The 72089-nt window shown below is 40.6% G+C and overlaps 1 protein-coding gene across 1 annotated transcript; it reads right to left on the bottom strand.

Annotated features, from left to right (window-relative positions):
* Positions 1-46728: 46728 nt before the first annotated feature.
* LOC133629696 (Krueppel-like factor 6) lies at positions 46729-63224 on the bottom strand. Its single transcript, XM_062020599.1, has 4 exons — positions 62865-63224; positions 57730-58315; positions 57184-57307; positions 46729-50683 (listed from the first exon to the last, which is right to left on the bottom strand). The coding sequence occupies exons 1-4, from the start codon at positions 62964-62966 to the stop codon at positions 50632-50634; spliced, it is 864 nt and encodes a 287-aa protein (XP_061876583.1). The 5' UTR covers positions 62967-63224; the 3' UTR covers positions 46729-50631.
* Between the last annotated feature and the right edge of the window lie 8865 nt (positions 63225-72089).

Genomic DNA, 72089 nt, shown 5'->3' with positions numbered 1-72089 from the left:
GTTCGACTGATTTCGTTAGTCACCGATGGCCTTGAGCTTGTCTGTCCTGCCAAGTGATTGACTGGTAACCAATCCTGGGTGTTGCCCTCCTTACACCCACAGGCAGCTGGTGTGGGTTCCAGCTCCCTTATGGCCCTGGACAGGATAAGCCGGTGTAGATTGGGTGGAAGGAAGAATCACCTTACTTTCCGGGTTATTGAATGTTGTTGTCAATCATACTCTGGGCAGTGGTGTGTCTTCAGGGCCAGCAAGACCTTCTCTGCTGGCCTAACATAACCAGAAATCATAATTAAAGATAAAATTAATATTTAATTTACTTTCCCTAAATATCTATAAGTAATCACATTCTATTCAAGTCATATTATGCTCCTTCCAGTGCTGTTGTTTTTGGTTTAGAGTTTGTATCCAATCATAATTCAGCTAGCTTATGTTGCCATGCTGTACCAAATCTGCCCAGAGTCTTCAGAATCAACAATGCGGGCGTTTTGCACTATAAATGAACGGGCGCATACAGTTGATAGACAATTGCGATAGCCAATCAGATCAGGAGTTGTTTTCAGGAAGGCCTTCTAGCTGGCCTAACGTTGTGATTGGATACTGACTTGGGAGTCCTAAGTCAGTATCCAATCAAAAGTTGCAAAAACAGGAAGTGGCACCGGAACCATACGAGCCATAGAAAGCCACAGAAAACTCATTGGTACAATAACCACGAAGATAAAGTGTTTGCCTCGCACCTTGTAATACGCTGTGGACAGATCAAGCCAAGCAATGCAGGTTTAGCGAGCGGTGCGCGCTTCCGCGACGGAAACCAATTTTTTGCAGGCAATCACATTATGGCACAACACCAACGGCGAAATGGTTGGCCCGCCACTTTCACACGAATCAACCGACTACGAGCGGTACCACTGGCTTATACGTCGTCGGATGGGTTCTACAAATATTTTACTTCTTAATTTTTTCGCGTTCCCAGGCTAGCCAGGAGACATAGTCTCCACAACGTGTCCTGGGTCTTCCCCGTGGCCTCGTACCAGTCAGACGTGTCCTAAACACCTCCCTAGGGAGGGCATCCTGACCAGATGCCCGAACCACCTCATCTGGCTCCTCTCCATGTGGAGGAGCAGCGGCTTTACTTTGAGTTCCTCCTGGGCGAACGGTGCAATGGATGTCGAGTGGATCTAGCATCATATTGTGAGAGTCCAGTCCATAGTGGATCTAACATAATAGTGTGAGTCCAGTCCATAGTGGATCTAACATAATGGTGTGAGAGTCCAGTCCATAGTGGATCTAACATAATAGTGAGAGTCCAGTCCATAGTGGATCTAACATAATAGTGTGAGAGTCCAGTCCATAGTGGATCTAACATAATAGTGTGAGAGTCCAGTCCATAGTGGATCTAACATAATAGTGTGAGAGTCCAGTCCATAGTGGATCTAACATAATAGTGTGAGAGTCCAGTCCATAGTGGATCTAACATAATAGTGTGAGAGTCCAGTCCATAGTGGATCTAACATAATAATGTGAGAGTCCAGTCCATAGTGGATCTAACATAATAGTGTGAGAGTCCAGTCCATAGTGGATCTAGCATAATATTGTGAGAGTCCAGTCCATAGTGGATCTAACATAATAGTGTGAGTCCAGTCCATAGTGGATCTAACATAATGGTGTGAGAGTCCAGCCCATAGTGGATCTAACATAATAGTGAGAGTCCAGTACATAGTGGATCTAACATAATAATGTGAGAGTCCAGTCCATAGTGGATCTAACATAATAGTGTGAGAGTCCAGTCCATAGTGGATCTAACATAATAGTGTGAGAGTCCAGTCCATAGTAGATCTAACATAATAATGTGAGAGTCCAGTCCATAGTGGATCTAACATAATAGTGTGAGAGTCCAGTCCATAGTGGATCTAGCATAATAGTGAGAGTCCAGTCCATAATCGATCTAACATAATAGTGAGAGTCCAGTCCATAGTGGATCTAACATAATAGTGAGAGCCCAGTCCATAGTGGATCTAACATAATAGTGAGAACCCAATCCATAGTGGATCTAACATAATAGTGAGAGTCCAGTCCATAGTGGATCTAACATAATAGTGAGAGTCCAGTCCATAGTGGGGCCAGCAGGAGACCATCCCAAGCGGAGACAGGTCAGCAGCACAGAGACGTCCCCAACCGAAACTATAACGGACATGCATGTAAACAAATAGCTCGCATGTAATGAGTGAAATACTTACAGTACAAATACTTTGTGGGGCTCAACAAAAGACAAGACTGACACAAATAAATGCCAAAAGACTACTTCCTGGCTACAGCAACACATCCCCGACAAACTTAACTTATTGAATGAAAGCACACTTGCAAATTAGACAAAGAAAAACAGACTTCATGACTAATGAAATGAACATGTACTACAAAGTACTGAACGTTGGTGCGGTGGAGTACCTGTATTGTGCCCCGGGGGCAAGAGAACCGGTACGGTGTTGGTTCAAATGTGAAAGGTACTTATCCCGAGACGTGACTCATTGCTACACAAATAACTAACTCAGTTTATATGCTGGTATTGCAATACTGCTGTCACATGATTTATTGGCGTTTGTTGCAGATTATGAAGACATAATGCAACATTGTCACATTGCATCATCAATCACAGCAACCTAGCACTGTTTCACTTTCAGGCTGTAAATTCATGCTAATAGTCGCACTGCATCATTTCTGCTGGGAAAAGCATTTCCTTCGATTTACAGTCGCGTTGTGGCATTTTTGATGTGGTCTACCCTCCTGTATGCTTCCAAGATATGGACCTTACCTGAAACGTTGTCAAAGAAATTGTAAGCGTTTGAGCTCTCGTTAAACAGAAGAATGTTAAAAGTGTCATGGGCGGATTTATTTGTTATTTTTTTGAAGACAAGATAGATCAGGGGTGTCAAATTTTATCTCGGGGGCCACATGGATCCATCCATCCATCCATCCATCCATCCATCCATCTTCTTCCGCTTATCCGAGGTCGGGTCGCTGGGGCAGCAGCCTCAGCAGGGAAGCTCAGACTTCCCTCTCCCCAGCCACTTCGTCCAGCTCCTCCCAGGGGATCCCGAGGCGTTCCCAGGCCAGCTGGGAGACATAGTCTTCCCAACGTGTCCTGGGTCTTCCTCGTGGCCTCCTGCCGGTCGGACGTGCCCTAAACAACCACTGTAGTGGATTGTCCGAAGCTTAAACAGCAACAAAAGTGAATTTAGTACAAAAAGTTTATATACCCATAGTCAAAAGTGCATAAGTTGGATTGTTTTGTCCATGCAAACAAACAGACGTCCTCCGGAGGACACACAAATCAAGCAGTCTCTCAGAGTCCTGGTCTCCTGGCCATTTTTATCTGTTTCCCAATGCCTCAAGGTCCCGTTGTTTTCGACATGTTTGTTTTGCAACATCCTTGAATCCCTTAGTCATGCTTAGACAATCAAAACATTTTGTAGAATGGTCAGAGCGACTCCATATTCAACTTTGTCCTACATCTGGTCCTTCAATGGTATAGAATAGAAGAGAAATGAAATGAGCAGACATTCTTAATAGACACGAAATATAGTTCAAAGGTCAGAAATTCTACTACACCACCTCATCTGGCTCATCTCCATGTGGAGGAGCAGCGGCTTTACTTTGAGCTCCCCCCGGATGACAGAGCTTCTCACCCTATTTCTAAGGGAGAGACCCGCCACCCAGCGGAGGAAACTCATTTGGGCCGCTTGTACCCGTGATCTTGGCCTTTCGGTCATAACCCAAAGCTCATGACCATAGGTGAGGATGGGAACATAGATCGACCGCTAAATTGAGAGCTTTGCCTTCCGGCTCAGCTCCTTCTTCACCACAACGGATCGATACAGCGTCCGCATTACTGAAGACGCCGCACCGATCCGCCTGTCGATCTCACCATCCACTCTTCCCTCACTCGTGAACAAGACTCCCAGGTACTTGAACTCCTCCACTTGGAGCAGGGTCTCCTCCCCAACCCGGAGATGACACTCCACCCTTTTCCGGGCGAGAACCATGGACTCGGACTTGGAGGTGCTGATTCTCATCCCAGTCGCTTTACACTCGGCTGCGAACCGATCCAGTGAGAGCTGAAGATCCTGGCCAGATGAAGCCATCAGGACCACATCATCTGCAAAAAGCAGAGACCTAATCCTTCAGCCACCAAACCGGATCCCCTCAACGCCTTGACTGTGCCTAGAAATTCTGTCCATAAAAGTTATGAACAGAATGGGTGACAAAGGGCAGCCTTGGCGGAGTCCAACCCTCACTGGGAACGGGTCCGACTTACTGCCGGCAATGCAGACCAAGCTCTGGCACTGATCATACAGGGAGTGGACCGCCACAATCAGACAGTCCGATATCCCATACTCTCTGAGCACTCCCCACACGGTCGAATGCCTTCTCCAAGTCCACAAAGCACATGTAGACTGGTTGGGCAAACTCCCATGCACCCTCAAGGACCCTGCCCAGAGTATAGAGCTGGTCTACCGTTCCACCACCAGGACGACAGAGGCCAGGGCCACATGGAGGAAAATCTATTTCAATGTGGGCCAGACGGGTAAAATCATGGCATGATAACTTCAAAATACAACTGCGACAACTCCAGATTGTTTTACTCTGGCCCAAAATAGAACAAGCACATTCTGAAAATGTACACAAACAATCCTCTTGACAAAGGAAAAAAAAATGGTGCAGTTTCAAAAACACCATGAAGAACACAAGGGACTTAGACTTGGTCTCAGTGAATCTACAAAGTAGATACACTTTAAGTCACAGTCCATCTAGGATTGAACAACAAACAAAATGAAGCATAAATCAACTCAGTGGCCTAGTGGTTAGAGTGTCCGCCCTGAGATGGGTAGGTTGTGAGTTCAAACCCCGGCCGAGTCATACCAAAGACTATAAAAATGGGAGCCATTACCTCGCTGCTTGGCACTCAGCATCAAGGCTTGGAATTGGGGGTTAAATCACCTAAAATTATACCTGGGCGCGGCCACCGCTGCTGCTCACTGCTCCCCTCACCTCCCAGGGGTGGTCAAGGGTGATGGGTCGAATGCAGAGAATAATTTCGCCACACCTAGTGTGTGTGTGACTATCATTGGTACTTTAACTTGAAAACTACTATCAACGAGCTCATTTGTCATCACCACATATTACACCTGTGCTTACCCAACAAACTGAGGTAAAAACTACTGAAGAGGGTTGACTTACCCCCTGCCTGTCAATAGAATAATACAAGTGGAGTGAATTATATTTATATAGCGCTTTTCTCCAGTGACTCAAAGCGCTTTTACATAGTGAAAGCCAACATCTAAGTAACATTTACACCATTTTGGGCGGCACAAATGTGTGAACAATTTCAACGAAACAAAAATAAAAAGTTAAAAGATTGACAGTATTGCAGTAGAACTCACATTGTTCACTTTTTTTTAATACATTATTTGTTTTTTAAAAATTTGTTTTAAATTGGTTGGAGGGGGAGGAGTCGTGTACCTCTTACTTGATATACTTGCTCGCCCCCGGTATAAACTATTTGTCTGCCTAACAGAATTGCTATTGCGACATCCAGTGGACACATTTAGAACAGCACTTTCTTTCATTGAAAACTGCAGCTCAGAAAGTAAAGGAGAAAAAAATAAAAAATGTCGTATCTTTTTTGTAATTTTATTCTGTTTTTATTATTGTTATTATTTTTTTGCATTGTTCCCACACTACCATTGTTTTTTTGTGTCACTTTTGATATGGTTTTGTCACGGTTTACTTGCTTTTTTTTGGTGACTTTTTTAAATTTTAATTTTTTTTTGCATCTGATCAAGCTACGAACATGTGACTTTCTTCTTCTTTTTTTAAGTGTGAAGGTTTGGAGAGGTGATCACTTCCTGAGGATCCTTGATGCCGGGGAATATTCATCCATCTTGCTATGGTCTGCTGATCCTGGGCCAGTGCAGGATGGATGGATGTGTACAATTGTCAAATGTGATTTGAACTGGAAGACTCAATAAAATATATTTAAAAACAATAGGGTCCTTCTGTCCCATTGTCAAAGGATTCCCTTTGGGATTCCTTTGACAATGGGCCATGCGGGCCCTAAAAACATGCTGCTCAATTATTAGGTAACTCAACTCGCAGGCCGGATTGAACTTGTTCATGGCCCTGATCCGGCCCGCATGTTTGGCATCCCTGAGATGGAAGGAGGCCCAGAGCAACGTGGACCACTCTGTTATGGTTTACTAAGGGAGATGACGGCAACAGACACTAGGGGATTATTTGTAGCTCTAAGATTTATTATATATGTAGACCATATATACAGTATATATATAATAATCAAACAATACTATATACACTAAGGAAATGGAGTGTGTCAAAACCCAAGAGTGTGTGTGTGTGTGTGTGTGTGTGTGAGGCTAAGTGTGTAGTTAGCTGAAGTGTGTGTTACCAAGTGTTGAACGAGAGACGAGGAAGTCCAGGGGAGAGAGAAGTCTACAGGTCTGAGTCCAAAGCGGGGGGAGTAAAGGATCGAGGGAGGCAGTCTGAGTCCAGAGGGAGATCCGGGGAAAAGTGAGACGCACAGCTCACTTTCCAGGCGACAAAGGGTACTTCGGGGACGACACAAGAAAAAACACAGAGGGGCAAAACACAGAGAGAGCAGGATTGCATCAAGCAGGACGTGGCTTACTGTACGCGAACAGAAGGTTATGTTCCGGCCTGGCATGGCAGGTTGTGCGAGCTTACGAAGGCAACTCGTTCATCCCAGGCAGGTGCGCGGATTGCAGATCTCCTGCAGCCGGGCGGAGGTGCGCCCGCAGCAGAGAGGGAACGCCGCGCACAGATGGATGAGCGGCGGTGGCAGGAGTCTGAGCCGTAACACACTCACATCAAAGCCCGGACCAAGACCGGCTACCGCCTCGGAACGGCATGGAACGAAGAGAAACGGCGATCCGCACTCTGCATATGAAACATGACGTGACCTCGCTTCCGCATGGTGCTCACTTCCTTACGCCCAGGAGATTGGTAAATGTGCCCAAAGCCGTATCTCCCGGTGACTAGGGTCTAGGGACCTGGTTTATGGGTATTGTCTCTCCACTGAGCAGACACCTCCAGTTCATGGCGGGATGCTTTTGTTTTGTTTTTTGTCGGCTAGATGGAAGACGTGGCGTGTGTCCTCCACCCGTCTCTAAAGGAGGCCGATTATTTGCACTCAAAGAGTGTGTCAAAGTCTAAGAAATAGCATTATGCTCCTCAGTGGTGATATCAGTTGTGTGGAGGCAAACATTCCCTCGAGGCCACTTGGGATCATAATATTTACCTTTCGCCTAAATAGCAACATGTGCACTTTCTGGCAGATTGTAGTCGGCGGTGGAGCGTGGGTGGGGGCGGGGGTGGTGGTGGGGGGGTGGGGGGGGGGTGTTCACAGCCAACCAGTGTTAATAATAGGCCAAACAATTATGTCACTGTCTTTGCTCTCCCTTGTGAGAAAGTTAGCAGTCGCCCCCCTGCTGTGCTACAGTATGCAAATAGGGACAATCTGAGAGCACGATGCAGGACCAGACAAGTGCTCTGCAGCCACAGAAATGGCATCTGTTGGCGTTTGAGCGTGTGTGTGTGTGTGTGTGTGTGTGTGTGTGTGTGTGTGTGTGTGTGTGTGTGTGTGTGTGTGTGTGTGTGTGTGTGTGTGTGTGTGTGTGTGTGTGTGTGCAGGGCGTAAAAATAGATGTGAATTAGTGCATCCTTCCATGGGAATGAGATTATGAATAATGAGGGGCTTTTTTTTTGTTTGGGGGTACAAAGAAGGGAAGTGGGTGGCAGGACCTCCCATGCCACAAGAGTCTTTGTTTGAAACATCTACTTTTTGTTTTCCCTCTTCTTTTTAATAGACAGGCACTTGACTTGAGGGCTAAAGAAGAGTGGGCGGTTTTGTTTGCATTTTGAAAAAAAAGGGACAGATTTCTAGTCAAACTGTGGTGCCCCCCCCTCTCCACGAAGGATAAGGGGGGGCAGAGCAGAAAAGAAACGGCAGATCAACTGGTCTAAAAGGGGGGTCTGTTTACCTGGGTTCGATTGAACCCTAGGGGTTCGGTGAGTCGGCCTCAGGGGTTCGGCGGAGGTCGAGACACACCCGACTATTACGGATACGACAACAGCAGAAGTCAGACTGGTTTGCAGGTGTGTCATTTGTTGTGAGTTCATGCACTGTGTTGGTTTTGTTGTTTGAACAAGGTGATGTTCATGCACGCTTCATTTTATGCACCAGTAAAAAAACATTGTTACACTTTAGTACGGGGAACATATTCACCATTAATTAGTTGTTTGTTAACATGCAAATTAGTAACATATTGGCTCTTAACTATTCATTATTAAGTATTTATTATTGCCTTATTCGGCATGGCCTTATTATAACCCTAACCCTGTAACCCTGGCCCTAACCCTAACCAAATAACTCTAAATTAAGTCTTGGTTACTTAGAATATGTTCCCCTAGTGTCCAAATAACTCTAAATTAAGTCTTTATTACTTAGAATATGTTCCCCTAGTGTCCAAATAACTCTAAATGAAGTCTTGGTTATTTAGAATATGTTCCCTTAGTGTCCAAATAACTCTAAATTAAGTCTTTGTTACTTAGAATATGTTCCCCTAATGTCCAAATAACTCTAAATTAAGTCTTTATTACTTAGAATATGTTCCCCTAGTGTCCAAATAACTCTAAATGAAGTCTTTGTTACTTAGAATATGTTCCCCTAGTGTCCAAATAACTCTAAATTAAGTCTTTGTTATTTAGAATATGTTCCCCTAGTGTCCAAATAACTCTAAATTAAGTCTTGGTTATTTAGAATGTGTTCCCCTAGTGTCCAAATAACTCTAAATTAAGTCTTTGTTATTTAGAATATGTTCCCCTAGTGTCCAAATAACTCTAAATTAAGTCTTTGTTACTTAGAATATGTTCCCCTAGTGTCCAAATAACTCTAAATTAAGTCTTTATTACTTAGAATATGTTCCCCTAGTGTCCAAATAACTCTAAATTAAGAATTTGTTATTTAGAATATGTTCCCCTAGTGTCCAAATAACTCTAAATTAAGTCTTTATTACTTAGAATATGTTCCCCTAGTGTCCAAATAACTCTAAATTAAGTCTTTATTACTTAGAATATGTTCCCCTAGTGTCCAAATAACTCTAAATCAAGTATTTGTTATTTACAATATGTTCCCCTAGTGTCCAAATAACTCTAAATTAAGTCTTTATTACTTAGAATATGTTCCCCTAGTGTCCAAATAACTCTAAATTAAGTCTTTATTACTTAGAATATGTTCCCCTAGTGTCCAAATAACTCTAAATTAAGTCTTGGTTATTTAGAATATGTTCCCCTAGTGTCCAAATAACTCTAAATTAAGTCTTTATTACTTAGAATATGTTCCCCTAGTGTCCAAATAACTCTAAATTAAGTCTTTATTACTTAGAATATGTTCCCCTAGTGTCCAAATAACTCTAAATTAAGTCTTGGTTATTTAGAATATGTTCCCCTAGTGTCCAAATAACTCTAAATTAAGTCTTTATTACTTAGAATATGTTCCCCTAGTGTCCAAATAACTCTAAATTAAGAATTTGTTATTTAGAATATGTTCCCCTAGTGTCCAAATAACTCTAAATTAAGTCTTTATTACTTAGAATATGTTCCCCTAGTGTCCAAATAACTCTAAATTAAGAATTTGTTATTTAGAATATGTTCCCCTAGTGTCCAAATAACTCTAAATTAAGTCTTTATTACTTAGAATATGTTCCCCTAGTGTCCAAATAACTCTAAATTAAGTCTTTATTACTTAGAATATGTTCCCCTAGTGTCCACATAACTCTAAATTAAGTCTTGGTTATTTAGAATATGTTCCCCTAGTGTCCAAATAACTCTAAATTAAGTCTTTATTACTTAGAATATGTTCCCCTAGTGTCCAAATAACTCTAAATTAAGTCTTTATTACTTAGAATATGTTCCCCTAGTGTCCAAATAACTCTAAATGAAGTCTTGGTTATTTAGAATATGTTCCCTTAGTGTCCAAATAACTCTAAATTAAGTCTTGGTTATTTAGAATATGTTCCCCTAGTGTCCAAATAACTCTAAATTAAGTCTTTATTACTTAGAATATGTTCCCCTAGTGTCCAAATAACTCTAAATTAAGTCTTTATTACTTAGAATATGTTCCCCTAGTGTCCAAATAACTCTAAATTAAGTCTTGGTTATTTAGAATATGTTCCCCTAGTGTCCAAATAACTCTAAATTAAGTCTTTATTACTTAGAATATGTTCCCCTAGTGTCCAAATAACTCTAAATTAAGAATTTGTTATTTAGAATATGTTCCCCTAGTGTCCAAATAACTCTAAATTAAGTCTTTATTACTTAGAATATGTTCCCCTAGTGTCCAAATAACTCTAAATTAAGTCTTTATTACTTAGAATATGTTCCCCTAGTGTCCACATAACTCTAAATTAAGTCTTGGTTATTTAGAATATGTTCCCCTAGTGTCCAAATAACTCTAAATTAAGTCTTTATTACTTAGAATATGTTCCCCTAGTGTCCAAATAACTCTAAATTAAGTCTTTATTACTTAGAATATGTTCCCCTAGTGTCCAAATAACTCTAAATTAAGTCTTTATTACTTATAATATGTTCCCCTAGTGTCCAAATAACTCTAAATTAAGTCTTGGTTATTTAGAATATGTTTCCCTAGTGTCCAAATAACTCTAAATTAAGTCTTTGTTACTTAGAATATGTTCCCCTAGTGTCCAAATAACTCTAAATTAAGTCTTTATTACTTAGAATATGTTCCCCTAGTGTCCAAATAACTCTAAATTAAGTCTTTGTTACTTAGAATATGTTCCCCTAGTGTCCAAATAACTCTAAATTAAGTCTTGGTTATTTAGAATATGTTCCCCTAGTGTCCAAATAACTCTAAATTAAGTCTTGGTTATTTAGAATATGTTCCCCTAGTGTCCAAATAACTCTAAATTAAGTCTTTATTACTTAGAATATGTTCCCCTAGTGTCCAAATAACTCTAAATTAAGTCTTTGTTACTTAGAATATGTTCCCCTAGTGTCCAAATAACTCTAAATGAAGTCTTTGTTACTTAGAATATGTTCCCCTAGTGTCCAAATAACTCTAAATTAAGTCTTTGTTATTTAGAATATGTTCCCCTAGTGTCCAAATAACTCTAAATGAAGTCTTTGTTACTTAGAATATGTTCCCCATACTAAAGTGTTACCAAAAACATATAACTTTGTCTTGAATTTGAAAAAAAAACATTTTATTTTTCACTAAAGAAGGGTTGGGTGAATGTGCATATGAAACTGGTGGGGTTCGGTACCTCCAACAAGGTTAAGAACTACTGGGCTAGAGTATACAAATGAGTTTTAAGATGGGACTTAAATGCTTCTACTGAGTTAGCATCTCTAACTGTTACCGGGAGGGCATTCCAGAAATCGTCAGAAAACCACCTTAAAACCACCGCCAGGTCTATTTCAGGGGTCCTTGTAACCGTAGACATCATGTTTAGGTCCAGAACTATGAAATGAGTGCTAAGGTTACCTGCATTAGCATGTAGGCAGTGGCGTTCTAGAATACGTGCTCTCAGCGGATGATTAATCCTTGATGATTTTAAAACCCCAGCAGGATTTGTCCACAGCTGCAGAGAGTAGGGTTCTGAACACCACGTGACAAATAACTTTGTCATGATGGAGACCAACTAGACCAGTTTTTTGTTCATAAAGGAAATGATATATTACAGTCAGACATGTTGCTTCCCTCCAAACAAGCTTTTAAAACCACCAAACAGTTTGCATCATTTGCCACAATTTCTACGCAATTAGTCACTGGACTACCATGTGGTTTCACTCTTGTGTTCTGTGCTTGTTTTCAACACTTCCATGCCTTTGTTCAACATCATAAAGTCGTGTTTGTCATGTTGTTGTTCTGGACAAGTGTTACGTTCCCAGATGGCTCTGGGTCTAGGGATCGGAGGAGAACGCCAACATGAAAGTGTATCGACTAAATGAGGTGTGTATTGAAGACAGGGAAGTCCATCCATCCATCCATTTTCTACCGCTTATTCCCTTCAGGGTCTCGGGGGTGCTGGAGCCTATCCCAGCTGCACACGGGTGGAAGGCGGGATACCTCCGAAATAAGTCACCACTGGGCCAACGCAGATAGACAACATTCACACACTAGGGACCATTTAGTGTTGCCAATCAACCTATCCCCAGGTGCATGTCTTTGGAGGTGGGAGGGGCCTATCCCCAGCTGCATGTCTTTGGAGGTGGGAGGGGCCTATCCCCAGGTGCATGTCTTTGGAGGTGGGAGGGGCCTATCCCCAGGTGCATGTCTTTGGAGGTGGGAGGGGCCTATCCCCAGGTGCATGTCTTTGGAGGTGGGAGGGGCCTATCCCCAGGTGCATGTCTTTGGAGGTGGGAGGAAGCCGGAGTACTCGGAGGGAACCCACGCGGTCACAGTATATTTTAATTTACTCTTGTAAAATTACATGATTTTGTCTTGTAATTATTTCCCCCGAGTCCAATCTTGTAGGCCACTTTTTTCTCACAATATTGAAACTTTTTCTAAAAAAAATACATTTGACTTTAATCCAAATACTTTTTTCACACTTAATTGGACTTTAATCCTGTAAATTGGCATAATTATTTCTTGTAAAATGGTAACTTTTTTAAAAATATTTTGTGACAATTGTTATTTTTCTTAAAATATTACTTTGTTTGTTTTTTTTAGAAAAATTAGTAAATACTAATTTTCATTTAATCTTATAAAGTTACCTAATTTTTTTTTGTAATCCCCCCCCCCCAGAATATTCCTAACAAAATATTGAAACTTTTTGTAAAAAAATAAAAACAATAAAAATTGTTTTCACAATATATTCAACTTTAATCCTATGACTTTTTTCAAAATTAATTGGACTTTAATCCTGTAAAATGGCATAATTTTTTCTTGTAATATTGTAACTTTAAAAAAACATATTTTGACAATTATTTTTCTTACAATATTACTATTTATTTCTAATATATATATATATATATATATATATATATATATATATATATATATATATATATATATATATATATATATATATATATATATTTTTTATATTTTAATTTAATCTTGTAAAATTACATAATTTTGTTTTGTAATTTTTTTTCCTCCGAATATTCCGAAAAAATTATGTGACATCTTTTTCTCACAATATTGCAACTTTTTCTAAAAAAATATATTTGACTTTAATCCAAGTACTTTTTTCACACTTAATTGGACTTTAATACTGTAAAATGGCATACGTATTTCTTGTAAAATTGTAACTTTTTTAAAAATATTTTGTGACAATTGTTATTTTTCTTAAAATATTAATATTTTCATTTTTTTTAGAAAAATTACTAAATGCTAATTTTCATTTAATCTTATAAAATTACCTAATGTTGTTTTGTAAACCCCCCCCAGAATATTCCTAACAAATCTTGTAGGAAAAATTGTTCTCAAAATATTGAAACTTTTTCTAAAAAAATAAAAAATAGTTTTCACAATATATACTTTAATCCTAGGAATTTTTTCAAAATTAATTGGACTTTAATCCTGTAAAATGGCATAATTTTTTCTTGTAAAATTGTAGCTTTAAAAAACATATTTTGACAATTATTTTTCTTACAATATTACTATTTATTTCTAAAATATATATATATGTTTTTTTATATTTTAATTTAATCTTGTAAAATTACATAATTTTGTTTTGTCATTTTTTTCCTCCGAATATTCCGAAAAAATTGTGTGACATCTTTTTCTCACAATATTGCAACTTTTTCTAAAAAAATATATTTGACTTTAATCCAAATACTTTTTTCACACTTAATTGGACTTTGATCCTGTAAAATGGCATAATTATTTCTTGTAAAATTGTAACTTTTTTAAAAATATTTTGTGACAATTGTTATTTTTCTTAAAATATTACTATTTTTTTTTTTTTTTAGAAAAATTAGTAAATGCTAATTTTCATTTAATCTTATAAAATTACCTAATGTTGTTTTGTAAATCCCCCCCAGAATATTCCTAACAAATATTGTAGGAAAACTTTTTCTCAAAATATTGAAACTTTTTCTAAAAAAATAAAAAATAGTTTTCACAATATGTACTTTAATCCTAGGACTTTTTTCAAAATTAATTGGACTTTAATCCTGTAAAATGGCATAATTTTTTCTGGTAAAAGTGTAACTTTAAAAAACATATTTTTACAATTATTTTTCTTACAATATTACTATTTATTTCTAAAAAATATATATATGTTTTTTTATATTTTAATTTAATCTTGTAAAATTCCATAATTTTGTTTTGTAATTTTTTTCTCCGAATATTCCGAAAAAAATTGTGTGACATCTTTTTCTCACAATATTGCAACTTTTTCTAAAAAAATAGATTTGACTTTAATCCAAATACTTTTTTCACACTTAATTGGACTTTAATCCTGTAAAATGGCATAATTATTTCTTGTAAAATTGTAACTTTTTTAAAAATATTTTGTGACAATTGTTATTTTTCTTAAAATATTACTATTTTTTTTTTTTTTAGAAAAATTAGTAAATGCTAATTTTCATTTAATCTTATAAAATTACCTAATGTTGTTTTGTAAATCCCCCCCAGAATATTCCTAACAAATCTTGTAGGAAAACTTTTTCTCAAAATATTGAAACTTTTTCTGAAAAAATAAAAAATAGTTTTCACAATATGTACTTTAATCCTAGGACTTTTTTCAAAATTAATTGGACTTTAATCCTGTAAAATGGCATCATTTTTTCTTGTAAAATTGTAACTTTAAAAAACATATTTTGACAATTATTTTTCTTACAATATTACTATTTATTTCTAAAAAAATTAATTTAATTTAATTTAATCTTGTAAAATTACATAATTTTGTTTTGTAATTTTTTCCCCCTCCGAATATTCCGAAAAAATTGTGTGACATCTTTTTCTCACAATATTGCATCTTTTTCTAAAAAAATATATTTGACTTTAATCCAAATACTTTTTTTCTCCACCAACATCAGTGTGTGACCTCACCGATGCGCTTTTGGAAGAATGGTGGAAGATTCCTATAAACACACTCCACAACCTTGTGGACAGCCTTCCCAGAAGAGTTGAAGCTCTTAACCCATTCCTATGGGTTAGGAATGGAATGGCACTTCAAGTTAATATGTGAGTCAAGGCAGGTGGCCAAATACTTTTGGCAATATAGTGTACTTTGTCATTGCACTTAAAAAGTACAAAAAAGTACGTCACTCGGAGGCTGAAGTGGTAGCGGCGTGGGGTAGGTGTCTGTATCGTGGTATCCATGGATGCCTGGGAGTCGCTCCGTTTGGTGTCACAGCCTAGTGCCTCATTCCGTAGACTGACATCAAGATAACGGAGCTGGTTGCTATGGAGGCGTCCGAGATCTAGTCCGACAGAGTCGAACAATCCCAGGTGTCCTTGAGGGAACTGGGGGGAAGGGGTTTCACTGGGATAGTTATCAGCAGCGACCTTGCCTCACTGGTGCGAAAGAGCCGAAATAGAGATAAGGATTGTAATAATTAGGACAAGCAGATGCATTCAATTGTCTGTTCTGGTTCTCAAATTGATTTCGCCTTGCAGAGCTAAAAGCTTCTCCGAGATGTTATCCAGATTTAGTTCAAAATTTCCAAAGTCAGAGTGCCGACAGCAGTGACCACCCCGAACTATCACGAGGGGAAGCTTGTGGGTATTTCCAACGGCTGCCGTTGTCCTCCGAATTTGTGGATACAAAGCAGCAGATGACTTGTTATCAAAGTTTCGGATAGGCAGACAACTTTGATACCCTCGACAGAAGAATCGGAAAGCACACGACCCTCCACTTCTCCATGTGGATCCATCGCTCAGACAGTTTCCCCCGAGCTAGAGCTTCAACTCGAGAAGAACTTGTAAAAATGTGTTGAGAGGACAATGGATCAATTCCATTGTTTTGATTTTAGAGAGCAGTGCAAAGAGAGACTCCGAGAAAGTGAAGACAAAATGCGACAGCTGCAGAGCGTTGATTGTGAGAAACACACCACAGAAAGGAGAAAACTGAGAGAGGAAGTCCCGGACAGAAGGAGCTTCCTCACGGCAGCAACCAAAACATGTTATGGACATTTCTACAACAGATGGTTTTACGGAATAGAATTTAGTCTGGGAGTATGAACCCTAACTTCCGGACTACAAGCCGCAAACTTTTTTCTATCTTTTGAAATCTGCGGCTTATACAATTAACGGTGCGGCTAAATGATGGGATTTTCTTTGCTGACGGCCATAATGAAATAGCTAAAAAAAAAACCAGCAAGCAAACACACTAAAAAGTCGTGTTATTGTTTGTGCTCTTTTGGATGTGTTGGCTCACTGAACTTATTATTGTTAGAATAATTATGTATATATCATCACAATAACTTTATGCTTAAGGGCCGTTGCTATAAATTATTGTCAATTGTGCTGAAGTGGTATTTTCCCATCTGTGCAAGGACGAAACTTCTTGTCTGAGGGGTGGCCTCAGCCGCAGATGTTACCTTTGTTTTAGCCCGCTAACAGCCGAGGACTTCAAGGACCTCGACGAAGATAAGATGACAGCACGCAGACGAAGCGGACACAAGGCGAAATCACAAGGCCCCAGCACATTCCGTCACGTATCGTGCGTCCCGGACCTGCTTTGCATAATATGTGTGACCACTCCTTTTAGAGTGGTGTTGACAGTGGAACTCCTGAATAAATAGAGGGACGCGGGAGCTGAACCTTAGAGCGTAGGGCGAGACTGTGACTAAGTGTGCAGCTCCATGCCTTCTCCTCATGAGCTAAATCAGACCTGGGCATTCTGCGGCCCGTGGGCCGCATCCGGCCCTTTGTGCGTCCCTGTCCGGCCCGCGTGAGGCCAATTATAAATTACAAAATACATTTTAAAAAGTATCTATGTCGAGTGTGCAATAAAACGGTGCTGCTTTTGTTTTGAAAATCGTTATTTGTATTACTTCCGTGTGGACGTATGCGTGTGCGTGATTGTGAGTGAATGTGAACAGCTGCAATCACAAATTACAAAATAAAGTTGAAAAAACATCTATGTCGTGCGCGCAATACAACTGTGCTGCTTTTATTTTGAAAAGTATTATTTATGGGCGTGTGTCCGTGTGTAACCTGCGAGTGAAGGTGCACATGCAGCGACAAGTGATGCACGGTTTACACCCGAGACGCTAAAAAGAGAAAAGTTGATGAAGAATGGCGTGTTTTCAACAAGACATGGACTGCAAAGCAACGTTCCCTCTAAGGTGCGCGCCTGCGCAATTGCGCACTGCTCAAGCGTCCGCTGCGCACAGCAAATATATGCCGCGCACCAAATCAAATCCCATCTGAATTCTCAACAAATAAACATATTTATTCTATGTAATTTTGCAATGCAACTTTGAGTGACAGTGACAACAAGCGGCCCTAACGGTGTTCGTCAACACCGTTCAATTGAACACCGTTCAATTATTGTAACGTCTATCGAGATGCTTCCAGGACAGGAATTATATCCATCACTTTATTCAGCAAAACTGTTTATATCCGGACATAACCACACCAAAAACATGAGTAAAACACTTCTATCTCGAAAAACTAGTCATTTTCTGCCGTACAAACCAGGCCAAAAGCAACTTGTCATCTGTCACCAACACGCATAGCACTAAACCACTGGTGCGTTTATGGCCACACAAAAAGTCGGACAACTCAAACACCACACAAAGTTACACTATGACTCCTCAGTCATATGTGTGCTTATTTTACTGTCATTTATTATTAATGTTAATTTATTTATATTAGTCATGGAATGCTGTTACACACACTATGTTGAAGTATTACTATTATTATTAATTATTATTATTATTATTTATCTTACGGTATATATCAAAAATAATATTGAGCAAAATTTAATTGAAATATTGTCGATGTGGCCCTCCTGTAGTGCTCGGGTTGCTCATGCGGCCCCCGGTAAAAATTAATTGCCCACCCCTGATCTAAATTGAACTCTGTCTCTGCCTGGTTCCTTGCTTCTTGTCTGGTTAATAGATGTCATCAGTGTTTGAACCTGACAATTATTTATTGCTAATTTTGGTGAAAACCATTCTATTTCTAGTTCAATCAATGTCAATCAATCAATCAATGTTTATTTATATAGCCCTAAATCACAATTGTCTCAAAGGGCTGCACAAGCCACAACGACGTCCTCCGTACAGAGCCCACATACGGGCAAGGATAACTCACCCCAGTGGGACGTCCATGTGAATGACTATGAGAAACCTTGGAGAGGACCGCATATGTGGGTAACCCCCCCCCCCCCCCCCCTCTAGGGGAGACCGAAAGCAATGGATGTTGAGTGGGTCTGACATAATATTGTGAAAGTCCAGTCCATAGTGGATCCAACACAACAGTTCAACATTAGTGACCACACAAATTCCCCTCTGGATGACAACATTCAATTTCCAGGTTCTTCCTGTGTAACAATCAAGCGTTCCAATACTTTTGTGTGTCTTCTTCTTCGGTGATCACTGGAAACGAGTATGATTGTCCTCCTGTTGGTGGGATTGCCTTCAGGAGAACGCCTGTGTGTGGAATCTTTTAAAGTGGGGAGGCTGGTGCACAGACAGCCACCACACTGTCCTTGGCAAAGAGAAGGCCAAGACAATTGGGAACCCATCTTTGCTGCAGCCTTCCTCCGCCTTTGTGACCGTCGTGGAGCTTCTATGCAACCGTCATCCGCCCACTCCGCCGTTGAGGTCTTTTGTGTATTCTGCTGCCCGCACTCACAACGTTGACTATGCTGTTGTTGTCACAAATGAGCATAATCCTGACGATCTAAGCCTCGTTTGACAATGGTTTTTGTCGCGTAGAAAAGTTGCGGTTGGAAGAATCCTCGGCATCAGGGCCGGCCCGTGGCATAGGCCGTATAGGCAAATGCTAAGGGCGCCGTCCATCAGGGGGCGCCACACCAGTGCCACAAATGTTGGAGAAAAAAAAAAAAAAAAGTTGGTACTATTATTTCTAAATACAAAAAATAATCCCACGTTAATTAAAATGCAAAGTAAAGCCTATTTAATAGAAATATTATTTGTTACAACATTACGCCCCCCCTCCCCCCACACGGTGCGCCCCCTCCCTTCCCGTATCATGACTCTTACCACATCAAAAAATCAACACAAGATGTCAAAACGGCCAAAACTGTCAGGTGCCCAGGGAAGAAAAAAGAAAAAAGAAAAGGAGGAGAGACGAGAAAAAGACAGAGGTAGCAGGTATGTAACGTTAGCCTACATGAAATTATTTGTCTGTTACAGAATTTGATAGTAACCTGGCTTTTTAGCATTAAGCTAATGTTACATGATTCGGCAATTGCTAATCAATAAATAGCTAGTTCTGTTTTAACGTCGGGTTAATATTGTGGAGGGGGCTAAATTGTTATGGAAAATAATAATGTAACGTTAGGTAATTACAGTACTCCCACCTTACATTCCTCAGGGACATTTGTATTAGATCTTTTAAGCAGGTGTTTTTTGTTTACATTGTTATTGCCTTCTGGTTAGTTAATGTTTGCCCTGCAGGTAATAGTCACTTTTCCACCCCTTTATATATTAGGTATAGTTGTAAGCCTAGTTGTTAAAGTGCACATCATTGATGTTAATTAAGTAATATCACATGAGAGGGAATGCTGTTTTTTAATTTGAGCACTGCTGTGATTCGGTTAAAGATAATCATAACATAACATTCTCATATAATATGTTAATTTGCTTTCTTTAAGTAAAAAAAAAAGGTCAAAGACAAAGCCATTCGGTTTCTTGTGAGTATATACACTTCTCTGCCGATGTGAAGTGTATATATAGCCGTCATGTTGCCATGACGGCTATATGTACACGGCACAGTTTCACATTCCATCACGCCTGTGGGAGGATCTGAAGGATCTTTAGTCGACGGCCATCAAGTGTTGACAGTGTCACTCATGTGGATTTCCACCTGCTGGACGTTCCTAGAAAACTGACGGGGAAAAACGAGACTGCCAAAGTCAGAGACACCATCAAGTCTGCAGGGATGAAGTTTCTCTTTGTTTTCTTTTGTCCGAACACTTAAAGAGTCGTAAGAATGCGACAAAAAAAGTGTGCTATAGGAGGAAGAGACAGTTAATGAAATGGCCTAAACATGTATCATTGATTGTTTTCCCCCCTCTTTAGTTCTCATGAATAACCTTCTGTCATAAATTACTGGCTCCATTTACATTGCAGCAAGACTGGCTGGCGGGAGATTGTAAAAATTGAGATGGGGTCAAAGCGACCTCGGTGCTCCATAAATTATGAGTCCGGTGCATGTTTAATCACATGCTGGAGAACAAACCCTGGCTTGACCTTCTCATAATTAAAATGCAAAGTCACCTGTTGCCTGTCTGTTGCCGTGATTGGACGTGATGTTCTGCAGACACTCTTTGACGTTTAGAGAGCCAATCACTTTTCTTGGTATGAAGCCATAAAAAAAAAAAGCTGCCAGCGACCTTTTTGTTGCTTTAAAGGCCAACAAGGTTTCACCTTTTAAATGCCTTTTACCTCCAGGAAATGATTTGGTTTCAGCAAAATCGACACCTCCGGTTTTTGAGTGGTTAGCTTGATTGTTGCTTCGAAGGCTGGAGGCCTCCATTACCATCACTGTCAGGAATCCGTTTAGCGTTTTGTGGCATTCTGCGACCAGCGATGTTTATATTTGACTGGAAAATACCAACAACACTGCTTTGCAACAATCTATTCCACCAAAATTCCGCTCCAAGGCCCTCAAACCTTGGAATAATTTGGCAGTGTTTTTAGGATTTACAACAAATGAGCTGAATTTATTTTACGCTTAGAAAACATTATTTTTTAAATTTACCTGAGCAGATGTATGATGTCCCAGAAGGCACCAGACATTAAAACAACGTTGAAACAACATGCTTTTTGACGACGTTAAATCAATGTTGGGTTCTGACATTGATATGACATTGAAATTTGGTAATTTCCCAACTAATTTTCTACAACACAAATGCAACGTTGAAACAACGTGCTTTTTGACGACGTTGAATCAATGTTGGGTCATTGTTTGGTTAAAACTGCTGCATCTCAGTCAGAACTACTGGGTTCCATAAATTGGAAGATCTTGCTTTTTGTTTCACCTCCATCATAGTTCACCGATCCAGGATTTTATAGTCCAGTTTGATCATCTTCTCTAATTTTGCTAATGAGATCTGTTTTTGGGGATCCCCATTAGCTATGTTCTTGCCAGTGCAGCATATATGCTAGCATATCAAACATTTTTAACCATAGGTCGACTACAGCGAAATCTAACAAATCAAATTTGTTCATGAAAATCCTGAGTAGAACTTAGTTGCTGCAGATAGTATATTGTGGTGGGGAAATAGTCACAGATAACCCTTTAAGAGTGCTGGAAAAAAATGTATTCAAATCTGAATCGTGATTCTTATAACGATTCTGAATCTATTCAGATTTTTTTAAATAAAAAGGACGTCCTTATTTGCTGCATGTTCACATCATACGCCAGCAGCCTGTAACCTGAAACGGTTTTATTAGAATTTATAAAACAAATACTTTATCGCCTAAATCAGTTTGAATTGAGAAATTTGTTGAAACTGGAATCAATTCTGATTTGAATATTCGCCCTAAGAATCGGAAATTCATTAAATGTGTTAGTTTATATCACATTCATATCTCTTGAGGGTGTGTATTTTTGCATGGCCTCTCATTTTGACGTCTGAGGCTCAGTAGATAAGGTTCCCCCAGGTGTTCCACGTGTTAATGTCCTGTTGGTATTGTTGTTCACACCTGACTAAGACAGGTATTCGGGTTGGGGAGCGCCTGTTCCTTTGTGTCATTTGTGGTCGGGCGCCAAAAATGAATGAATGAATGACCAGAGTCCTGTGAAAGAACTTCCACTTCAAGAAGCCTAATAGTTCAAGTTTGTCATGTGGGATTTGCCCCTAATCTCCCAGCATGCCCCTCACATACGTCCAACTGTTTAGCATGTGCGTCAACTCTGCAAGACCAGCGGTAACTTCTTTATCTCCCACTTGCTCTTCCCTTTTTTCACTTGATAATTAATTAGTGTGACCAAAAATTAATTAGGGTCTCGTCCAAAGAAGGTTGCGTGCTGCATTGCTAAATGAATTCCTGGAGATGGAGGTAGAGTGAGAGGGATTATTATTCAGGGGGAGTGTTAAAAGTGCTTTGTTGCCTCAGGCATTAATAGGATGATGAAGTCAAATGTAAATATCAAATCCAACGATTAACCTAACATGAGCACATTTGCAAGCGTGTCCAACAAAAGTACACAATGACTGAAGAGTGTCAGTCCTGCTTCAGTGGATTGTGTTCGTACACCACTCAATGTTTGAGGAGATAAACATGTCTGACATGATGTCTGCCAGTCATGATTGTGTTAATTGTTGCGTTGACCAGCGTTCCTCCAATGGGGAATTCAAATTGCTAGTCTCTCCCAGATTATTTTTATGGCAATAAGCTGATGTTTATATTCAATCAACAGGCAGCAGTTGGTATTTTGTGGTTTATTCTCCAAGCTTAGAGGACAAACGTGAGACCCATCCAGCACACCCGCGTTCCCTCGCCCGGTCCAGCTCGGTCTCCCCTCAAACCCCCGGAAGTCCCGTGATCTTCCCTCTGTCCCTCGCCCCCACTCCCTTTGTTTAGACTACTCCGAGTTATCTCTACTCTGACACATTCCAATCTAGAAGGCCAACACCTTACTATGAGACTCAAAAGAAGGAAGAATACTAGCTATTCTTTATATGACTATAGGAGTTTAGAAAGAAGTAACACTTAAATATGGATATGATTCTGATCTGCTTCCCACAACATACATCACTCAATGTTTGAGGAGATAAACATGTCTGACATGATGTCCGCCAGTCATGATTGTGTTCGTACACCACTCAATGTTTGAGGAGATAAACATGTCTGACATGATGTCCGCCAGTCATGATTGTGTTTGTACACCACTCAATGTTTGAGGAGATAAACATGTCTGACATGATGTCTGCCAGTCATGATTGTGTTAATTGTTGCGTTGACCAGCGTTCCTCCAATGGGGAATTCAAATTGCTAGTCTCTCCCAGATTCTTTTTATGGCAATAAGCTGATGTTTATATTCAATCAACAGGCAGCAGTTGGTATTTTGTGGTTTATTCTCCAAGCTTGGAGGACAAACGTGAGACCCATCCAGCACACCCGCGTTCCCTCGCCCGGTCCAGCTCGGTCTCCCCTCAAACCCCCGGAAGTCCCGTGATCTTCCCTCTGTCCCTCGCCCCCACTCCCTCATACACCACTCAATGTTTGAGGAGATAAACATGTCTGACATGATGTCCGCCAGTCATGATTGTGTTCGTACACCACTCAATGTTTGAGGAGATAAACATGTCTGACATGATGTCCGCCAGTCATGATTGTGTTCGTACACCACTCAATGTTTGAGGAGATAAACATGTCTGACATGATGTCTGCCAGTCATGATTGTGTTCGTACACCACTCAATGTTTGAGGAGATAAACATGTCTGACATGATGTCTGCCAGTCATGACGTTGCCGTCTTTTTCAGGTATTTTGATTCCACATTTTCTTGCAAATGTCGGCTAGAAAGTGTTTTTCAAATGGAAGAATTCTGTATTTAAACTGCAGCAAGACAGCAAGATTTGTTTCCCAGGCGAGCTTAAAGGCCGACCTCAAGGTCATTGCTCCTCTGCTTTAGGGACAGAACACAGTTTGATTCTCCAACATCCAATTATGACAAAGAAGGTTCTCATTCATCAGGTCCTTCTCATCTCTGGACTGTTTGGTTGGTCTTAGAAGATGTTTCACCTCTCATCTGAGTAGACTTCATCACTTCATGATCATAGACATAGGTTGGTCCCTTTTACTCTTAGACTTAGATTGTTACATCTAGTCTTAGACTTAGATTGGTCACATCTAGTCTTAGACTTAGATTGGTCACATCTAGTCTTAGACTTAGATTGGTCACATCTAGTCTTAGACTTAGATTGGTCACATCTAGTCTTGGACTTAGATTGTTACATCTAGTCTTAGACTTAGATTGGTCACATCTAGTCTTAGACTTAGGTTGGTCCCTTTTAGTCTTAGACTTAGATTGTTACATCTAGTCTTAGACTTAGATTGGTCACATCTAGTCTTAGACTTAGATTGTTACATCTAGTCTTAGACTTAGATTGGTCACATCTAGTCTAAGATTTAGATTGGTCACATCTAGTCTTAGACTTAGATTGGTCACATCTAGTCTAAGATTTACATTGGTCACATCTAGTCTTAGACTTTGATTGTTACATCTAGTCTTAGACTTACATTGGTCACATCTAGTCTTAGACTTAGATTAGTCAGATCTAGTCTTAGACTTAGATTAGTCACATCTAGTCTTAGACTTAGATTGGTCACATCTAGTCTTAGACTTAGATTGGTCACATCTAGTCTAAGATTTACATTGGTCACATCTAGTCTTAGACTTAGATTGTTACATCTAGTCTTAGACTTACATTGGTCACATCTAGTCTTAGACTTAGATTAGTCAGATCTAGTCTTAGACTTAGATTAGTCAGATCAAGTCTTAGACTTAGATTGGTCACATCTAGTCTTAGACTTAGATTGGTCACATGTAGTCTTATACTTAGATTGTTACATCTAGTCTTAGACTTAGATTAGTCAGATCTAGTCTTAGACTTAGATTAGTCAGATCTAGTCTTAGACTTAGATTGGTCACATCTAGTCTTGGACTTAGATTGGTCACATCTAGTCTAAGATTTACATTGGTCACATCTAGTCTTGGACTTAGATTGATACATCTAGTCTTAGACTTACATTGGTCACATCAAGTCTTAGACTTAGATTGTTACATCTAGTCTTAGACTTAGATTGGTCACATTTAGTCTTAGACTGATCATATCTAGTCGTAGACTTAGATTGTTACATCTAGTCTTAGACTGAGATTGGTCACATTTAATCTTAGACTGAGATTGGTCACATCTAGTCTTAAACTGAGATTGGTCACATTTAGTCTTAGACTTAGATTGGTCACATCTAGTCTTAGACTTAGATTGGTCACATTTAGTCTTAGACTTGAATTGGTCACATTTAGTCTTAGACTTAGATTGGTCAAATATAGTCTTAGACTTAGATTGGTCAGAACTTGTCTTAAACTTAGATTGGTCAGAACTTGTCTGAGACTTAGATTGACCACATGTAGTCTTAGACTGGTCACATCTAGTCTTAGACGTAGATTGTTACATCTAGTCTTAGACTTAGATTGGTCACATCTAGTCTTAGACTTAGATTGTTACATCTAGTCTTAGACTTAGATTGGTCACATCTAGTCTTAGACTTAGATTGTTACATCTAGTCTTAGACTTAGATTGGTCACATCTAGTCTTAGACTTAGATTGTTACATCTAGTCTTAGACTTAGATTGGTCACATCTAGTCTTAGACTTAGATTGGTCACATCTAGTCTTAGACTTAGTTTGGTCACATCTAGTCTTAGACTTAGATTGTTACATCTAGTCTTAGACTTAGATTGGTCACATCTAGTCTTAGACTTAGATTGTTACATCTAGTATTAGACTTAGATTGGCTCACATCTAGTCTTAGACTTAGTTTGGTCACATCTAGTCTTAGACTTAGATTGGTCACATCTAGTCTTAGACTTAGATTGGTCACATCTAGTCTTAGACTTAGATTGGTCACATCTAGTCTTAGACTTAGATCGGTCACATCTAGTCTTAGACTTAGATTAGTTAAATTTAGTCTTACACTTAGATTGGTCACATCTAGTCTTAGACTTAGATTGGTCACATCTAGTCTAAGACTTACATCGGTCACATCTAGTCATAGACTTAGATTGTTTCATCTAGTCTTAGACTTACATTGGTCACATGTAGTCTTAGACTTAGATTGTTACATCTAGTCTTAGACTTAGATTGTTACATCTAGTCTTAGACTTACATTGGTCACATCTAGTCTTAGACTTAGATTGTTACATCTAGTCTTAGACTTAGATTGGTCACATCTAGTCTTAGACTTAGATTGTCACATCTAGTCTTAGACTGAGATTGGTCACATTTAATCTTAGACTGAGATTGGTCACATTTAATCTTAGACTGAGATACCTCACAATACGAAGGTCCTGGGTTCGATCTAGGGGTCTTTCTGTGTGGAGTTTGCATGTTCTCCCCTCTGGGTACTCTGGCTTCATCCCACCCCCAAAAACATGCACCTGGGGATAGGCCCCTCCCACCTCCAAAGACATGCACCTGGGGATAGGCCCCTCCCACCCCCAAAAGACATGCACCTGGGGATAGGTTGATTGGCAACACTAAATGGTCCCTAGTGTGTGAATGTTGTCTATCAGTGTTGGCCCTGTGATGAGGTGGCGACTTGTCCAGGGTGTACCCCGCCTTCCGCCCGAATGCAGCTGAGATAGGCTCCAGCACCCCTGCAACCCCAAAAGGGACAAGCGGTAAAAAAGGGTGGATGGATGATTGGCTTGTTGCAAGCTGCGGCGGATATGTACCGTATTTGTGTCTTCCCGGTCCGCTAATCCTGAAACCTCGTCGGACGGGTGACGCCTCTGAATGGTGAAGAATAACCACCTGCCCACAGGTGACCTTCATTCTTCTTCTTGATTGGCTGCAGTGACATAGAAAATCACCGTTTGAGTTCATTTTCTCACCCAAAGTGCGAGCTAATGTCAGCCCCGCAACATCTCACATTTTCATCGCTCCATTACTCCTCCAATAATTCACTAGAAAGTGTACATTCTGCTGATAATTGTGATGTGCAAAGCAATCAGGAGTTGAGCAATCAGCCAGAATAACAATTTGACGCAGCGCCGCCGCAGACGGTGACTGTGATTAGATTTGATGTAAATCATGATGTAAATTAATCGCCTCCCCAAAACCTTGTTACATACTGCAGACAACAACCAGCGTCGTTGGAAAGGTCAAGTCTTGCCATTTTGTTTGAAATGCACTACATCTCGCGCTGATGAATACTTCATGAGCAATTCATCCAGGAGGACAACACGTGAATGCAGAATGTTGCTTTCTATTCCTGTAGGGGTCCAAGTGTTAAAGACCGCAACTCTCCGGAGATCTGCGAGCCGTAGATCACATAATGCAAAGCTAACACTTGTCGTTGGTGTTATTTTACTCCCTTTAAAAAGGACAAAAGTCTTAATTGGCTCATCAGAGACCATGCAGGGCTTGGTCCCGGGAAGGGCCTGAGGGAAGATCCGTCACAAAGTGCAACCAAAAGTTTGAACACGCACAAATTCAGCTGTGTTCATTTGAGTAGACTCACCTCACAGGCACAGTAATTAGCAGGGATGCACAATCTTATCAATGTACAATTATGACACTATTACCCATTAACCGTTATCACATCGATAATGAAAAACACACCGATAAAATGAGTCGCTAAAAACATCATAGTCTTTCTGTTGTGGCCCTTCAACTCCTCTGTTCCCCTACGGCACTGTTTTTCAACCTTTTTTGAGCCAAAGCACATTTTTGCCGTCGAAAAAATCCGCAGGCACACCACCAGCAGAAATCATTAAAAAACGAAACTCAGTTGACGGTAAAAAGTCGCAATTGTTGGATATGACTTTAAAGCAGGGGTCACCAACCTTTTTGAAAGCAAGAGCTACTTCTTGGGTAGTGATTAATGCGAAGGGCTACCAGTTTGATACACACTTCAATAAATTGCCAGAAATAGCCAATTTGCTCAATTTACCTTTAACTCTATGTTATTATTAATAATTAATGATATTTACACTTAATTGAACGGTTTAAAAGAGGAGAAAACACGAAAAAAATGACAATTACATTTTGAAACAGTTTATTTTCAATTTCGACTCTTTAAAATTCAAAATTCAACCGAAAAAAAGGAGACAATTTAAGTAATTTTTCCTGATTAAGATTAATTTTAGAATTTTGATGACATGTTTTAAATAGGTTAAAATCCAATCTGCACTTTGTTAGAATATATAACAAATTGGACCAAGCTATATTTCTAACAAAGACAAATCATTATTTCTTCCAGATTTTCCAGAACAAAAATTTTAAAAGAAATTCAAAAGACTTTGAAATAAGATTTAAATTTGATTCTACAGATTTTCTAGATTTGCCAGAATAATATTTTTGAATTTTAATCATAATAAGTTTGAAGAAATATTTCACAAATATTCTTCGTCGAAAAAACAGAAGCTAAAATGAAAAATTAAATTAAAATGTATTTATTATTCTTTACAATAAAAAAAATACATTTACTTGAACATTGATTTAAATTGTCAGGAAAGAAGAGGAAGGAATTTAAAAGGTAAAAAGGTATATGTGTTTAAAAATCCTAAAATCATTTTTAAGGTTGTATTTTTTCTCTAAAATTGTCTTTCTGAAAGTTATAAGAAGCAAAGGGAAAAAAAAGAATGAATTTATTTAAACAAGTGAAGACCAAGTCTTTAAAATATTTTCTTGGATTTTCAAATTCTATTTGAGTTTTGTCTCTCTTAGAATTAAAAATGTCGAGCAAAGCGAGACCAGCTTGCTAGTAAATAAATACAATTTAAAAAATAGAGGCAGCTCACTGGTAAGTGCTGCTATTTGAGCTATTTTTAAGAACAGGCCAGCGGGCTACTCATCTGGTCCTTACGGGCTATCTGGTGCCCGCGGGCACCGCGTTGGTGACCCCTGCTTTAAAGCATAACCAAGCATGCATCAATGTAGCTCTTGTCTCAAAGTACTGTCACTTATTTTGAGTTTTTGCTGTTTTCCTGTGTGTAGTGTTTTACTTCTTGTCTTACGCTCCTATTTTGGTGGCTTTTTATCTTTTTTCTGTATTTTCCTGTAGCAGTTTCATGTCTTCCTGTGAGCTATATTTCCCGCATCTACTTTGTTGTAGCAATCAAGAATATTTCAGTTGTTTTTATCCTTCTTTGTGGGGACATTGTTGATTGTCATGTCATGTTCGGATGTACTTTGTGGACGCCGTCTTTGCTCCACAGTAAGTCTTTGCTGTCGTCCAGCATTCTGTTTTTGTTTACTTTGTAGCCAGTTCAGTTTTAGTTTTGTTCTGCATAGCCTTCCCTAAGCATCAATGCCTTTTCTTAGGGGCACTCACCTTTTGTTTATTTTTGGTTTAAGCATTAGACACCTTTTTACCTGCACACTGCCTCCCGCTGTTTCCGACATTTATAAAGCAATTAGCTACCGGCTGCCACTTACTGATACGGAAGAGCTCTAGACAGCACCGGCACTCAACAACAACACATCATTTGCAGACTATAATTACTGCTTTACAACAAATATTTTTAAAACAAATAGATGATTGAAAAACACTGCCCTACGGCATGGTCGCATATTTGTGATATCATGATACCGCATGCTCGGGCTGTTGCGTACAGACCAAAGTATCTGGGCGCCAAAGTCATCGGCGTGGCCTCTCTTTAGGATGCCAAAAGAAGACACTTTACTTGTGTTCTGCAGAAATTCAACAGGTGAGGTTAAAGACAAGTTTCCACACAATAAAAGTCACCTTAAAATTCACTGAAGCGGTCCAAAGCTGCCTGCGCTGCTAAACCGAGACCTGGTGTTAATAGCGGCGACCGCAGCAAAGGTAAAGCCAAAGGACTGATGAGAAAGGGTTTAATAGGAGGCAACAGTTTGAGAGACAATACCTTAGGGCGAAACATTAGTAATTTTTTATGTTTAACTTCATTTTTCATTATTTGTTCTACAATCCTTTCTGTGGGACAAGTCCTTATTGCACTATTTTATTACTTTATTACTGTCAGGGACAGTGCCGGCCCGTGGCATAGGCCGTATAGGCAAATGCTAAGGGCGTCGTCCATCAGGGGGCGCCACGCCAGTGCCACAAATGTTGGAGAAAAAAAAAAAAGAAAAAAAAAGTTGGTACTATTAATTCTAAATACAAAAAATAATCCCACGTTAATTAAAATGCAAAGTAAAGCCTATTTAATAGAAATATTATTTGTTACAACATTACGCCCCCCCTCCCCCCGCACAGTGCGCCCCCTCCCTTCCGGTATCATGACTCTTTTTGGACGTCACCACATCAAAAAATCAACACAAGATGTCAAAACGGCCAAAACTGTCAGGTGCCCAGGGAAGAAAAAAGAGAAAAGAAGAGGAGAAACGAGAAAAAGACAGAGGTAGCAGGTAGGTAACGTTAGCCTACATGAAATTATTTGTCTGTTACAGAATGTGATAGTAACCTGGCTTTTTAGCACTAAGCTAATGTTACATGATTCGGCAATTGCTAATCAATAAATAGCTAGTTCTGTTTTAACGTCGTGTTAATATTGTGGAGGGGGCTAAATTGTTATGGAAAATAATAATGTAACGTTAGGTAATTACAGTACTCCCACCTTACATTCCTCAGGGACATTTGTATTAGATCTTTTAAGCAGGTGTTTTTTGTTTACATTGTTATTGCCTTCTGGTTAGCTAATGTTTGCCCTGCAGGTAATAGTCACTTTTCCACCCCTTTATATATTAGGTATAGTTGTAAGCCTAGTTGTTAAAGTGCACATCATTAATGTTAATTAAGCAATATCACATGAGAGGGAATGCTGTTTTTTTAATTTGAGCACTGCTGTGATTCGGTTAAAGATAATCATAACATAACATTCTCATATAATATGTTAATTTGCTTTCTTTAAGTAAAAAAAAAGGTCAAAGACAAAGGTATTCGGTTTCTTGTGAGTATATACACTTCACTGCCGATGTGTGTGTGGGGGGGGGGGGGGGGGGGGGGCGCCACCTAAAATCTTGCCTAGGGCGCCAGATTGGTTAGGGCCAGGCCTGGTCAGGGACATATTTCTTAGATGTTTGTCAATCAACAAGAGATGTGAGTACTTGTTTCTCTGTTGTTGCTAACAGCAATGCAGAATCTTATTGGCTTAGTTTTACTGGCTTACTTTATATAAGTTGTGTTGGACGGATTGCTTTTTTTCATTTTGTGAAATCGTGTTCAGAATGTTTGCATTGCTTTTTGTCCATCAATGAAGTTAAAGTGTCAATAAAGTCCAAAAATAGGCAATGATTTTGAAGAGTTTGCATGGGTCAGAATTAAAGTGGTAAGTGTATTTTTACTCAAATGAAAGTTAATTAAGTAAAGAATAATTATACGTGTCACTACAATACATTTTGTGTTAGAGTCTATACATTTTGGACAAAGTAATTTCTTCTCACAAAATCTTGTGTAAATATACATAAATATCTGCTATTGGTTGTAAAAGTCTGGAAATGATTGTTTATCGGTGTCAGTTGAAATATCCATTATCGTGCATCCCTCGTGATCAGAACCATCCATCAGCGTTGGTGTGGAACCAACTGATCGTTTTCTTGGGGTTTACTATAAAGTGGATCACTTTTTTTTGCACTTTAGTGACTAAATGCTACAAGAGACTATGCATGTACAATGACACTAAAACGTACATGTTGGATTGAATTAATATGATGTCAAGTGGTTATACATGACTTTAAGTAAATGATAATTATCCAGTTTTCGTACAATTTAATCAATAGATTGAAGTAGTTTTGTTCAACAGTGACTTTAGGTGACTTGCACTTCATTGGGCTACTTTCTTTATATGTGCTGTAAAAAGCTGAAGTTACATTTCTGTATACACATTAGAACAATAAAGGGTAATAATATTGATTCATACCAACTGAATCCCAATTCCCAGCACCCGTAGAGTCCAGACGACCATATTTCACCAACAAGTTCTCTTCAAGTATTTTTTTATACCTGAAAAATTATCTGGCAGTCATTTTCCAGGAAATCATTTAGTTTTTGAGTAATCGGTAGATAACTACAGTATATTTCTGACCATAAGGCGCATTATATTGTATATATACAGTATATATGTATATATACACATGTAAAATACTTCCTTGTAGTCTAAATAACATATAATGGTGGTTATTTGGTCCAAATGTTGCATAGATGATGTTTTTAAAGTGAAGTGAAATGGGAAGTGAATTGTATTTATATAGCGTTTTTCTCTAGTGACTCAAAGTGTTTTACATTGTGAAACCCAGTATATAAGTAGTTTTTTTTAAAAACCAGTGTGGGTGGCAATGGGAGCAGGTGGGTAAAGTGTCTTGCCTAAGGACACAATGGCAGTGACTAGGATGGCAGAAGCGGGTATCGAACCTGGAACCCTCACGTTCTAGCTCTACAAACTGAGCTTTACCGGCCCAAAGATCATCTTCAAATCACGTTCTGACTGTCTCTTCAGGAAGCGCCATTTTGTGGGCGATCTAATTTTTTTTTTTAAACTAACATTTTTAATAATGATAATTGATAAGATTTATATAGCGTTTTTCTCGACCCAGTGAGAGGCCATTCATGATCCATGCATAGGTGGTAAGCTCCATCCGGGGTCGACTGACGGAAATATGGGCTGCCAATTCACGCTGCAGGATCTGCGACCACCACCATTCTTTCACATTCGTACACCAAATATTGGCATCACTAAAGGGACGGTGAAGTGTTTTGCCCGAGGGCACAACAGCAGTGACTGGGTGAAAGGAATGCATAATTGGAACCTACAACCCTTTGGATACAGTAACAGTTTGTGTTCGACTTTATCACACAACATCACTCGTAGGAATGAATATTTTATTCATTTTCAAGCTGATACCAGTAACTTCTTGCTTCTCCAGGCCGATACCAATTACCAATAATTGTGTCGCGTCGGGGTCGCATGTCTGTGCGCGGGCTAAAATACAAAGAGGTGCCTACCGCACGGGGAGCCAGGGTAACGCTTAGCATAAAGGCTAGCCAAAACAGGAGCCAAACAAAACCGCCAGCCAGAGTGCGGCGAGAGGCAGGAATAAGTAGCTCTCTGATTAGTGACCGGGAGCAGGTGAGCGTCCAGACTGCTATTCAGAGGCAGGTGAACATAATCAGTACTCATGGCAACAAGGAACACCAAAACAGGGGTGCTAAAACAGAACTAAGGGAAACATGATCTGGGCTTCGGATCATCACAAATTGATTGACATGAATGAGACTTCACTGGAGTTTGTGCGTACCTGGAAGTAAAGACTCAAACTAAGGTGGATTTGACAAACTGTATCTTTAAGGATTGTGAAGGGCTGGTGGTCCAGCACCATCATTTTGTTGTTTATCAGTTATCAGAGCTTATTTCTGTTATCATTCTTCTTCATTGGTGGAACTTGAATTCCTGATATATTTCTGTCAATGGTTGCCAGGTTACATGTTGAACATGCATTTATTTCATCCGGCTACATCAATTGAATAATTCAGTTCATTAGAAAATGAAATATATCATTTTTCTGTGCAGCCTTGCTCAGGATTAATTCACACTAATTAATTACCACTTCTGCAACACAGACCAAGTGAGCAAATGCAGTTGTCGGAAGCAGAAAGTGACAGAACGAGTAAAACGACGATCTCAGCTATTCTCGGCGTAATTGGGATTTGAGCAAAGCGGGAACGTTTTATTACAGGTTGTCGAATTACAGGTTGTAGGCAAAATGATGAGATTGGGTGACATGAAAGGAGAAGGTTTCATGGGGCTCAGTCCATCTGTTCGCTGGTTTCTGTCTTCACCTCCCGGGCACACGCCGTTCATGGCCGTTCATGCACACGCTCAGTAGCATCTTGCAGGAACGCAGGCGTATGTCTCTACTAACTCCCTCCCGTACACAGCGGGAGGAGAAAATTGGAAACCGTAGCCGCTTTAAAAAGAAGGTTTGACATCTTCCGAGTCTTGGAAATGGAATCCCTTCACTTCAGACGCTCGACTCGCCGCCTGGATTTGAGGAGAAATAATAGTTGGGTCAAAAGGAGAGTTGCTTATTTTCAGACAGTGAGAGATAACAATTGGTGCAGAAGATGACCGTCGGCGCAGAGAAAAGAAGGACGAGAATAACCGCATGGTGATTGGCGGTCCGGCACACAAAACATTTGAACAGATCCTAAAGGATTTGGCATTACCAGTTTGCCACTGCTGGGGCTGTGTTTCCACTGCGGGGAACAACATGAAATAGGCCGTCCTAAGTGAAACCACACAGCGAATTGACTAAACGGTCGCTTAGTCGAGTAATCACGGCAGCAACATGTCAAAACCAACAGTAAGGATAACGTACAACGTACGAGGTGTCTCTACGCATTTTGTTATTCTTCAAACTGCAAGCATAATTCCAATCAATCAATCAATGTTTACTTATATAGCCCTAAATCACCAGTGTCTCAAAGGGCTGCACAAGCCACAACGACATCCTCGGCTCAGATCCCACATCAGGGCAAGGAAAAACTCAACCCAATGGGATGACAATGAGAAACCTTGGAGGGGACCGCAGATGTGGGGACCCCCCCACCCCCTGGGCGACCGGTGCAATGGACGTCGCGTGGATCTAGCATAATATTGTGAGAGTCCAGTCCATAGTGGATCTAACATAATAGTGAGAGTCCAGTCCATAGTGGATCTAACATAATAGTGAGAGTCCAGTCCATAGTGGATCTAACATAATAGTGTGAGAGTCCAGTCCATAGTGGATCTAACATAATAGTGAGAGTCCAGTCCATAGTGGATCCAACATAATAGTGTGAGAGTCCAGTCCATAGTGGATCTAACATAATAGTGTGAGAGTCCAGTCCATAGTGGGGCCAGCAGGAGACCATTTCGACCGGAGACAAGTCAGCAGTGCAGAGACGTCCCCAACCGATGCACAGACGGTCCACCCTGGGTCCCGATTTTGGACAGTCAGCGCTTCATCCGTGGCCACCGAACCTGTGCCCCCCCCCCCCCCTCCACGAAGGAGAGGGGGGCACAGCAGAAAAGAAATGGCAGATCAAGTGGTCTAAAAAAAGGGGGTCTATTTAAAGGCTAGAGTATACAAATGAGTTTTAAGATGAGACTTGAATGCTTCTACTGAGGTAGCATCTCTAACTGTTATCGGGAGGGCATTCCAGAGTATTGGAGCCCCAATAGAAAACGCTCTATAGCCCGCAGACTTTTTTTGGGCCCTGGGAATCACTAATAAGTTCTTTGAAGGCAGATGTCTTGTCGGGACATATGGTACAATACAATCAGCAAGATAGGATGGAGCTAGACCGTGTAGTATTTTATACCTAAGTAGTAAAACTTTAAAGTCACATCTTAAGTGCACAGGAAGCCAGTGCAGGTATATATGTATATATGTATATAAAGGTATATACAGTATAGGCGTAATATGATCAAACTTTCTTGTTCTTGTCAAAAGTCTAGCAGCCGCATTTTGTACCAACTGTAATCTTTTATTGCTAGACATAGGGAGACCCGAAAATAATACGTTACAGTAATCGAGACGAGACGTAACGAACGCATGAATAATTTAGATTTCTTTATGCTAAAGTAGTATTTGTCCATTGCTGAATTTTGTATTTTATCGGTATTATATTCAATAACTCACTTTGCCGTAGTCCAAGAACAACAGATGAAAATTAACTCGTACTGTAGCTATATCTGGTGTATGCAATACATGTTTTGTGCAATGTCCCTGTCAAATAAACAAACTGCCCCCCAGCCAGAGATCGACACGATCCTGCCCTCCGACCACCGCAACTGAGAACTTTAGGGCAAAAGACACGGAACCAGACTAAATACATGTCCTGCAATGTAGCAAACTCAGCAAAGAAGCGCGATTGCAGCGCAAGTAGTCCGCACCACTGCGCTAACACAACATCCAGGACATTAATCCATGAAAATATAAAGAGGCTGCCAAATGGTATGCGCGGCGTGTTTCAACGAATTATTTTCTCTTCACTCTACGAACTGGACGAACAAGCACGAGCCTTCCTTACGAGTCTTACAGTATGCAGGCGTCATCACCTCTGACCTCTCCGGTCCGTCACTCAAAGACGTCCGTGTGCAACATGGACAAGTCGTTCCTTGTTCCTATCGTTACACAAGGGGGACTGTGTTGCCAGATCTCACGAGAGAAACCAGCTCTGTGAAACAAATCCCAAACTTACACATAATAAGCAGACTTGGCAACACTGAGTGGAGAGTCACGACATTAGTTGGATGGTCAATATTACGACATTATTTCATTAAACTATTGCAGTCGTTTGTAATACATTCTATTTTATTGATTTTCAAACAATAATGCTTATCTAAACATTTGTTTTTCTTTTTTAAAAGGCATGTTACATGTAAAAATGTGCTGTTTTGGAAGAGGGGGGGCAAGCACCAATTAAATTGATTTCAATTAGTTTGAGATTCGACTGTTTTGAGTTACAAGCTTGGTCGTGGAATGAATTGTGATCGTAAGTTCAGGTACAGCTATTATTTTCAAGGAAACAGAGCTTTGGTAACTAAATAGTATCGGTAGAGGCAGATATCCAAAATTGGGTATCAAATCAGAAGTGAAAAAATGTGGATTGGTTTAATACGATTATCTCTCCATCTATTGATACATCCCGATCGTAGAGTACATCAATGGTGGTAAGCGCAACAATCCAGTCTTGGATGGGAATCACGACAACCTTTTCAAGTTTTGGATAGTTCCTAAAAACTTTATTCCAAGAAGTCCCATGTGAGAACGATTGTTGATGTGCTTAAAATAAAGTTTTTTTCTACAGAATCCAAAAGGTATACGTCGTAACTGTCGCGTGAAGCAAACAAGACTGCCAGACTGAGTGTGGTGAAAAGCGGGAATAAGTAGCTCTCTGATTAGTGCCCGGGAGCAGGTGAGCGTCCCGGACACTAATCAGAGGCAGGTGAAAATAATCAGCCCCCATTGCAACTAAAACACAAACCCAGGAGTGCTGATAACTGAACTAAGGGAGTCTTTAATTAAACAAAACATGATCCGGGCAACGGATCATGAGAAATATAAGTATTAGTTATTTTTTATTGCTTCTGAAATGTGATTGGGAACTCCTGATTTAGACCATGTCTGAGGAAGCTGCAGTCCCTGGAATAAAAGCCGCACAGAAACGAGGAGAAAATGCAAACTCCACAAATCAAATCAAACTGTGTTTATATAGCCCTTTTCTTACGTCAGAACAATGCACGACAAAATGCTGTACAAACTTAAAACTAATGACCCACCTCCCTCCATCCACCCCAGTACCTGACACATGACAATTCGCATGTACCAGTTCTCGGGACGCAGTTCTAAGAACTACCACACTGGAGTTTAGTTATAGGAACTACCTTTCCCCATAGGGACTTTTCCTTTTCACGTTGGCACATGGCTGGGGATGCTGGGGACCTCGGTAAGAAACATGTGTCATGTATATCCGCCTGCGAACCCCGTGGCCGAGTACTTTAGCACCTCACCCACCACTGCAAAACATTCACCCGCCAAAAGTGAACAGAGAAACAACACAAGCAAGAATGGAGACCTGGGAGGCTCCTGTGTTCATGGTCGTTTGCTAAAATTCAGCATCTAACTATTAATTAGTGTATGTGCTGATTGTACAGACCTACGTATCCTAGAAGTCAACATTCCAGGTGGTATTTGACTGTTAGCATTGATCAGATGACAATGTGTGGATATTTTAGACGTTGTGTAACACACCTATTCTCCTTGTATTGCTGCAACTCATTGCACAACACTCCTCACCACCCGTCTGGGTCCGAACTAAAGTAGAATACTGGTGAAGAAGGGTTGTCCCCAGTTTTTACCGATGAGCAGTGGATTGAAAATGTAATTAATAGATTAATAAGGCAAGGGGCGTAGCTCGTCAGTTCAACCAAACGTATTTTAGTTCCTACGGGACTCAGTTTAGACCCTGCCTCAGAGTAGGAGCTAAAATGGTTCTAGGATCTGAGGGCCGTAGTCGCTAGTTCCCGTTTGTCGGAACACGACGAAAAACGACCCGGGCACTAAAAAGGGTATAGGAACTCCAAAAAGTCTCTACAGTCTGACTAATCAGTGCATGGCAACGCAAGGAGGAACCAGGCGAGGAACCACACAGAGGTTTGAAACTGTGAGGCGCTCTGAGCAGAGCAATAAGCGTCCTGACAACAAGCTTTTGTGTGCAACATAGCAACGACTCATGGAGATCATGCTTCAGCCTGCTCTATAAGGTAATGAAGTGTATCATTAATGTACGTGTATACCTTTAAGAAGCAGTGTGACCTGCCAAACATGCTGTAATGAGAGAGGGAAAGGGCAGGGACAGAAGGACCATTAGTAGGGAATGTGGACACTCGCCTGTCCTCACATCTCTTTGACTGTTTGACCCCCCCCCAGCTCCGAGGTTAGCGAGGTATTGGGCGCATCCTCCTGAGCACTCTGTCGCCGCCCAGCGTCCTGACACAAGCCAGATGAGTGAATCTAATTACTGAAACAATTACCACGATGACCCAGTTTGACCCGGATTTGTGTTCAATTGGATTTAGCTCCAGCTCTGCAAAGGAGTGTTAGCCTTGTGTCAGGACGCGCACTTGCCTAGTCTTGTCATATAGCAACACAACTTTGTCAAATGAGATCATTATGTTTTCATCGTCACCTTTATTGATCGACACGGGGTGACCCACCCGGGCAGATGGTCGCCTGCGGGCCGTGTTCTATTGTTTATTGATCGTCAACATGATCCTACGGGGTGAACAAGCGTATCAAGTTGCATCACACGGTGCTGACCAAGTAACGTATTTACATATTCATACCTTGTAGCGTACACACTTTTTTTTTTACAAGCTAGTGAGATCTCTGTTATGTGGCCTGGACGACTGAAAAGGGATGACCCCGTGACCAGGAGGAAATGGGATGAAGATCGATATATAAACATTCTTTTTGTTGCAAACAGCAAAGGAGAACACAAATGTATTTAGTCTATCTGGAACATGCTGAACAATATTGGACCATAACTCGATTACTGTGACCATCTGTCACATTCACGTCTTGTTGTGTTTCCTTAGTTTGTGTTTATTTCCTGTCAGCGCTCTTATTTTAGTTCCACTTCCTGCATGTCACCCTGAGCGCTCGTTTCCCTCACCTGTCCCTGATTGGCAGCCTGGCACACCTGGTTGCAGATGCCAATCAGGCTGCTATTTCTGCCTGCCACGCCCTCCAGTCAGGGCTCGGTGATTCCTAGTTCCTGTTTTCCCTGCATGTGCACTTCCCAGTGGCACGAGTATCTTTTGACGTTAAAGTCACGTTTTCCTGCGCTACGTCTGCCTTCTCTGCATCTCGGGGTTCAAGCACCTGACAATTATACTTTTAAAGAAGCAGAAATGATCAGATTTTATTTACATCCAAGCTCTTCACCATGTCGCAGCAATTACTAATATGTGTTCACTTCCTGTTTTGTCCAAGTTTACATTTTCTTAAATTTGTTTGCTTCCTGTACTTACTCTGCATTTAAATAACCAAATCAATCAATCAATTAGGTTAACATGAAGAGATAATTAAATAATTGTAATCGTCCAGAACCTTCCAAATACAAAAATACTAATTTATTGGGTTTGAAAGGGTTAAGAATATTACTACAACATTATTGCTTGCTTCCTAGTTTCCATAACCTTCTTCATCCATCATGAATTTCTTTCTTTCTGATGAAATAACTTCTCATTGGCTGCCAGTTGTTGTGTTCTGGAAGTTTTTATTATAGCTGTTTTTCAATCATTTTAAACGTTATTACTAACACTAACCGTCCAGAGTTTTAATACCGTTTGTAGTTACATCCCTAAAGGAATCTTACCGAGTGTAACGGGTGGCAGCCAGTGCAGCTGTGCAAGAGTACTTTGTAACTCCCTGATGCCTTAAGAGTCACACTGGACAACGGGCTTATAGCTCGTTGGCTAGCAGTCTTCTCTCAATCCGTGGACCCTGGTTCTAAGGGGGCGGTGCAGGCGGGTTACAACAGGTCGTCCTGTAACCGTAGAGTTCAGCCTCAGCGTTATCCACACTTCACTGGCACAAATATCCACTTAAGACCTGGATCCGGTCTCCAGGTATAAAGGCTGCACACGGCTCCTCAAGAGAGTTGGTTGAATGCAGAACATTTCGCGTCAAAGCTCTTTCTTTTCCTTCTTCAATGGTCTTCCACAAACAGTCACCAGCTGGAAAGTGTTAGGACATGTGGGTAAGTTGTACACACGAGGGTAAACCACCACAAGGTCTTGCCACATTTGCACCACTGAGAATATGATCCGCTGTGCATATTAGTCACTCGGTTTTTCTTTGTGTCGTTGAATCCCAGCAGAACCAAAGGACTATGTCTGCCTGAATAGGGAACTGCTGTTGCTCCCCCTCTGCGTTCTTGGCCCCAGACCCTTCTCTTTCACGGTCATTTCAACTGCTCCTCATGCAGTTTTTCAAAAGCCAGAGTGGGAGCTGGATCCCCACGACCACACGTAGGTTGTGACTGCCTCGCCTGGGGTGCTAAGGTGGTATTGTCCTACCGTCAGATGCACGGAAGCCAAACATCACTGCAGCGCATGTTCCGATCTGATAATATTATTGTTTCCACATGAGCTTCTGGTGCTCAACATCAACATAGTCCCCTTCCGTCTTTGGTTCTAGTTTTGCTAAGAACTTGCATGAGCCCTCACTCGCCATTGGCAACCTCTGCTTCAGCAACATCAGCTGTGGCAGAGGTTTCCTGTAAAGACCCCTGGGCTCGCTGCTGTTCGGGGGTGTTGTGGTTGGAATTGATCTGCGTGGAAAAACGTTCAGACAATACGGACTGTGAGGAAAAACAAGCGAGGTCCGCTTTCACTCTTCTTTCAGTCGTGGCGTACCCAAAAATTGAATTTCCACATGAGTGACGGTGAGCAAGCGAGTTCTAACCATGTGAATTACGAGATTATGGACTATCTAGAGGTTTGAAGCACTTATTTCTTAGTGTTGTTTAAAGCTAGCTTAGCTGTTAGCATGCCTGCCTTGGTGTGATACTGGCACTTGACAATGAAACTCAAGATACTAAGAAATGCAGGTTATTTTCCGTAACGGAGGTGATGAATATCTCCAGACTGTGAATGTAAATACTTAATTAGCAGCTAGCCGCTGCTAGCTCTATCTTATTACTATGTAGTATTCTCCTACTCTACCCTCACTCAGGAAAAGTAGGAATGTAACAATATTCGAGGTGTAATGATTCGTTTTCCATTCGATTCAGAGTTTGTGGCTGCCGGATTCAGGGACACTTATATTTATTTTAGAATGATGTGATGTGAATTAGAAGATTATCCACGATATTGGAATTGTTGCCTGCGCCAACAGGTTGTGTAATCGCTGGGAATTCAGTTGGTTAGTTTGCAACTTAACTCAGAAGCAGGGCCGGCCCGTGGCATAGGCCGTATAGGCAAATGCTAAGGGCGCCGTCCATCAGGGGGCGCCACGCCAGTGCCACAAATGTTGGAGAAAAAAAAAAAAGAAAAAAAAAAGTTGGTACTATTAATTCTAAATACAAAAATAATCCCACGTTAATTAAAATGCAAAGTAAAGCCTATTTAATAGAAATATTATTTGTTACAACATTACGCCCCCCCCCCCGCACGGTGCGCCCCCTCCCTTCCCGTATCATGACTTTTTTTGGACGTCACCCCATCAAAAAATCAACACAAGATGTCAAAACGGCCAAAACTGTCAGGTGCCCAGGGAAGAGAAAAGAAGAGGAGGAGAAACGAGAAAAAGACAGAGGTAGCAGGTATGTAACGTTAGCCTACATGAAAGTATTTGTCTGTTACAGAATGTGATAGTAACCTGGCTTTTTAGCATTAAGCTAATGTTACATAATTCGGCAATTGCTACTCGATAAATAGCTAGTTCTGTTTTAACGTTGGGTTAATATTAATATTGTGGAGGGGGCTAAATTGTTATGGAAAATAATAATGTAACGTTAGGTAATTACAGTACTCCCACCTTACATTCCTCAGGGACATTTGTATTAGATCTTTTAAGCAGGTGTTTTTGTTTACATTGTTATTGCCTTCTAGTTAGCTAATGTTTGACCTGCAGGTAATAGTCACTTTTCCACCCCTTTATATATTAAGTATAGTTGTAAGCCTAGTTGTTAAAGTGCACATCATTAATGTTAATAAAGCAATATCACATGAGAGGGAATGCTGTTTTTTAATTTGAGCACTGCTGTGATTCGGTTAAAGATAATCATAACATAACATTCTCATATAATATGTTAATTTGCTTTTTTTAAGTAAAAAAAAAAGGTCAAAGACAAAGCTATTCGGTTTCTTGTGAGTATATACACTTCACTGCCGATGTGGGGGGGCGCCACCTAAAATCTTGCCTAGGGCGCCAGATTGGTTAGGGCCAGGCCTGCTCAGAAGGTTATTGAAAATGTGCTATGGCCTAAAGTCTATACTTCACTTTCTTTCATAACGATATATAGTATGTCTTGATACATTATTTGGCAGATATATGATCATAAAAACCTTTTAAAATGGGTTACAAAGGCTGCTAATTTATGCAGCAACATATTGGATCCAGTGGTCTGCTGGCCTAACATAAATCATGATCATTAATTAATAAAAGTTGATTTTATTTTTCATTGACTTTCCATAAATATATAAAAGTATTCACCATATTCTCTTAATGTCATATTAGGCTCCAGTGTTGCTTTTTTAAGTTAGAGCTTTGATCCAATCAAAATGCAGCTAGCTAGTTGCCAGCGCTGTCTGAATTCTGCCGGAGGCTTTCTGAACCAACATGGCAGCTGTGCAGTTTAACGGACGGCGGACATTCAGTCAACAGACAGTTGCGATACCCGATCAGATTACAAGTTGTTGACAGTAGCCTTACGTTGAACGTGACTGTGATTGGACACTCACTTGTCACTCCCGAGTATCCAATCACAAGTTGGGATTTACCAAAGCAGAAAGGGGTACCGGAACCATACCCGGCCAGCGGAGAAATCAGCGGCACTCATTTTTTATAATCAACAAAGAAGCAGAGCTATGCGTTGATTAGGTGGCAGATATATATTTGCAAGGTCAATTTCAAGAAAGGATATTTAAATAGAAACTACATCTTGTGAGACGAGGTCGGCCGACCCAGAAACTAGTTAAGCTAGTTAAGGTTGGCCTGCCACTTCTACTCGAATCAACCAACTATGAGCAGTACCAATGGCTTTACAAATTGTGAGTTCAAATATATTTGTTCACACTCAATATGTTTTTTACAATTATTTTAGTTTTGATAGTACCACGTCCCATGCAGGTTTATTGATTTTTAAATGTGCCAAAAAATATCCCATTTGGTACACCATTTGGTACACTAGTGACACATGCTCAGTTGTACGCAGGCGTGTTTCTGTATAGTATATTTCAAGCCGTGGTCATGTGACGACACAAATGATGGTATTTCGAGAGGTAATTATTGAAGTCGGACTAAGAAAGACCTCACTGAAGGCCTAGGTGGGAAATGCACGGCCCGCCTCTGATTGGATGATTTCCAATCGTAGTATTTGTTCAAAACTATTATTCATCTGTTTGTTCGTTTACTGTTCAAATCGAGTTATGTTTTGTCCATTGGTGCATCATGGGAGACGCCGGAGGTTGTTGTGATTTCAAGGATGCGGTTGAACGAGGTTGGAGCGTGTGGTAAACGGGGGCAACGGGCAAGTGCACTGACCAGAACAGGCTAGGACAAAAAAACGAAACAAAATGCAAAACACTTACGGGAAATCCATATTCTTTAGCATCACAAAATATTTTTTCATATTATGTTTATAAAGTCAGTAAATATGTCCCTGGACACATGAGGACTTTGAATATGACCAATGTATGATCCTGCAACTACTTGGAATCGGATCGATACCTAAATGTGTGGTATCATCCAAAACTAATGGAAAGTATCAAAGAAGATTAAGTTATTATTAGAGCAATTAATTAATCCCATATGTCTTATTGTGCCTTGGTCTGGGGACAGGCCACCAAATGTGTAGTGAAGCCTCTGTTGGACTCTATGGACTGGACTCTCACACTATTAACTAGATCCATTGTGGACTGGACCCTCACACTATTAACTAGATCCACTATGGACTGGACTCTCACACTATTATGTTAGATCCACTATGGACTGGACTCTCACACTATTAACTAGATCCATTGTGGACTGGACTCTCACACTATTAACTAGATCCACTATGGACTGGACTCTCACACTATTATGTTAGATCCACTATGGACTGGACTCTCACACTATTAACTAGATCCATTATGGACTGGACTCTCACACTATTAACTAGATCCACTATGGACTGGACTCTCACACTATTATGTTAGATCCATTATGGACTGGACTCTCACACTATTATGTTAGATCCACAATGGACTGGACTCTCACACTATTATGTTAGATCCACTATGGACTGGACTCTCACACTATTATGTTAGATCCACTATGGACTGGACTCTCACACTATTATGTTAGATCCACTATGGACTGGACTCTCACACTATTAACTATCTAGGTGACTAGAAGTAAACAAATAAACATCAACATGTAGAGCAAAGAACCATCATGACATGTTACGTAGACCACCAGGACGTGTTTACATGGAGGAAATAATCCTAATATGATCCTTTTAATGCACTTTTTTAATGAAAATGGACCTGACTAGACATCGGCAAGGCGTCTGGTCGTTGAATAAATAAAAGAAGAAGAGATTGCTTCATTCCTGCGGCTAATTACAAGGTTCTAATTATGTGTAGGAGGGAATTGCCTTGGCGTGTTCCTTAAAGGGACATTAGGTTGAAGCTGGGTGCCAAACGGGTCTGATCTTATAGCCCAAGGAGAAAGGAGTGGACTGGAATTTCAGTTTTTGCAGTGCACAAAAACAAGACTAAACTAATCTAATATGGTTTTTATAACCAGAAATGTTGTATTTTCCCACCCAACAATCCACCAATTTGCTCCTTAGTTCAAGTGTTAGTTAGCATGCGGAGGTGTTTGCATCCTCCATGCAAGTGCACGCTGTATGCATGCAGTTTGCACGGTGCAGCACGTAGAAATGAATCAAGGAGTGTTAGTTAACAACACTCCGCACCCAGAGATGCTTGAAACATGGGCTTAATTAGCGTCTGCTGGCAAGGCTCATTTGGAAGAGCAAAAGGGTCTTTTACTGGAAATCAGAGGCGCTAATAAGTTGCCTGCCCATTCTAGGTCATCAGCGTTAGTTCTCCTCAGTTTGCATCTTCAACTCGCCTCTTTGCTTTTATCCACTGCTGTTTGGTATCATTATCTGCATTAGGGAGGGGAATCATCAAACAAACGTATAAAGTGGCTCGGTAATGAAATTGCCACGGGCCTACAAGAAATGCAGATCAATTATTTAAACTGCTTTGGTGAGCGCGCTTTAAGGAGAGGGGATCTCTCGGAATTTTAAATACAACTTTTCTGGGGGTGTTTTTTGTTTGTTTTGGCGATTATTTTCATACGAGTCGGCACGAGGTGAGGCTGGAAAAAAAGCCTCAATTCGTAGGGGTGTAACGGTACGTGTATTTGTATTGAACCCTTTCGGTACGGGGGTTTCGGTTCGGTTCGGAGGTGTACCGAACGAGTTTCCACACGAACATATGAAGTAGCCGCCTCCGCTTCCTTCTGCCTGTCTCTGTCAGTCCTCTACACAGCACCCAGCATTGTCCCACCCACTCAACCATCTGATTGGTTACACACAGAGTGGTAATAGCCAATCAGCAGTGCGTATTCAGAGCGCTTGTAGTCAATGCTTAGCGTTTAGCAGGTAATCATCAGGCTGCGGACTCTCCCCATATGATAACAAACACCTCCCAGTCAACTACTAGTAACATCACTATGAGCCCGTTGACCTTCTAGAAATATAAAAGGCAGCTCAGCTCGCTCGCAGTCCTGGCTTGAGGTGAAGGCTAATTCGCTTTTAGCGTAACGTTAGCTCATTTTGCGGTGTGTGTGTGTGTGTGTGTTACGGACAGCAAAGCCCTGTTTGTCTGTTATTTCACTTGACCTTTTTCTGTGTTGAAGCAGCAAAAAAGGACATTATGTTAAATGAAGAGTTTCTGTCTCTGATAGTTGATATAATAATGTAAGTGCATCATGAAGCCTACATGAACTCCATGGTGTTCAGGGATGAATAGTCTCTCCTATTGCTATTGTACCATTTTTCCAGCTATAGTTACATGAATCATTAGTAATGCAGCAGCCTAGTTTTGAATGGCAGGGTCCCTGCTAGCACATGTTGATAAAAATATAACATTTACATCATAAAAACGCTGTAATAAATTAAGCATGATGAGTTGACTTGAAACTGTTTAATGTTGCACTTTTTGTATGTAGAAGAAAACTTTTATTTCATCGAAGCAACAACTTGAGGCAGTTTAATGTTGATTAACGTGGGCAGAATTATTATAGTGTTCCCAATGTTAAAAGGATGAAGCCATTGTTTACAAATTTGGTAAATAAATAACCAAAAAATGTATATTTTATTGTTTTTTTACTGTACTGAAAATGAACCGAGACATTTAAACCAAAGTACGTACCGAACCGACATTTTTGTGTACCGTTACACCCCTATCAATTTGTTATTTCCACTTGAAATGTCACTTTTGAAGGCGAGCGAGAGGAATAAAAGCCAGACAAGGTCAGATAAGAAGTTCTTATTATTCCAATAAAAAATACATTCATACAGAAATATAACAATTTTGCAAAACAATTCCAAATAAAAATTTCATAAAGCATAAACATAATTTTACAAAAGTTGTGTTTTTTTTCCTTTTATTTTCATACAAAGATGGGGTGGAGACCAAAGCGGTGTGTGTGTGTGTGTGTGTGTGTGTGTGTGGGAGACAGAAGAGTTGGAATAGTGGCATGAAAGATGGCGGCGAGTGGAAAAGATGCGAGCAAACTGCTTTCTCAAGGCTCAATTACCACTTGAACGGAACCGTGCCTCCAAGTCTTTCCTTTCCACCCTCCCGGTCTCGTGGAGACGTCCCCACACTGGCGGCTAAACGCCACGCTCCCCAGACGGGTCAATACCAACACGCAACCTCCGCAGTCAGCAGTCTGGGGAACGCCAACACAAGCCTTCAGCCATTCATTACCGCCAGGCGCTAGCCTGTTAGCGACAATCCATCTTTAGCCCCTCGCAGCTAAAGAGGACGACCACCCCCCTCCCCCCCAAAAAATGTACCTTTTAAGCTGTGTTTGATGGACATCAGTACATACTACACAGTAGTTAGCATCTTTAATAACAAAAACAATAAGTGCTCGAAACATACAACATTTCATCTATGTACACAATTGGAGCTGAAACAAAACAACTCCTTTAAATGTTCTTGTAATCAGACATTATTTCCGGTATATTAAATATAATTTTTACCTGACATAGGGTCACATGACCACTTTGATGTGTTGCCTATCAGCTGTTCTTATAGGCGTGGCCAACCAGGCACACCTGTCAAGTCTACCTGATGGTTAACGGAGGAGGGATTGATGGTTTCTTTGTTCCGCTTCCTTAGTTCAAAGGCCTCCTTAATGTGTTACTTTCTGTGCCGATGATTTTGCCGTTGTCTCGGTCCATGACGTGGTTGTAGGCTTCTTGTAATGAATTAAGTACCAATGATTATCACACACACACACTAGGAATGGTGAAATGTTCACCATTTTGGTGATTTAACCCCCAATTCCAAGCCTTGATGCTGAGTGCCAAGCTGGGAGGTAATGGCTCCCATTTTTATAGTCTTTGGTATGACTCGGCCGGGGTTGGAACTCACGACCTAGCCATCTCAGGGCGGACACTCTAACCACTAGGCCACTGAGTAGGTTAACCTACTAGGTAAACCTTCCAGTTGTCTCTTTCTTACATTCTTTCTGATGTCCTCCCTGTTTCTCCCATGTAGGATTTCTTGCATGATTCACACGGGATTCCGTAAATGACATTGAATGTCTTGTCTTGTTCTATTTTGTCTTCTGGGTGTACAAATAACCGTCTTGTTTTGGTGTGAGGTTTAACTCTTGTGTTTTTTTATGACCCGCTGTATTGGTTCAGTTAATGGAGGCGGAGAGTCCCAGGTACGCTCCCTCATCCCCATTGATGCTTTCCTTGGGCCGCTTCCTTAGTTCAAACACCTCCTTAATCCATCGTTTGAATGTGTTACTTTCTGTGCCGGTGATTTTTGCCGTTGTCCGGGTCCATGATAAGGGGGGGAGGGGGGGGTTACCCACATATGCGGTCCTCTCCAAGGTTTCTCATAGTCATTCACATTGACGTCCCACTGGGGTAAGTTTTCCTTGCCCGTATGTGGGCTCTGTACCGAGGATGTCGTTGTGGCTTGTGCAGCCCTTTGAGACACTTGTGATTTAGGGCTATATAAATAAACATTGATTGATTGATTATTTATTTTTGCAATGATCTGATATGGCTGATTTTAAGATTTCCTGGTGGGTTTTTTGTTTTAGGCTTCTTGTAAACCTTCCAGTTGTCTCTTTCTCGCATTTCGTAAATGACGTTGCATTTCTTGTCTTGTTCTATTTTGTCTTTTGGATGTACAAGTACCGTAATTTCCGGACTATAAGCCGCTACTTTTTCCCCTCGTTCTGGTCCCTGCGGCTTATACAAGGGTGCGGCTTATATACGGCCTGTTCTTCTCCGACACGACGAAGACGATTTGGGTGGTTTTAGTACGCAGGAGGAAGACGATGACACAATGATTAAAGACTGACTTTTCATATACCGGTAGGCTGGTTATTTTGATAACGTACAGGCGAGCACTTTGTATTACTTTGCAGCGTTGTATTATTTGTACTCTGCACGAATGCTGTTCGCCATGTCAAAGATGTGAAAGTTTGATTGAATGATTGAAAGATTTATTGTTAATAAATGGGACGCTTTGCGTTCCCAAACAGTCATCTCTGTCCCGACAATCCCCTCCGTGGTAGCAGGAACCCCTATATACTACGCTAATTACACATCAAAACCCTGCGGCTTATAGTCGGGTGCGGCTTATATATGGAGCAATCTGTATTTTCCCCTAAATTTAGCTGGTGCGGCTTATAGTCAGGTGCGGCTTATAGTCCGGAAATTACGGTAACTGTCTTGTTTTTGTGTGAGGTTTAACTCTTGTGTTTATTTCATGACCCGCTGTATTGGTTCAGTTACTCCGCTAATGTATGCTAAGGTTATGACCTCTTTTGTTCTTTATTTCAGGTTTGTCTTTGTTCTCTTTTCCTTGTTGTTCCCCTTTTTTCATGGCCCAGGTGAGTGCATGTCTTCTGTTCTGAGGTTGGCCTGTTCATAGAGAAGAAGACTCTAATATACCCAAGATATTGTCTGATTCCAAGAACATTTGAAAGAGTATCTGAATAAGAAGACTTAATGAACCTTTTAGAGCAACAAAAGGTGTGTAATTGAGCCTTGATCCAGCGTGTGGAGATCGCCCAAACGACCGAGGGGAGCGACCCGCCGCCCTTTGCATAAGGCACCATTCAGGTCAACAGTGCATTATTAGATAGACACAAAGTAGAAAAAATGGCCACCCCAAGGCATAAGACGGATGAGGAAGAGCAAGCAGTGGTGAAATGAGCACAGGAATGCGGAGGAATCGGTTCCAAAAACCCCCCCCAAAGAAAATCGAGGCTTTATGTACAACATTGTAACATCTTTTAGCTGCACTTCTCTTCAAAGTATCTGCAGTCCTGATTATAGTGGAAAGTGGAAACGTAGAACCCCTAGGACCATGCAACACCTGTCTATGATACTGACGTTATAGTCCAGTCCGCCTCCCGAGCACGCCTGGACTACAAAAGGACGCTTTGGAGCTGGTACAAAAAATAAGAACACATTGCACATTTAGTAGCTGCACCAAAACAAAAAGTAACTCCTCTCATACAGTGACTGTGGGGGGGGGGGGGGGGGGGGGTTGATGTGATTTTCTTTGCTCTCAAACATTGGGGAGGGGGGTGGGGGGGTCCTCCACCCTAGAGTCCGGGTGCCAGACAAACTGGCACTGGGGAGACATGGCAGGAACACCTCCCCGAGAAAAGCCCACTCAGTCCACGGTGCCCGCCCCCCCTCGGGACATCCCGCTATCCCTCCTCTTTCCTTCCAGAGTGTTCTTTCGGGAAGGAGGCGGGGCTTGACATTCACAGTGCGTTGGCGCTCACCTCAGATAAGTTTTTGCCAAGTACCAGTGTATCTGCTGTCCCACAACATCATGCACCACGCTCACAAAACCACTCAGTCCTTCTTCTTCTTCTTCTTTTGTTCCACCTCAAAAAACCGCTGGCTCCCTCTCCTTGATGACTTTGTCCACCTTCAGGGCGCCCCTCCCCTCCCCTCCAGAGAGGTCCTGGCTTCCAGTACGGTGCAAAACAGCATGCTTTGGCTGAAACGCACTCTGCTCTCTGGGACAAGGTCAACCACCAGACCAAGGTCGGAGCAGCCCTTTTTTTTTGTCCCCCCCTTCCCCAACCCCCCTTTTACAAAAAACAACAACCGAAAAAGAAAAAAACTTTTGCCTTCCGCTGCGTTGCCCTGGTTTTGGTGCTCAGATGTGCCTCTTCATGTGAAGAGCCAGATGGTCGGACCTGGAGAAACATCTGGGGAGGGAAAGTCAGACGTGAGTGGAGGAGACCACAACTTAACCCTTTCATGCACACACATTTAAAAGGGCTAGCTTCCTTTTTTTTATTTAACATTTATTTAGGATTTTCTATTTTTACAATGCATATATAACAGTATATATATTGAAATGTTGGTAATGCAAATGCCCACAAAACACCACAAAAACAGGGGGAAGGAGACAACAACAAGACACATTTCAATAAGACTAATCTTATTTAATTAGTGGAGGGGAAAAAATATATATATACACTAGCGTTCAAAAGTTTGGGGTCACATGGAAATGTCCTTATTTTTGAAGGAAAAGCACTGTACTTCTCAATGAAGATAACTTTAAACTAGTCTTAACTTGAAAGAAATACACTCTATACATTGCTAATGTGCTAAATGACTATTCTAGCTGCAAATGTCTGCTTTTTGGTGCAATATCTACACAGGTGTATAGAGGCCCATTTCCAGCAACTATCACTCCAGTGTTCTAATTAGAGATGTCCGATAATATCGGTCTGCCGATATTATCAGCCGATAAATACGTTAAAATGTAATATCGGAAATTATCGGTATCGTTTTTTTTATTATCAGTATCTTTTTTTAAAAAAAAATTAAATCCACATAAAAAACACAAGATACACTTACAATTAATGCACCAACCCAAAAAACCTCCCTCCCCCATTTACACTCATTCACACAAAAGGGTTGTTTCTTTCTGTTATTAATATTCTGGTTCCTACATTATATATCAATATATATCAATACAGTCTGCAAGGAATACAGTCCGTAAGCACACATGATTGTGCGTGCTGCTGCTCCACTAATAGTACTAACCTTTAACAGTTAATTTTACAAATTGTCATTAATTACTAGTTTCTATGTAACTGTTTTTATATTGTTTTACCTTATTTTTTATTCAAGAAAATGTTTTTAATTTATTTATCTTATTTTATCTGATTCATTTTTTTAAAAAGTACCTTATCTTCACCATACCTGGTTGTCCAAATTAGGCATAATAATGTGTTAATTCCACGACTGTATGTATCGGTTGATATCGGTATCGGTAATTAAAGAGTTGGACAATATCAGCATATCGGATATCGGCAAAAAGCCATTATCGGACATCCCTAGTTCTAATGGTACAATGTGTTTGCTCATTGGCTCAGAAGGCTAATTGATGATTAGAAAACCCTTGTGCAATCATGTTCACACCTCTGAAAACACTTTAGCTCGTTACAGAAGCTACAAAACTGACCTTCCTTTGAGCAGATTGAGTTTCTGGAGCATCACATTTGTGGGGTCAATTAAACGCTCAAAATGGCCAGAAAAAAAGAGAACTTTCATCTGAAACTCCACAGTCTATTCTTGTTCTTAGAAATGAAGGCTATTCCACTAAATTGTTTGGGTGACCCCAAACTTTTGAACGGTAGTGTATATATACACATATATATATATATATACATATATATATATATATATATATATATATATATATATATATATATATATATATATATATATATATATATATATATATATATATATATATATATATATATATATACACACACTAGGGCTGCAACAACTAATCGATTAAATCGATTAAAATCGATCATAAAAATAGTTGCCGATTAATTTAGTCATCGATTCGTTGGATCTATGCTATGCGCATGAACAGAGGCTTTTTAAAAATATATATATATTTTTTTTTTTACAAAAATAAACCTTTATTTATAAACTGCAACATGTACAAACAGCTGAGAAACAATAATCAAAATAAGTATGGTGCCAGTATGCTGTTTTTTTTCCAATAAAATACTGGAAATGATAGAAATGTAGTCTGTCTCTTTTATCCGATTATTAATCGATTAATCGAAGTAATAATCGACAGATTAATCGATTATCAAATTAATCGTTAGTTGCAGCCCTAATACACACACGCATACATACATGAGCTTCAAGTGGTTTTCACTTCACAGGTGTGCTTGAAGCTCATGGAGAGAATGCCAAGAGTGTGCAAAGCAGTAGGCTATTTTTGAAGAAAATAGAATATAAAACATGTTTTCAGTTATGTCACCCTTTTTTTTTTGTTAAGTACATAACTCCACATGTGTTCATTCATAGTTTTGATGTGACAATCTACAATGTAAATAGTCATGAACATAAAGATTGAATGAGGAGAAGGTGTGTCCAAACTTTTGGCCTCTACTGTACATATACAGTATGTAAATATGTCGGGTTTAGGTAGCCACAAGCTAACTGCGATGTGTTCATACGATGCAATAAGAATAAGATGAATAATGAAACATGCAGAAAGGTCAGCATCACAAGCACAGACTCATTATGTTCTGATGATTAAAATGAGAGCTAAAAAGCCAAGTAACGACTTTGAAAATAACATTAAAAAATGAGAAATGTGTAAGTATTACATTGCAATGACATCACAATAACAACATGTCAGGATGCTCACATTATGACCTTGATTAAATGACCTTTTATTATTTGGAACATGCATACAACATGATGCATCACACATGCATGCACACAACATGATGCATCGCACATGCATGCATACAACATGATGCATCACACACGCATGCATACAACATGATGCATCACACACGCATGCACACAACATGATGCATCACACACGCATGCACACAACATGATGCGTCGCACACGCATGCACACAACATGATGCGTCGCACACGCATGCACACAACATGATGCGTCGCACACGCATGCACACAACATGATGGGTCGCACACGCATGCACACAACATGATGCGTCGCACACGCATGCACACAACATGATGCGTCGCGCACGCATGCACACAACATGATGCGTCGCGCACGCATGCACACAACATGATGCGTCGCGCATGCATGCATACAACATGATGCGTCGCGCATGCATGCATACAACATGATGCGTCGCGCATGCATGCATACAACATGATGCGTCGCGCATGCATGCATACAACATGATGCGTCGCGCATGCATGCATACAACATGATGCGTCGCGCATGCATGCATACAACATGATGCGTCGCACATGCATGCATACAACATGATGCGTCGCACATGCATGCATACAACATGATGCGTCGCACATGGATGCATACAACATGATGCGTCGCACATGCATGCATACAACATGATGCGTCGCACATGCATGCATACAACATGATGCGTCGCACATGCATGCATACAACATGATGCGTCGCACATGCATGCATACAACATGATGCGTCGCACATGCATGCATACAACATGATACATCACACATGCACGCATACAACATGATACATCACACATGCATGCATACAACATGATACATCACACATGCATGCATACAACATGATACATCACACACGCATGCATACAACATGATACATCACACATGCATGCATACAACATGATGCATCACACATGCATGCATACAACATGATGCATCACACATGCATGCATACAACATGATACATCACACACGCATGCATACAACATGATACATCACACATGCATGCATACAACATGATGCATCACACATGCATGCATACAACATGATACATCACACACGCATGCATACAACATGATACATCGCACATGCATGCATACAACATGATACATCACAATTTCCAGTTTCTCTATTCAACATGTTGGAAAAGGAGTAGGAGGAAGCAGAGCTTATTTCATCCTACCCTTTTTCCTATAGTAAACACTTTTGTTCACTTCCTGTTCTCAATGTATTCACAATATACTCCCCAAGTGATAACATTAAACTAGGGCTGCAACAACTAATCGATTAAATCGATTAAAAAAATAGTTGCCGATTAATTTAGTCATTGATTCGTTGGATCTATGCTATGCGCATGCGCAGAGGCTTTTAAAAAAAATAAAAAATAAATAAATAAATAAATAAATAAACCTTTATTTATAAACTGCAACATGTACAAACAGCTGAGGAACAATAATCAAAATAAGTATGGTGCCAGTATGCTGTTTTTTTTTCAATAAAATACTGGAAAGGATAGAAATGTAGTTAGTCTCTTTTATCCGATTATTAATCGATTAATCGAAGTAATAATTGACAGATTAATCGATTATCAAATGAATCGTTAGTTGCAGCCCTACATTAAACATAAGTAATAATTAGCGAAGTAAGTTATATTTCATATGGTGAGATAAATAACATTATCAATAAATTCAGAATGTCTATCTTCTTCTTTGTACTTTATATATTAGTACATTGTTTGATCTATTTCCTTAATCTATTCCATAATTTAATTCCACATGCTGATATACTAAAAGTCTTAAGTGTTGTACGCGCGTACAAATGTTTTAAATTATTTAGTGGGGGCGGAGCTAATCCGTGTAAACGTTTATATATCAGACAGGCGTTTTTAAACGTCAATCAAATGTTTGTTAGCATGTAGAAATGTCCTGTGGATGTTTAAGTCCTTTAACGATTCAAACATATATTTTCCAAATAAGGATGTTACTGCAATACATTTATTTAGCAGTATTGGCATACATTAAAATATATGAACACATTGATTAAAAGATATTAAAAACAGTTTTTGAAGCTGAACATTTTTTGTATTTTATTTTTTAACTTCAAATATTTGCATGTACCATTAAATATTGCGAAAAATAAAATTAAAGAACAAAGCTCAAAAGAGAAAACTACAGCAAAACATTGAAATGTTAACTCTGCAACGATTACATCAATTTAATTGATAATGTAAATTACATTCTGTTGCTTCAGTTAAACATTTAATGAGGGTAACTAATAAAAATGTATCAAATCCAGACCACATGGAGTGCCCGGAACTTTAAATACGCCGACATAGTTTCCACATGGCCGTTGCAATAGAGCGTACATGAGAGCGGTGGTGTGGCGGCGAACAATGGAGAGTTTTTATTTGTATCAATGAAAAAAGTGCAATTTCAATGTTTGATTGGCAAATAAATAATGAGTATTATGGCAAGCAGAAAAGTTGATTATTTCAACCATTTCCACTAAAAGACACACCGAAGACATGAAGTGTGTTTTATCAGAATACTCCATTAATCGAACAAACGAGTGAAGTGAATATTTATATTGCACGTTTTCTGGAGTGTGAACCCCATTATCGACACTACATTTAGCAAAGTGGGTGCAGTGTCTTGCCCAAGGACTCAACGGCAGAAGCTGGACCGGAACCAGGAACCCTTTAAGTTTCTGGACGGCCGCTCTGCCATCTGAGCCACGCCGCTCCAACTAATCGATAGACCCCTCAGAGACTAAAAGAAAAGATAGCTGCAGCCCTAAAACACAAAACATCCAAACACACCAGGGGCCGTACTTATCAAGCTTCTTAGAGTGCCATTTTACACTTAAGTCCTGAGAATTTGCGAAATTTAGTCCTACTCTCAAACTTAAGAATAAAAGCTTTTTATCAACGTTCTTAAGTCTAAGAATCACTCCTACTCTCCACGATATTTAAGAGACCTTCAGAGGTGTCTTAAGTGGTTAGGAGTTGCCAGCAGGGGATGGCACTGAGGCGAGAGAGACGTGCGCCAACGTTCAGGGAACGGAACAATGTTTTGTTTTTTTTTGATGACGAGCAGCTGATCAAACGGTATCGTTTAGACAGAGCGGATATTATTTTTGTCACAGATTTAATACTTTTCGATTCCTTGTTGATTTCTGCATGTGTCTGCAGTGGGCTAGTATATATAGAGCCACCCACACCAGTTTCAAATTAGTTGCCTAATTAATGAATTGTAAAGAAAATGTTATGACAGTAGCGTATGTGTGTGGCCGTGAGGTGAGTGACGTCAGTGAGTGTGTGGGCGAGAGAAGAGAGGGAGCGGTAGCGTGAGTGCCGGCGGGGACTAGTTTGTTTTGTATTATTTTGTAGTTTATTGTCAAAATATACACTCCCATTGTCCACTTCAATATTTCCAAGATATTTCTTTATTCTTAGACAAGGGATTCCCTTCCGTGATTGGTCATTTCTATGGACACAGAAATGACGTCACCTAAAATTCCGTTTACGGCACATAGTAATGTCATAATTCAGCTCTGAGTGTGACACTTAAGATTCAGTCCTACACTTCGCTGAAAGTGTGAGTAAGACGCTTGATAACTAACTTTTAAGTGCAGCTTTCAGCGAAGAATTTATTTACTCTTAAGTCAACTCTTAGCAGACTTCTTAGGAGTAATTCTAAGAAGCTTGATAAGTACGGCCCCTGGTGTGTATTCTTGTCGTCTTCTTGGATCTGGTTTAGTTGACCTCCTAAGAACTGGTGCATGTGTTGACATGTGGTTTGTCCAGGTTTTATCTTAACTTGGAAATGACTTTCTGATCAGCGGATACGCTGAAGAGTTCAAATCGCCACCTGTTCACGTGTAAGGCCCCAAAAGTGGGAGAACGGCATCAAGTGGCATCTTGCGGCTTTGACCTGGCAGAAAGAGGCTCATCCAGTGTGCGGGCTTACCTGTCGCAGTGACTGCATTTGAATGGCTTGGCCCCGGTGTGCTTCCTGAAGTGTCTGGTCAACTCGTCGCTCCGTGCAAAACGCCACTCGCAGCCTTCCCATGAACACCTGTACGGTTTCTCACCTGCAAAGGCCACAGGCAGACATTTAACAAAGGCCGTGTTCTATGAACGTGTGTCACATCTTTTCACCATCGGCCCCGGACACAAATTCCACCGAACCTGTCGGGTGACCCGCCGCCTTCTTTCAGTTTGCGACATGCTCGGAATGCCTCCGGCGATGATGTGCATAGTCACCCGTGTCAGTTCACGTCTCTAAATGTAAACCTCTGAAAAGTGAGCGATCAAACGCGGCGGGAGCCCACAATAACACACCCGCCCCACTCTAGCCCATTCAGCCGCTCCCGTGGTGAAACTCAATCTCCCATGTGCAGCCCCTCCCCCCCTTCTAGTCCCTCACTGGGCCAGTCAGCCACATTCCACACAGATGAGGTCATGGTTTAGGTATTCGGCCGTGTCATGACATTCCTCAGAGAAGAAGCCTCACCTGTATGAGTGCGCTGGTGTGCTTTTAGGTGGGAGCTCTTGGTGTAGACCTTGCGACAGCCGTTGAACTGACACCGGTGTATTCTCCTCCTGCCGTCTGGAGAAACGTCCCCGCAAGGCATTCCCGTCTTTTCCGAACTCTTCGACACGCCGTTGCCGCCGCCGCCGCTCCTGATTTTGGCCGGCAAGTGCAAGTCGCCGTGCGAGCCCACCCAGCCGCTCACCACGCCGCCAGACTCCGAGGTGGCCTCCGGCGAGGACGGCGGGGTGCTGATGACGGACGGGCTGAAAGGTCCAGAGCCTACCAAGGCCGAGCCGAGGGGGTTGGAGGTAAAGCTGTGCGTGGGCGAGAGCTCCTCGGAACTGTCCGACGCTTCGCTGCTGGCGTCCGAGTTCACGCTGTTGGCGTCGAAAATGGGGCTGTCGTGATTGTCCTCCTCGTGGGCCGCTGGGGGCAGCTTGGGGTCGGCGTTCTCCCCGCAGGCCAAGATCAACTTGCTCCAGAGGTCCTCCTGGCTGTCGAACTTCAGGTCGGAGGTGGAGACGTAGGGCTCGCTCTGCAGGTAGCGCTCGAACTCCAAGCAGGTCTGGATAAAAGACAAGCAGGAAGCGCGGTGAGGAAACAGGAATTATGACACCGGCCCCGCAGAGTGGCGCAGAGGGGGGGGGGGGGGGGGGGCACGGCGTCCTCTTCAATCATGCATGTGCTGAAACGCTCCATGCGGCGCGGCCAAACGAGCTTAAGTTTAGACGCTCGCCAAACAACCACGTCATCCCCCCCGACTGTGATGCAACCACTATTTCAAATACGTATATATGTTGTGTCAGCGGCCGGCGAGCGTACTGCACGCTCTCTCCCTCGCGCTCGTCTGCGTTTGGCGCCGAGGCAAAAGACAAACCGAATCAATCATTGCCGTGTTTACGCCAGCTCGCTTTATTGTCATCCCAGCCAGCCCCGTGACTCACCGAGCGCGTTTAGAGACCTTTTAAGGAAGCCACTCAACTTCCTCCCCTCCGACTCCAGCTATTGAGCCACTTCTCCTCCTGCAATACCTCTGACATGCAATCACATCCTTCCTCGCCGCGTCAAACACTCCCCCCCCCCCCCCCCTCAACCCGCGAAAGCTACTCTACACACGCTCCCACTTACGCTAGGCCGCTGTTTTTCAACCCTTTTCTGACCCCAGGCACATTTTTTTTCCATTGAAAAACTGCAGAGGCACACCAACAGCAGAAAACATTAAAATATGAAACTGATATTGCCGATATTGACAGTAAAGAGTAGTTATTGCAATTGTTAGATATGAATTCAAACCATAACCAAGCATGCATCACTATAGCTCGTCTCAAAGTACTGTCACTTATTTGGAGTTTTTTGGCGTTTTCCTGTGAGTAGTGTTTTAGTTCTTGTCTTGCGCTCCTATTTTGTTGTTTACTGTCATGTACAGTCTGCTGCTCCACATGCTGTAAGTCTTTGCTGTCGTCCAGCATTCTATTTTTGTTTACTTTGCAGCCATTCCAGTTTTAGTTTCGTTTTTGCATAGCCATCCCTAAGCTTCAATGCCCTTTGTTTATTTTTGGTTGAACCTTTTTACCTGCACGCTGCCTCCCGCATATTGTGATCACGACAAACCGTGTTCCCGACATCTACAAAGCAATTAGCTACCTGCTGCCACCTACTGATATGGAAGAGTATCGCACGGTTACTCTGCCGAGCTCTTGACAGCACAGACAATAACTGGTTTGCAAAAAGTATTTTTAACCCAATTAGGTGCAATGACACAATTTCCCACGGCACACCAAACAATATCTCACGGTACACCAGTGTGCCGCGGCACAGTGGTTAAAAAACACTGCCCAAGGGCAGTGTTTTTCAACCAGTGCCGTTGGATATTGTCTGGTGTGCCGTGGGAAAGTATGCAACTTCACCTAATTGGTCCAAAAAATATTTATTTTTTCAAATAAATAATTATTATCTGCAGATAATGTGCCTTTACTTAGCGTCTGTGCTGTGTAGAGCTCCGCAGGGTAACCGCGTAATACTCCATGTCAGTAGGTGGCAGCAGGTAGTTAATTGCTTTGCAAAAGTCGGAATGTGCCAGGTGAGACGAGGATGGTTTGTCGTGATCCCGGTATGCAGAGCACAGCGGGAGGCAGCGTGCAGGTAAAAAGGGATGTAATGCTTAAACCAGGGGTGTCAAACTCAAATACAGACTGGGCCAAAATTTAAAACTGAACAAAGCTGCGGGTCAAGGTTGAACAAATTAACCTTTTAATAGGGATCCAAACAAGTTTTGCATTACATATTGAACAAGCAAGGCTTATATAACTTTATAGTGACATGCAAAATCGAGTTTCAAATAATACTAATAATAATAAAAAAATATCATTGGCATATCAAATAAAATTTTAATAAAAATTGAATGCCTCTTTTCTATTTGCAGCCTTCTGAGGTAAATATCAAAATAAACTTTTTCCACAGGCTAATAATACATTTGAAAATAAAAATAACAATAATAAATGAATCAAACATTCAAGTCTTGAAGTAGCAAGAGAAAGTGCATTAATAAAACGTTAATTATTGCTCAGTTTGCTACACTGATTTGCTTTAACACTGAATATGGAGCAAGCAACACTTATATAACTTAACAGTGCAAAATCAACTTTCAAAAAGTTGAGGTGGGGTGGCGGGGTTTGGTGGTAGCGGGGGTGTATATTGAAGAGTTTGTGCTGCAAGGGGTTCTGGGTATTTGTTCTGTTGTGTTTATGTTGTGTTACGGTGCGAAATGTGTTTGTCATTCTTGTTTGGTGTAGGTCGACAGTGTGGCGCATATTTGTAACAGTGTCAAAGTTGTTTATACGGCCTCCCTCAGTGTGACCTGTATGGCTGTTGACCAAGTATGCATGTAAAAGCCGCGTAGAATTATGTGATTGGGCCGGCACGCTGTTTGTATGGAGGAAAAGCGGACGTGGCGACAAGATTGTGGAGGACGCTAAAGGCAGTGACTTAAAGGCACGCCCCCAATATTGTTGTCCGGGTGGAAATCGGGAGAATGGTTGCCCCTGGTAGATTTTCGGGAGGGGCACTGAAATTCGGGAGTCTCCTGGGAAAATCATGAGGGTTGGCAAGTATGACTGTATTAGCGGCATCGCCGCTGTATAATACCGGCGGGCCAGCTCTAATGTTAATTTGATATTGCCTCAAGGGCCAAATGAAATTACACGGCGGGCCATATTTGGCCCACGGGCCAGAGTTTGACACCCATGGCTTGAACCAAAAATGAACAAAAAGGAAAAGTAAAAGGCAATGAAGCATAGGGATGGCTATGCAAAACAAAAGTAAAACTGAACAGGCTGCAAAGTAAACCGAAACAGAACGCTGGATGACAGCAAAAACTTACGGCGCCCACAAAGTACACCCGTACATGACATGACAATCAACAATGTCCACACAGTGAGAAGGATAGCAACAACTTAAATAGCCTTGCTTGCTAACACACAGCAGGTGCGGGGAATGGCGCTCAAAAGGAAGACATGAACGTGCTACAGGAAAAACACCAACAAAACAGGAAGGGCCGTCAAAATAACAGCGCCAGACAAAACTAAAGCACTACACATGAAAACCCCAACAAACTCAACATAAGGTACGACGACCTGGTGGAGTTTCATTTTTTAACATTTTCTGCTGGCGGCGGTTTTTAAGGGAAAAAGGTTGAACCACACCGCTCTGGGGGCCATTAACGTTGATTCCTTAGATGCTGCCATGACGAGGCTCATGCAGAATAAATAATACAACATCTTGAGTCCTTGCATTCCAATGGAATTAAGATTTGACGGTCCAAACGTGTGTGCTGTTGTGGTTCTAGCGGCGCGGAACTGCACTGCAACTGCAGTGTGCACCAGACTGCCATCGCAATAACACACATTTAACGCAGGCGGCGTCACTGACAGCCAATTCACTGACAGGCACGTTTTTTTTGTGTCCCGGGTCTTATTATTAGCTCAATAACGTGGCCGATGTGGAGGAACATCGACACGCGGTGTTACTATTCATTAAAAAGTGAGCAACAGCGCGCTTCAGTGTCCTACACGACGTGCTGGGGGTTTTCTACAGAAGCTCTACGAGCCACTCAACTTCCTCCCCTCCAACTATTGAGCTGCTTCTGCAATACCGACGACATGCAATCACATCCTTCCTCGCCGTGTCAAATACCCCCCCCCGTCAACCTGTGAAAGCTACTTTTTTATGCATGCAATATCAATGGGGTATGTAGCTATTGAACCATACCCTTATGGGTACCGTCTGATGGCTACTGCACTGTATGTGCACTTTGATCAAAACTGCTGCACTTTATATACTTCTGCACTTTTATGGAAGCTGCTAAAATACTGTAACTTGATTTGTAATTCACATGCCCTCCATGTATTGTACTTTAAATTGCTTATCATTATGTCATTTTAATATTGCTGTGCATTTTAAATCCTGTGTAATTTTATTGCGGATTTAAGATGCACCATAAAAGGACTAGAGATGGAAATGAGCATGGTGCAGCCATCTTTTTAATGTAACTGCACGTTGTCCTTTTAAATAAACAAATACAAACAAACTCTACACATGCTTTCACTGACTCTGGGGGCCATTAACGTTGAAAGGCAGGGGCCATTCCTTAGATGCTGCCAAGACAAGGTTCATGCAGAAATAATAACACAACATGCTTGAGTCCATGCATTCCAATGGAGTTGTGATTTGATGGTCCAAATGTGTGTGCTGTTGTGGTTCTAGCGGCGCAGAACTGCACTGCAACTGCAGTGTGCACCAGACTGCCATCGCAATAACACACATTTAACGCAGGCGGCGTCAATGACAGCCAATTCGCTTACATGCCCGTTTTTTTGGTCCTGGGTCTTATTATTAGCCCAATAACGTGGCCGATGTGGAGGAACATTGACTCGCAGTGTTTGTATTCTTTTAAAAGTGAGCAACAGCGCGTTTCAGTGCCCCTACGCGACGTGCTGGGGGTTTTCTACAAAAGCGCTACGGGATTCTGAACGGAGTGGCAGCTGTCAGACGCCATCGGAAGCCGGGCGGAAACCGAGCACGCGTGAGCCCGTTTTTTTTAGTGACGTCATATTCACCTGCTGCCAGTACTCCTCCAGTGACGGTAAGGCGGAGAAATAGCCCGTGTCGTGAACTATCTGAAGTTCCTGGAAGATGCTGCACATGGGTAGAACATCCATTTTGTTCCAGCTGCTCGGTGAAAATCTGCGAAAAAGGAGAAGGGAAAAAAAAATGGGGCCCCAAAGAGAACCGCGTGGAGTGGAAGAGCGTCTCCCTCCCGCCTGCTGCGTTTTTCAAGCAAGCCTCCTTCCGTCCCGTCCCCCCGCCGTCTTCGCTGTGTTCCGGCGTTCAGTTGAAGGTATTTGCGCACACGGCATCGGACTGGCTGGGCAACAACTGCGCTCTGCGAACTTCCCTATTCAAACCTCCAAGCCCGACCCCCTCCTTCCTCACGGCGCCGTGACGCGCGCCGCCTCTCAGCCAATCAGCGGCGAGCTGCTTCCTGCATCGCAAATGAGATCACCGGCGTCCAATGGCGGCCAGGCTCCGCCTTCACGGCGCCCGGCCTCCCCGCCGATTGGCCCGTTCGACCCACAGAGCTCGGTCGCTGATTGGCTGGTTATTTTTAGGCCCGTATATAAGCAGGGCGCGCATATGGCGGCCCGCTCCAGTCTGCCGTGTTGCAAGCAGCCACTTCCACCACAGGCAGCGCATCTGAGCCCCAAACTGCATCATCTTCTCCCTCCACTCGGTTTCTGTGCTCTTCAAGTAGCACTTGTGACACCATGAGCTCACCGAGCTGTGGTGGGGAGGTATGTGTTGACATCGCTCTAAAAAAAAACTTTGAATGTGCTCAGTCTTGTTATGTAAGACTTTGTTGGCCTAAGTCAGGGGTGTCAAACTCATTTTCATGGAGACAAATATACTACCAAGTAGACTGGTAATTTACTTCTATTATCAACAATACAGTTGTATTTTATTTATTTTATTTATGTATATATATATATATATATATATATATATAACCAAGTAGACTGGTAAGATCACTGCATGTTAACTTTATTTATTTTATTTGTATTTTTTTATTTTATTTATTTATTTATTTATTTATTTTTGTCCTGTCCAGCTTCTCAGGCAAATCATATACCGTATTTTAACCAGTTATTATTGTCTGTGCTGTCAAGAGCTAACCGTGTAATACTCTTCAAATAATAATACAGAAATGACAATGAGCATTATTACACTACAAATGGATCAATACAAATACCAATAGAAATAGCGCTACTGATAATGAAAAATACCAATAATTTACTTCTATTATCAACAATACAGTTGTATTTTATTTATTTTATATATATATATATATATATATATATATATATATATATATATATATATATATATATATATATATATATATAACCAAGTAGACTGGTAAGATCACTGCACGTTAACTTTATTTATTTTATTTATTTTATTTATTTTATTTATTTTATTTATTTTATTTATTTTATTTGTATTATTTTATTTATTTATTTATTTATTTTTGTCCTGTCCAGCTTCTCAGGCAAATATTTATTTTTATTTTTTTCTTCTTTTCCTAATAAAGTTGTTTTAACCCCCCCCCCCCCTCTGTATCAACAATACAGTTGTATTTTATTTATTTTATTTATGTATATATATATATATATATATATATATATATATATATATATATATATATATATATATATATATATATAACCAAGTAGACTGGTAAGATCACTGCACGTTAACTTTATTTATTTTATTTATTTTATTTATTTTATTTTATTTTATTTATTTATTTATTTTTGTCCTGTCCAGCTTCTCAGGCAAATCATATACTCTTCTATTAAAAACAAAATTAAAAACAATATTATGCTACACCAATGACTGAATAAAAACAAAGAATAAATGAACAGAAAACCAATACAGAAACAATATAAAAAATAAATATGATTAAAAACGATTTTAAAGGGTAAAACCTACAAATATGATAGTAAAAGTGCTAGCAAAGAAGCAGTTAGCGAAATAAATAATAATACAGAAATGACAATGAGCATTATTACACTACAAATGGATCAATACAAATACCAATAGATTGTAATTATGTATTATTATTATAATAGCTTGTAATGTATTATCAACAATACAGTTGTATTTTATTTATATATATATATATATATAAATATATATATATATATATATATATATTTATTTATTTATTTTTTATTTAAATTATTTTTTATTTTATTTTATTTTTTGTCCTGTCCAGCTTCTCAGGCTAATCATATTTTTGATGTAGAGGGTAGGTGCCCATATCGGCTGTTCATATTTACTTTACAAAAGAGAAGTGCATGATACTTCTCTTGTTGCCTTATTTGTATTTTGACTTTATTAAATGTATTTATATTATCATTTGGTGCAGGAGGGGATAGAAAGAGGGTAAAAAAGGAAGACAGAGGGGGAAATTGTGGGGACAAGAAGGGGATAAGACAGAGAGACAACAACAACAACAGCAAACACAACACTAACAACAACAATAGAGCAACATCAGCAAATAGGATAAGTACAAATATGATGGTAAAAGTGATAGCAAAGACGCAGTTAGCGAAATAAATAATAATACAGAAATGACAATGAGCATTATTACACTACAAATGGAATCAATACAAATACCAATAGAAATAGCGTTATTGATAATGAACAATACCAATAAATTACTTACCATGAATTGATTAACGTGGACCCCGACTTAAACAAGTTGAAAAACTTATTGGGGTGTTACCATTTAGTGGTCAATTGTACGGAATATGTACTGTACTGTGCAATCTACTAATAAAAGTTTCAATACTTCTATTATCAACGATACAGTTGCTCAAATGCAACGATACATATACGTGACGATAACTAGAGATACAAAAGAATGCAGAAAAATGGAGGGGGAGAAAGAGAAGCAACCTATATTAACCTTGTAGATTGTTATAGTAACAATAGGTTAAGCTTTGTCAGTGCTACGGCACGATAACTTAAAAATAAAGTTATCGTACACTGATGTTGGTGGAGAAGGCCTGGCTCTCAGTTGCCGCTCTAATTCATCCCAAAGGTGTTCTATCGGGTTCAGGTCAGGACTCTGTGCAGGCCAGTCAAGTTCATCCAAGGGACTAGGACATGTGATTCTCATCATTTGGATGGGTGGCCAAATACTTTTGGAAATATATTGTACATATTATCCACTGGTGATAATCCTGTATATTAATTAATCCAGGGGTCCTGACCTCGGGGCCCAACTTTTACACAACAGAGGGGTCCGGGACCCACTCAAATATTAACACTAAATCAGGAACCGTACTCTTGATTTTGTATTGATTTCATATTCCAGTGTTTCCCACACATTCATTTATTTGTGGCGGCCCGCCACGAAAGAATTACGTCTGCCACAAATAAAATAAAAAATAATTTTTATAATTTTTTTAAATTTTTTTAAAATCTTTTTTTGTTGTCCTGTCCAGCTTCTCAGGCAAATCATATAGTTGCTGAGATGCCCATATCGGCTGTTCAGATTGACTTTACAAAAGAGAAGTGTAGGATGTCGTTGTGGCTTGTACAGCCCTTTGAGACACTTGTGATTTAGGGCTATATAAATAAACATTGATTGATTGATTGATTGATACTTCTCTTGTTGCCTTATTTGTATTTGACCACTACTGTTTTCTGTTTATTTGTTACTGACTGTGGCAGGACACCTCTGCCTCTGTTTCACTTTATGTTGCTGGTAAATAATATGCTTGTAGTAGTAGGCTAAAGTTAAATTATTTAGTATGCACTAATTAAAGGGGCAGAGCTTTAAGAGACATTTTAGCTTTTATATTTTATAAGATATATTTTTTGTAAGAACCACAATTAATAAATATATTTCAGTGAATAACTTATTGTTCAAATCTGTATATAAATATGTACATAAAGTGTTGTAATTATATTGTAAAATGGATGGATGGATGGACGTTTAAAACAAAACTGTTATTATTAATTAGTAAGTATACATTTTTTTAGCCTTTTTAGAGAAAATCATATCATTGTAGTAAATTATGCAAATTATTCGATGATGTCATGGTGACCACGCCCATAGCCACGCCCCCACCGCCACAGGTATCTTGGCAGTTTATGGGAAACACTGTATTCAATAATCATATCTAACCGACTTAGTTTGCAATCTTGTCAGAAATCATGTGTTGATCACAAAGATTATTTAGCACATAAACTTTAGGCTTAGGTCAGGCTGATTAGGAAAATAAGTACTAATCAAATATACTGCAAATAAAGGGACTTAACTGAATGAAAATATATTTACATACAATTATGTTGTGCTAGAATAATAATAAATATGTTTCTTAACTAAACCAAACTGAAGAAACGTTTCTATGACTTTAGCTCGTCAGACTTCTGTTTGTTTGAGATTGTCATTACTGCCACAAGTGGTGAAAAAGTGTATTACAACTGAGTACTGCTGAGGAACCACAGCTAACAAACATACTTTTTGGCGAGCCTAAACGGGGCGCTTGCAGCCCAACTATGGCCCTATTGTTAAAAAACACTGAAATAAGTCACTTACAATGAAGTAAAAAGAAAAACTTGATATATTTATAATCATATTTTAGTCAATAATGATTTATTGATTTCAATCCATTCTGTGGCCACTTTATATTGAGTTTGTTAGCACTTGGCAACATGTTCTTTAAATAAATGATTTAAGGGGGTTTGTCGAGATATGTTCAAAATAAAGTCAGACCTAATCAAGGTTTTTTGCATGTGTTTCTAAAAGTCAGATTTCAACCAAATATATCCAATAATTAGTTTTTTAGTACATGTAAACATACCAAGTGTGTGCATGTGCCAGAGAGGTTGGTTGTCCTTTAGGGGTCTTGTGTATGGGGGCCCAGGTTTTGCTGCATACAGTTAGAAACTGGAGTCGACTACAGGTTTTGGTTACAGGTTTTTACAATCCATCTAAGATCAAAAGATTTTGGATTGATTGGATGGATTGTTTGTGTGAAATAATGTAGGGCTCCCCAAACAACGGGTACCAGTTCCTTACAGATGGGAATTATGGCTCTTTGAAGGGAGTCGGATCTTAAAGGCCTACTGAAACCCACTACTACCGACCACGCAGTCTGATAGTTTATATATCAATGATGAAATCTTAACATTGCAACACATGCCAATACGGCCGGGTTAACTTATAAACTGACATTTGAAACTTCCCAGTAAATATCCGGCTGAAACGACATATGCGCGTGACGAAGTCAGAGTAACGGAAGTTATGGTACCCCGTAGAATCCTATACAAAAAGCTCTGTTTTCATTTCATAATTCCACAGTATTCTGGACATCTTTTGCAATTTGTTTAATGAACAATGAAGGCTGCAAAGAAGAAAGTTGTAGGTGGGATCGGTGTATTAGCAGCGGACTACAGCAACACAACCAGGAGGACTTTGTTGGAGCGCTAGCCGCGCTAGCCGCGCTAGCCGCGCTAGCCGCGCTAGCCGCGCTAGCCGCCGACCTCACCTTGACTTCCTACGTCTCCGGGCCGCCAAACGCATCGGGTGAAGTCCTTCGTCCTTCCGCCGATCGCTGGAACGCAGGTGAGCAGGGTGTTGATGAGCAGATGAGGGCTGGCTGGCGTAGGTGGAGAGCTAATGTTTTTAGCATAGCTCTGTGCGGTCCGGTTGCTAAGTTGCTAAGTTAGCTTCAATGGCGTCGTTAGCACAGCATTGTTAACTTTCGCCAGGCTGGAAAGCATTAACCGTGTATTTACATGTCCACGGTTTAATAGTATTGTTGATTTTCTATCTATCCTTCCAGTCAGGGGTTTATTTTTTTTGTTTCTATATGCAGTTAAAGCACGATGCTATCACGTTAGCTCGTAGCTAAAGCATTTCGCCGATGTATTGTCGTGGAGATAAAAGGCACTGAATGTCCATTTGGCGTTCTCGACTCTCATTTTCAAGAGGATATAGTATCCCAGGTGGTTTAAAATACAAATCCGTGATCCACAATAGAAAAAGGAGAGAGTGTGGAATCCAATGAGCCAGCTTGTACCTAAGTTACGGTCAGAGCGAAAAAAGATACGTCCATCACTGCCTCTCAAGTCCTTCACTGTAACGTTCCTCATCTACGAATCTTTCATCCTCGCTCAAATTAATGGGGTAATCATCACTTTCTCGGTCTGAATCTCTCTCGCTCCATTGTAAACAACGGGGAATTGTGAGGAATACTAGCTCCTGTGACGTCATGCTACTTCCGCTACAGGCAAGGCTTTTTTTTTATCAGCGAGCAAAAGTTGCGAACTTTATCGTCGATTTTCTCTACTAAATCCTTTCAGCAAAAATATGGCAATATCGCGAAATGATCAAGTATGACACATAGAATGGATCTGCTATTCCCGTTTAAATAAAAACAAATCATTTCAGTAGGCCTTCAAAGCTCAGTTCCTTTCCATGAGCCATTCAGAGAACTGTTTTTCTTAATTTTTTTAGAAGTACTTTGTTTTGTCAATGAAACAACTCACGTGTAGCATTTGTAATAATAGGATCAGAACAAATTCAAATCTACACATCCCACCCTACTGGTGGGATTATTGTGGAACATTGATAATATCTGAATTTGGCTCATGACTCCATAAGGTGTGTGCCATACCCCATAACTTGTCCATTGAGAAGAGTATCTAATTAGGATGTGTCCTCACCTGAAAACAATTGTAGATCACAAGTACAGAAACATATACACACAATACATAGGCATACTAATGAATAAAACTACACTTACCAGCACAACAATCAACCAGAAGTGAATCAAAATCCTGGTTACATTTCCTTCGACTTATTTTCCAGGGCAGTGGAAAGGCGCACCACGCTTGGGATATTTCAACATAAAATGGCGTGTTGTCGTTGACTTTAAAGAGTCGTCCAAACGTTTAGGTCTCCGGTCCATACTTGCCAACCTTGAGACCTCCGAATTCGGGAGATGGGGGTGTGGGGGGGTGGTGTGTATATTGTAGCGTCCCGGAAGAGTTAGTGTTGCAAGGGGTTCTGGGTATTTGTTCTGTTGTGTTTATGTTGTGTTACGGTGCGGATGGTCTCCCGAAATGTGTTTGTCATTCTTGTTTGGTGTGGGTTCACAGTGTGGCGCATATTTGTAACAGTGTTAAAGTTGTTTGTACGGCCACCCTCAGTGTGACCTGTATGGCTGTTGACCAAGTATGCCTTGCATGCACTTGCGTGTGTGGAGAGCCGTAGACATTATGTGACTGGGCCGGCATGCAAAGGCAGTGCCTTTAAGGCACGCCCCCAATATTGTTGTCTGGGTGAAAAATCGGGAGAAATTCGGGAGAATGGTTGTCCCGGGAGATTTTGGGGAGAGGCACTGAAATTCGGGAGTCTCCCGGGAAAATCGGGAGGGTTGGCAAGTATGCTCAAAACATTAAGAAGCAGACAAAACAAAATGTAATAGATTATTCTTTTAGTAGTGTATCATTTCTGGAAATAATACATTTTCATTTTCCTAGAAAAATAATATGCAAATACATTTATTTTACTTTTGTCACACGTCGGTGTCAAAGTTATGCTAATGAGCCAATTGTGCACTCTTTGTGTGCAGGTAGAAGATGGTTGAATCTTGTTTTCACATGAAAATAAAACTGAACTACCCATAATTTTCCACATTGAAGACATTGTCATTCCCCTCCGACCTGGGCTGTTTATTTAGTTGTTTGATTTGAGTTTGCCCATGCCTGCATGTTGTATGTTTTCCTTATGCAATGACATGATTGCAATAACTGTTATATTGATATTAGTTTTTAGCATAATGTTCTGATCCCTCGAGGGGAATTCAGTTTACACTCCGATGCATATTTTGAGGTGCACCGCACTGAGAACATGGCCACACAAATGCATGCGTGTTGTTTTAATTTATTTTGGTCCTCAGTGGGACTCAAATTGTGAAAGTTCTATACACACTGAGCTAATGAAGTAGTGTATAGGATTTCATCAGCTGCACAGTGTGTATTCTTGCAATGGTCGTATCAAAGCCCAGGGAAGTCGCACCACATTGCTGGTGGTTTGCCATTAGACCGGATTGTACAACGGATTTCCACAGAAATGTCTTGGTTATTGGCCCAGGAAGAATTGCTTGGCATTGTGTTTAAAGATGTATTTATTATTTCTGTTAAATAATGCTTTTACTAACCGTAGCATTTTGCAACATTTTCCTTTATTTCAACAGTGCGTGAATATTAATGGAAGAATTCAGACAAATGCAGTAAATGGATATGAAGGTGTACTGATCCAAATGTTGAAAGTCGGGCTTAGTTTGGTCAAGTGTGGACCAACTGAACCACTTCCAAATAAAAGTGATGGAGCCTTGATCCAAATGAGAACTGGGGCCGTACTTATCAAGCTTCTTAGGGTGCCATTTTACACTTAAGTCCTGAGAATTTGCGAAATTTAGTCCTACTCTCAAACTTAAGAATAAAAGCTTTTTATCAACGTTCTTAAGTCTAAGAATCACTCCTACTCTCCACGATATTTAAGAGACCTTCAGAGGTGTCTTAAGTGGTTAGGAGTTGCCAGCAGGGGATGGCACTGAGGCGAGAGAGACGTGCGCCAACGTTCAGGGAACGGAACAATGCTTTTTTTTTTTTGATGACGAGCAGCTGATCAAACGGTATCGTTTAGACAGAGCGGATATTATTTTTGTCACAGATTTAATACTTTTCGATTCCATGTTGATTTCTGCATGTGTCTGCAGTGGGCTAGTATATATAGAGCCACCCACACCACTTTCAAATTAGTTGCCTAATTAATGAATTGGAAAGAAAATGTTATGACAGTAGCGTATGTGTGTGGCCGTGAGGTGAGTGACGTCAGTGAGTGTGTGGGCGAGAGAAGAGAGGGAGCGGTAGCGTGAGTGCCGGCGAGGACTAGTTTGTTTTGTATTATTTTGTAGTTTATTGTCAAAATATCCACTCCCATTGTCCACTTAAATATTTCCAAGATATTTCTTTATTCTTAGACAACGGATTCCCTTCCGTGATTGGTCATTTCTATGGACACAGAAATGACGTCACCTAAAATTGCGTTTACGGCACATAGTAATGTCGTAATTCAGCTCTGAGTGTGACACTTAAGATTCAGTCCTACACTTGGCTGAAAGTGTGAGTAAGACGCTTGATAACTAACTTTTAAGTGCAGCTTTCAGCGAAGAATTTATTTACTCTTAAGTCAA

Source organism: Entelurus aequoreus, linkage group LG15 (assembly GCF_033978785.1).
Source record: "Entelurus aequoreus isolate RoL-2023_Sb linkage group LG15, RoL_Eaeq_v1.1, whole genome shotgun sequence".
In the NCBI taxonomy this organism is placed as follows: Eukaryota; Metazoa; Chordata; class Actinopteri; order Syngnathiformes; family Syngnathidae; genus Entelurus; species Entelurus aequoreus.
The sequence above is the reverse complement of the archived record's forward strand: the minus strand, read 5'-3'. Positions and strand labels throughout refer to the sequence as shown.

Excerpts from the sequence above, each read along its gene's own strand:
- LOC133629696 (XM_062020599.1), bottom strand. The coding sequence starts at position 62,966 with ATGGATGTTCTACCCATGTGCAGCATCTTCCAGGAACTTCAGATAGTT. Across the intron at positions 57,308-57,729 it reads ACACCAGCGCACTCATACAG|GTGAGAAACCGTACAGGTGT; the intron begins GTGAGGCTTCTT and ends TGGCCTTTGCAG. Across the intron at positions 50,684-57,183 it reads AAATGCAGTCACTGCGACAG|ATGTTTCTCCAGGTCCGACC; the intron begins GTAAGCCCGCAC and ends TTCCCTCCCCAG.